We start from the raw sequence: 70,704 nt of genomic DNA, 5'->3' as shown, positions 1-70,704 counted from the left end.
CAAGCTTCAACACCTGACACCGCTAAGAGGCCGGTTAACCGATGCTCCGGATGTAGGAAACGGGTCGGACTCACCGGCTTCAGGTGCCGTTGCGGGGATCTGTTTTGCTCCGACCATAGGTACTCGGATCGCCATGACTGCTCCTACGATTACAAGTCCGCCGGTCGGGAAGCCATAGCTCGTGAGAACCCCGTCGTCCGAGCCGCTAAGATCTTAAAGGTTTAATAATAAATTAATGTAAAAAAAAGGAGACCGGGTTTGGTGTTGGGTTTGTTAGGTAGGAGGTGGATGTTGTCGAATTATTATTGGTTAGGAAGGGATGAGGTGGGGTCAAAGGGGAGGGGGGTATTATTGTCTTTCTAATTGCAATATTGTATTCTGCGACTTTTCAGATTATTATTTTCACTCCTCTTAATTTGTTGTTTCTGTGTTTTAGCTACACACAAAAAAAAATAACATTTTGTATGATTTGATTATTAGAATACTAGTTTTTGTTTTTTAGTTTAATTATTATTTATATTGAAAATGATTATGTTGTAATTTGTAGATTTTATTGAATTAGTCATTTAATTAACCTTGGTGATTTAAAAAGTTAGCAATATATGTTGGAAAATGGGTTTTATTTATTTAATGTATAGTCAAGTTGAAGCATAGAGGAGTAGAATTGAGGCAACACAAATTCAATGAATGGTGAGGGTAGGCATGAATGAGAGTATGTATATGCCTTCATCTCTATCTATCCCCTCTTTTGTTTTGTTTAGTTTATTAGAATTCAAAAAAAGAAATAAAAAGAAAGTAGAATTCAAAGTTGATGGCTTAATAAGAAGGAAGCGGAGTGAAAAGTTGAAAATGACTTGATGATGTTTGTTTAAGGGGCATTGGTCACCTTTGGAATCGTCCAAGAGGTAATGACGCAGCACACTCGACATTACGCGGACCAAATTGTCCACTACAAATCACGCCTATCCATTTACTCTTTTAACTCTATTTGTGTTCTTTGTAATCCTGCCTTAATTCTCCCCTTAATTAACACACACACGCGCTGCGTATCTGATGCTTCTAAACAAATTGGACTCATGTACCGGATAATTGAAATATACTCTATTACTGTATACCCCTTTTAGTTATTTTATTTATTGACGTGGCAGCCATCCTCTTATATCCATCCATCTACGGTGCCAACTTGCTGAATCCAATCCAAGCTTACATGCGACTTGTGAGTTGTGACACACGCCTTCACCCCTTACATGTCTTCATTTTCAACGCTAGTTTCGTATCATAATCTTAAAAACATTCATTTTCAACGCTAGTTTCGTATCATAATCTAGATTGTAGAAGGCAGAATATTTGCCTTCTACAATCTAGTTTACTGGTTAAGTATAATGCAAATTATAGAAAGCTGAGACAATAATATTGTAATAGTTAGTAATGAGTTTTGCTATATATGTGTATAGTATAATACTTGATTAATGGACAACCTTTATTACTTAATTTTGGTGATTATTGATTCATTGTTATAGAGTGTATGTAACATTGAGGAGGATCACAGCTTAGCCAACAGCTCATATTTTAAGTTCAGGTTAGCTGTCTCAACATGAACATGGAATGGGTTATTGATTAGTGCCGTTTATATATACAAGACTATCTTAATGAATGAATGTTTGTTTCATACGTCAATTTTGCAGATTTCAGACATAAACAAACCATACGCAACACTTGATGATTTACAACACTGAAAAATTCCTTCATCACAGTTTTAGAGGTACACACCAATACTGAATACTGTCATTCATTATACACTAAAACACACTCTTACTCAAGCTGTGCATACCAGATTCCCTCAATCTTTACATCTTTCGGAGTCTTTGCTCCCAAATCGGTGTCAGATGGCTGTAGGCTCTGGAATACTCCAATAATTTCCCCTGTTTCCTGGTTGCTCTTGGTCACACTCAATGTAATCTTACCTGTCGATGAAGCCGTATTCTTGACGTTCTCTTTTTGAAGCTCCTCTTCATCTCCTCTTCCTCCAGCCGGCAATGCTACGGCATTGTCATAACCCGTCGACCCACCTCTTCCCTTTGGGTCTAGGAAGGAGGAACCACGATATGACGGCACCAGGAATTCTCCACTGAAGCTTTCTGGTTTGCCTGATGCAACTAATTGCTTCACAGTGAACAAAAAGGGAACGCGCTCTCCCCCTGGCAGCTGCACGGTGACAGCAGCATAATCGATCCCGTCTTTCTCCTCGAACTTGACAGTACCGTCAGACGAGACTTCGAAGGGTCCCTCCATTTCATCAAGGGTGTATGTGAGACGGGTCATGAGCTTGGTGTCTTGGAAATCGGGTGGCGAGTTCTTGCTCACACCCTCAGCTTTGACAGTGAACTTGGTTGGCTCAAGGCAGAATTTTTTGGCTTGGTATTTGCCGGGTTTGAAGGCGAAGGAATCGGATCCACCTGCAAGGGTGGGGCACTGGTTTGCAGTTCCAGTTCCTTTGACTTCCATGTAAGTTTTGCTCTGAATCTCGTCGAAGGTTAGTCTCTTAGGAACTCCCTCTGCATTGGCTCCCTGTCATCAAATACAATTTCAGTAACAGAAAAAGATGCGAATCAATCCGAATAGTGATGCGATTCTATTATCATAGAGTTTAGTAGAGAAGCATTCACTTAGAAGTTAGAACCTTGATGGATAATATACTTGCAACGGAGCCATAAAGTAAGGTTCTATGCAGGCGGGTTTTGAATCCTGGTCTAGACTCTAGAGTAGCATGTTTCAGAGTTTGAGCGACCCTTGCCAGTTATGTTAGCTGACATACATACATAGATTGTCCCCACAAATTTAGTAGGCTGGAAAACAAACATTGGTGCACTGTTCATTCTCCTACAAACATTGGGTCATCGATCATTAACTTTATTCGTAATATTTCAGTAGTACCATGGCGTCATCCCCTGCTATTATTTACTCTGTAACTTTAGGATTACGGAGTGTATATGATACATGCACATTGCACAGGCACAGCAAGTTGTAGACAGTTGAGTGAGTTTATGATGATAAATATCCCATAGGGCAAATAATGTAGACTAGAAATAGAAAAGCAAACGTAAGGTATGTAACGGAATGTTCAAGTAGGAAACATACAGAAGCAATGAGGGCGGAAGTGGCAAGAGCGAAGGCAGCGAGCTTGGTGGCATCAAGGCAGAGGTGAGCCAAGTCCTTGAGATGAGACTGAAGTGAGAGAGACACCCTCCCAGTCCCAGCAGCTTGTTCAGTGCCAAAAGCCTTGGAAATGTTAGGGGTAGACCTGAGTAGAAGGGTGTTTCTAGAGCTAAGTTTAGAAGATTGTAAGAATGTAGTAGATGCCTGAAGGGAGGCTGCCATCTCTCACCTGCTTGTGAGTGAGTGAGTGAGTGAACTAAGAGAGCATGAGATGAAATTAGACAGTTGGTTTTGAGTATGTGTTGGATAAAGAGATAGGATATGAGATATAGTATGAGATATGAGAAGTGTTCTCTTATTGGTTTGTTTACACACACTATTTGTCCCTACTACTTACTACTAACTAGTAACTACTCTCTCTTGTTTCTTACACACAGTATGAGAGGATAAATAGATAAAACGTCAACCATCAAAATATCTTGCTTCTTACACCATCTTTTTCACTACTGCTGTTTTGCAACTCTCTATTCGGAGAAATTTTAATACTAATACCGCAATTGATTATGCTTTTGTTTGAATAATTAGTCCAACAACTGATCTTCAAGATCTATTTCTTTACAGGAAGAATTTTCAACTTCACACATTTGATTTAGTAACCAATGAATGACCTCGTATATCTCTTCCTGACAGCAATGAGACTTGTCTTTCGCTACAAATTCATGTCTCCTATCCTTCACTTCGATCCAACTAAAACCCGCTTCTTTCCTCAACCCCTTTTCATCCATAACCCTTCTCACTTCCCGAGAATCATCCCATTGATTACCCGCCGAGTATATGTTTGACAACATCACATATCGAGCACTATTACTTGGCTCCAACATGAACAGCATGTCCGCAGCCTTCTTAGCCAGTTCCGCATTACCATGAACCCGACAAGCACCTAACAAAGCACCCCACATTCCTACATGATTGGACCCACCGGGACCGGGGGCTTTTTCAATCAATTCCAAAGCCTCTTCAAGCCGGTTCTTCCTTCCAAGCAAATCGATTATAATTGCATAGTGTTGTAATTCCGGCTTTAGACCTTGCTTGCCCATTAAGTCCAGTATTTGCATGCTTTCATCGAGCAGGCCTGTGTGACAACAAGCAGAAAGCACCCCGAGAACTGTAACATTGTTTGGCCTTAGTCTTACTGCTATCATCCTTTGAAATAATGCAAGCGACTCTTTATAATGACCATTCTGAGCAAAGCCATTTATCAGCGAATTCCAAGAAATTGTGTCTTTTTCAAGCATCGAGTCAAATAACACACTTGCTGATCTCAAATCTCCACACTTGCAGTACATGTTGATCAAAGCATTACAGGTATATAAATTCAACAAAGAATCCTTATTGTTTGATCTAATAAGGCGACCATGAAATTGTTTACCTTTCTCAATGAGTGCTAAACCGGAGCAAGCGCCTAGAGCAGCTACATAAGTAAACGCATTAGGTGGCACACCGTCTTTTTGCATCTCACCAAAGAGACTGAGAGCTTCCATTCCTTGTCCTTCTTTGGTGAAGCCGGTTATCAATGTGGTCCAAGATACTGTATTCTTTAGTGGCATTTGATGAAAAACTCGACTAGCATCCTCCATCCTCGATGCCTTAATGAAGGCAGACACCATGGAGCTCCAAGACACGACATCTCGATCAACCATTCGAGTAAACAGTCGATAAGACAAATCAGGGTAACCAAGTTTCCCGTAAGAATCAATCAGAGCATTACAAATGACGGTATGAAACTCTAATCCAAGCACGACAACAACGCCATGAAGCTGGCGCAACAATTGTACAGCACGTAAAACAGTAGAGCTACTCAAAACGGTGACAATAGTATACTCATCCAAGAACAACCCATTGTATTTGTATTTGTACATCCTCTGCATCCTCTTAAAGAAACACAAGGATGCTTCGTGATTACAACGCTGGGATAAACCAGAAAGGACAGCAGTGTAACTAACAATATTTGGTTGAGGACATTGAGCGAGCAGTTGGTATGCACGGTCAAAAAGAGCGTTTCTACAATACCCAGAAACGAGAATGTTCCAAGATCGATCATTCTTAAGTGGGAGCTCATCAAAAACATTGTGGGCACATTTAATGGAACCACATTTGGCGTATAACTCAATAAGACGATTTGAAAGGATGGTGTCGAAAATGAAGGAGGTTTTAATGAAACGGGAGTGAAGTAATCTGCCTAATTTCAGGTCTCTGCTTCTGATGCACTCACCAATTATTGATAAATACTGCATATAATTGATCGACATGTATAACCAATGTTATTGATTGTTGATGATGTTGGGTTCTCAATCCTCATTCATAAATTATTTGATTGATGACCATGGATAATATCCTATAAAATGCTAGATTTAGACGACCTTCTGAAATCGGAAAAGCTTTTTACCTAAATCTTTTCAATATAGCCATTCTGTTTTAAAATGAATAATGGATGTTCGGATCCATCTAAAAACAACATAAAATGTAGCATACACTTTATTTTGTCAATTATTACCAACACTATCCGAAAAATAGTTTTAAGGTCTCTAAAAGATCTCTATTTCAAACATATACAAGTTCAATTACCTCCATTAATTGTTATCTAGCATAAAAGGATTGTTGTGCTAATTCTCGTCATTTTATTCTGGAACACTATCGACCCAAAAACCGTGGATAATAAATAATTTTAAAACACCGGTTTTTGACGACCTTGGAAAAATTGCCAAGGTTTTTGGCTAAATCATTTTTCTATAGGCCCATAGTTCGAACTTTGAGACATTTTATTTCGGGGTCTTCTCAATCCAAAAATCGTGGATAATAACCTTCAAAACGGCAGTTTTCGACGACCATCTAAAACCGAAAAGCTTTTTGGCTAAATCTTTACCTGTAGGATCATTATGTCTTAAAAAGACTAATGGAAGTTCGAATCCATCTAAGAACAAAATAAATAAATTAAAATATTAGTTTATAAGATAAAACTACATAATAATTGTTATTATAAGCTAACAAAAAGATAATATTCTAGTTTGAATTTGAATTTTTAAATCAAAAATTACATTATAATTAAAATAATTTTTGAAAAAATTGTACGCAAACAAAGCTTGGGCTCGGGTTCGGACTCGTAAAATATTATATAAGCTGATCTCGAGCCTTGATTTCAAGAGCTCGGGTTCAGGTTCGAACTCGATTTTTACAATATAAGCCGAGCTCAATCATAGGTAAACTCGAGCTCGGCTCGGTTACACCCCTAATCTAAATATACTAAATGTGATATGAAGATTTGAAGAAATGGGCAAATATCTAAAAGATCTAGTATGTAATTGTTTGGTTAAACAAACAACACAGTGGTCAGACAAGATAAGGTTAAATTGTGAATACTATCAGTAGCTTAAATTGTTAGGTAAAATGGCACAGTTCGAACGTATACACGTTCTACACAAAATAGCGAACTTTTTTCTAAAATAGGGCTCAAACACAAACTAATTAACGAAATGGGTTGAGTTTCAAAGTATTTACCCAAAATGGGTCCACGTCATCACCGAAGCTAGGCTCGGATTGAAGTCGCTGTCCCGCTCAACGACCTTACCCAAAGTGTCACTTGATGTCCACCCAAACCGTAGTATACTACTTCAAGGCAAGTCGCTCGGGGGGTGAGCGATTTGAGTTCAAGTCGTCCTCCCCCACAGCGACTTGGGGCTTTGCCAAAAAAAAAAAAAAAAAAAATGGAAAAACGCTGTTGAACAAATTCGAACTCAAGACCATCCTCAAAATGACACTTATTCTATACTACATAACCACCAAAGCAATGAAAGTTATATGTTAAATCTAAGTGTTTAAATAAAATATTGAGTAATTGTTGTTAAAGTTCCAAAATGCATTTATTGCTATTAATATTAAATATGTAATTTAAATCTCCCTAATAAATCAGAACATTATTCTTGGTGTTATGGTTAGGGTTGTTAAGTGATTGTTATAATTTGTGGGTTCGATTCCCATCAGTTACTGTTTTGGTTTTTTTTTTTTTTTTTTTTTTTTTTTTTTTTTTAAATTGCTAAGTCGCTCAGCGGCCGAGCGCTTTTGCCCTCAAGTCGCTTCCTCATTGAAATGACCTTAATCCGACCCTAGCCTCGTCAAAACCGAGCCTACGTGGACCCATTTTGGGTAATTAGTTTCAAAGTCACCCCATTTCATTAAATTGTTTGTTATAAAACCCCATTTTGGAAAAAAATTCCAAAATAGCCTCTCATTTCTTCACGTCCAAAGTACAAGTACAGTATACTTCAGCCATTTTATGGAAATATATGGTATACAAAATAGACGGAGGAAAGACATTAACACTCGTACTTATCTATAGGATTAAGAATTAGGTCGACGGTGGATGGTACATTATAAAGTTTATCTTAATATTTGCAATAAACATGCTTTAATAATAAATAAAACGCGCTTAAAAGCTTCAACATCTACTGCCAAGGGGCTTCCCACATAGACAATTATTGAACGCAAATGAGGTGGCTTCAAGGTGATCAAATGGAGCCCCATTTGGAATCGGTCCACATAGGTGGTTATGACTCAAGTCCAAATGCCCGATATACGCAGCCGAAGATATGGACTTGGGTATCGGCCCACTTAACCGGTTGTAAGACAAGTCCAGAGCTGTGAAATACGACCTCGGCCCAAACATATCCGGCAGCTCACCTTCTAAAGCATTTCTGCTCAAATTCAATATGCTCACACTCGACCTTAACAGACTCTTTGGTAATTGACCCGAAATCATGTTACCATCTAAATTCAGAGTTGACAAAACCGGCATTTTGTCGAACACATCGGGTATTTCACCCGATAATCTATTCAAAGAAAGATCCAAATCAGACAACCGATAAATATTGGCTATGGAAGTGGGAAAAGGCCCACCAAGCTGGTTACCACTTAGCAAAGCCCGACTCAACATCTGGAGCTGGCCCATTTCACTTGGCAACTCACCCGAAAGTTTATTATTCCTTAGGTCCAGGTGCATCAACCGGCCCAAATTAACAAGGGATGGAGGGATTGAACCGGTAAGAGCGTTATCAGCTAGATTAATAACAGTCAGCTCTTTCAACTGACCAATAAGGCTTGGAATCTTACCAGTAATTTTATTCCCGACAAGGTCGAGGTGGTGGAGGAGGATGAGTGAGGTGATGCACTCCGGGATCACACCGGAAATACCCTTCCAATCTGCAATTGTGAGGGTGCTAAGCCGATCTAGCTTGCATATATCCGAGGATAAAGAACCGGTCATGAACCCGGTTCGGTGAGCCCGCTCAAAAATCGGGTCTTCGGATTCTCCACGAAGATTAATCTCAGCAACCCGGCTTGCATCGTCACACGTCACCCCGTACCAATCATGACAACAATCTGGACCGGACCATGACTTGAATATTCCCAAATACGGTTCATTTAGAGAGGCCTTGATGGACAGTAATGCTGCCCGATCTGATGGCCTGCAAGCATTAACCACAGTTAAAACAACCACTAGGATAACTACAAGGCAAAACCCACTTCTCATATTTCAATTCCCTTTCCCTCCACTATTATTTATGTTAACACACACTTACTTCTTCCTAAAATCCTAATAAAAATCAAGTGTGATTTCTTAAATGGAAAGAGCACCTATAACAAGGGGGGCTAATGGAGAAGAACAAGCAATGAAAAGGCTAGTATATATATATGGGATGGGATGAGGAGCGATAGTGAAAGACAGTTTTACCCTCAAGGAACTATTGATAATATAATGGCAACATAGGTAAAAGATAAGACAGTAAATGGTATTCAATGAAGGAAAGCATTATTGAATATGGGAGATGTGGTTAAGAAGGTGGTGAGGGCAGAACACCCATGTGGAGATTTAATGTTAGGTCCAGAGTTTGGGTCCTTGTGTTGTGCACTATGTTAGGGATGCTTGCTTCCCTTCATTTATGTGGGTCTTCACATTAAATTACTTCCTAGCAGGTAAATTTTGAGACATTTTACATTTATTTATGGGTCTTCTCATCAGAAAGTAATGTTGTTAATGCATACAATGACTCCCGAGATAAGTTCATTGAAGTCAACAGGCGAAGATCAAACTAGACTAGAGTATGAAACATAGAGGAGCTCTTTATCTTTTGTTTGACAGACACATCGATGAAATCACCCCTGTATTATTACGGCAGGCTTCAATCTCCAAATAATTTGGAATCGGATAACATGAAATGACATATAAAACCATTCAACTAAGTGAAGGATAAAAAGATACTCGTAGAAGACAATGAAATAATTAGTGTGGCAAGTCATTTAAATATTAATCACATAAATTTAATGTCAAGACTCAAGAGAGAATTCAAGTTGAGGCAATAAGTGAAATATGAATACAACAATTCATGATATTATTTCACAATGACACAAAGCATGAGATAGACAGTAAATGCAGCCACTTGAAATGTGCAAGCAATGCATGTTTATCTCACATGACTACCCCACATTATATTAGGGAAATTAAGACGAATTCCATCAAATCTTAAGAAATTGAATGATTGGAGATTTTCATGTGAACTAATCCAAAGCAAAAATACATGTAAATGGGACCATCATAACATGTTGCTGTATGGTGAATTGTATGATTTCTGTGGCCATTTGGAGGTCATCAAACTGTACTCTGTTAGGCTGTAGTCCCTATTAAATCCCTTTTTACAAGATAAATTAATAAAGCAAAACAAAATTGGCAGCAATGTATTGGACGAAACAAATCAAAGGCCGTCCGTCAGTCAACCGTTTTTATTTTTTTGGTGTGTCTTCAACAGAAGCAAGCAAACCCACTACAGTCTCATGTAAGATTAACCCAAATTCTCATTAATATTCGTTATTTCTCATACTAAAACATAGGTTTCTATTTAAGTGACTTTATAAAGTTAATGCATTGATTACGAACATAAGTAGATTATGGCCGACCCACATGGAAAACTTGGGTGTTTCGATGATGGAATTCACACATGATTAGCAGAAATCATTCCCCCATTAGCCTAGGATAGAAGCATGCCATTTAGTACTGTTTAATCATGTATAATTTACTTATTCTCTTAAAAGCTTACAATAATATCAGAATTAAAGGATGTAGTCATGCAGGCAATGACTGGAAAACATAAATTGGTTTTGATGGACAGTTGTGTCAGTTGTCCAAGGAATTAGTAAAAAATCTAACATTATGGAGATTGTGTTAAGATGTGTGTAAGATAAGCAACGACCTGAACGAGGAGGCAGAGTTAAATTAAAGCCCTTTGTCTTCCATGTATAAATTGGCAAGTTTAGAAGATTGTTGAGTCGTACCTACATCATGGGCTTGAACTGGATCAAGACTGGACTGGTGAATGTAAATGAGCTCAGATGCATACAACTTTAGGTCTTTAGCCTTTGTGTGGTTTCATTTTGCGAGCAAACTTTCTCAATCATTTGGACTTGGATTACTTGGGACTTATTCACTCTGGGCCAACCAGCAACAGTACTAGGAAGTTAATTTCAGGCCCAATACAGTGATTGTATTACTCCATATCTATTATTGGGCCTAATATAGAGTTGGACCACTGATTGTGTTTTTTCAGCCCAGCTATAAAAAATTTACCACCATTCACCATCCAGTACCTCCTGATTCTGTTTTCAGTTTATGATATTCCATTTTTTCTGTGTTGATTCTATTTTTCTGAAAACAACCCTCAAAGAATGAATTATTGAAGGAGAATCTGGTTGAGTTGGAAAGAGACCGTAAATCCAAGGTCTAAAGAGCAAAATCCTACGAAACGGAACATAGGCTTACCTACCACTCTACTAGGAAAAAGGTTTGCAAAGTGGAAATTATTCACACTTTTGCTTTGAAGCATGATCTAATTTTAAAAAGAAAAACGCAGAATCAAAAGACATAAAAACCAACCGCTTTAAATAAAAGAGGCTGGTAGATAGAAAGTGAAATCTATTAATCTATAGCTGGTTAAACACCAATCTCCAATGTATACAAATTAAAATATTTCGGTATAGCTGGTGTTTAATATTATCGCACCCTAGTCGGTGAGAGGCCTTTTTTATAATTCTCCTTTTGATTCTGCTTAGTTATTTACGGAAATGCTTTTGATTGGCTTGGTGTACGTTAATGTGATACATCGGGTGTATACAAGAACTTTTCTCACACAAATATCACTAACCTAAAGAAAATAACCTCTAACTTTCATGGTTTTATTTAGGTACAGAGATGTTTAATCAAGATTCCATGTTCCATTCTGCAAAGACTTTAACTGAGCTAGCTAATGACTAATGTCCTCATCAAAGATAATGCTATAGAGCTCGATTTCTATCTATATATAGTGCAACTCCAGATGACCTTTAAATTAGTTGATTTATACGGAGTAGCACATTGTCCTTAAGCTCACCAGTGAAATGAGCACAAATTGCGTATCTACATTTACACGTGTTGATGACTTTGTTGTGGACTAAAGATAAAGGTTCTACTATGATCTCTCCCTCGTGTCGACATGTATTTGATGGGAAAAAGAATTAAGGGATTCTGTTAAATGATACTGATGCATATATCCCTGCAAGCACAACAAAATCTACTGCTTGCTTTCGTGTGCTTAATATTCTGAAGTATATGTGCAGAATCTTGAATAAACATCCATAAGAATATGATCCTCCTAAGGGCGGATAAAATGGACGATTGAATCATGGCATATGTGCAAAGGCAGCATCAATTGAAGACAGAGACAGGAGGCGATTCTTTACTATGTCATAGTGTAATATCAATACCCGGCCATCGTGCTCTAAACATCTTTGTACACGAAAGTGCTTACATTTGTAGAGAATCCCATTCTATTAGTTGCAGTTTAGCAACAAGATTAAACATGTACTTCTTCCATCCCAAAATTAAATTATCTTCTTGGTTGTAAATAGCACTGAAACCAATTTATATAATTGAATAATAAAAAGTAGAAGGAGGTGGAGTAAAATTTACGCAAAACCAATAGTTTTTACTTCTTAGTATTGAGAAAGGAAACTAGGAAGATTACTTTGGGATGACTAAGAAAGGAAAGTAAGAAGATTATTTTGAGATGGAGGATTGGAGAAAGTACAAAGTTTTTGATTGTTTGTGGGCGGAAATTAATTATTAAGAACCAATTAACATAAGAAAATATGTGTCATTGTTTGTGTTTTGTTTCATTTAGCTTTTTTATTAATTTAGGAGTTGCTTAAAATAGTTGTGTTATAGCAGGTAAAAGGTTGCCTAAGCCCAAGTACTCAGTAGCATTGAGACAATGATGATAACAAAAGAGATATTGAACACACCTGGATACTTGAGATGACATAGTAAGTCTACCGTTCAAATCTTTTGTTTAATTAACCTTCACACCAGTCTTGATAGATTAGTCTGAAATTTATTACACATGTATCAGACGGATGATGCCATAGTTGTTGATATAACAAGCACAAATAAATTTTAGACTTGAAAAAATGGCCTATAAGAATACCAGATTACAGTATTAACAACAACTTGATACCACGCAATTATATGACCACAACTTCATTTGTAGAAAAAGGAAGCAATCATAAAATATTAGACATAGACCAACCTAAACATCCTAATTAATAATTTTCTCTAATCAATCAAAGGGATTTAAAACATTGGCCTTATGATCCCTGCTCTAAACTCACATGTTATCGGTCGCTAACATGCTTAATAAACTAATATTTCACTTGTTTTTGGACAACCATAAGAAATACGAAGTAACAACTAATGTGTTGAGAACAATATCTCACTTAGATTTTTTTCTCTTAAGAACAAAAGGTCAGTCCTAACTCCTAACTCATCCCAATTGAACTTGTTCAAAACTAGGAGTTTAAACGCCACCCTTCACAAAAACCTCTAACACAATTTGTGTGCAAAATACATGACAGAAACTAGACGTTAATCTCTAAAGGTGCAAAACTGCAACCTTTGCTTCAAGGGTAGGCCCATTTAGTTAATACATCACCTGAATCGTTAACATGACAAGTGTGATACATACTATTCAATGATACCAGTCTCTTTCACGTTCAAGCCCCCAACACTCTCCAAACAATTAGTGTAAATAAACGATTGTTTAATTAGGGTACAGAACGAGAAACACATGTTCAGTGACTCAAGTTCCATGGCTTGTTTGGACTTTGGCAACTACACCAAAAGAACAAGTCTATTGTCGAACCAAACGGGGAATAAAGAAAAACGTAACACCCTTTCCTAGAAATATGTTTAAACTTTAAAGTATCATAGATTTAAAAAGAAAAGGTTAGAGAGGGGGAAAATGGTCTTCAAACAAATAACTATTATGTAATCATACTATAAAGTATTATTTCTAGATGACATTATTGATGATGAGTCACCTCCTCATCCCTATTTCTATTTCCTCGACTTCACAAAGCACAATTCCGAATTTAGCAACAAATGAATTAAATTACTGTAAGAGCAATAATAAACCAGATATATAACCATCATGATGGATTGATGGTGGTCCAACAAAGGATACAGCAGTAATTTCATATCTATGGGTGGCCTTAGTCCCATAGCTTATCAATTTACCATTCAAACACTTGTCGTTAACGAAAGGAGGGGACTCCTAAGCAAATTCATCCCTAGGTAGCAAGGTTCCATTATTAAGCTCTTCTTCTTCTAATGTCCTCAAGGAATAGAAGTATAGAGCGAAAAGAAGAGTGCTTGTAACAGTATAAAATTTTCATTTAAAAGCATAGTATGTAGCATACTCCGTAACACGTTACTGTAAAGTGAAAAGCTAACATATAACTTTGTAGTTGCTCTATCTAGTTGTGACTTGTAATCAATAGGTGATATTCCCTCCATCTCATTTTAGTTGTCTCATTTTCTCTCATAAATCGGGATAACATAAATGGAACAGCGAAGAAGTTTATTCAACCAACTATCTTTAACAGGCGTGGACTGTAGGGTTTTGTGGATAATCTCGTTGTACTATGGTCTAATTCACATAACCAATATTTAGAATTTTACAATTTTATTACCTGTGAAAAATATCAATGAATGGATGAGATGGCTCACGAATGTAATCCGTAACTAAATATGAGGCTATATATTGATGCTCTTAAATTTTCATATGCTTACATCACATTGATGCAACCAAGAAGTCAATATTTCCCATATAATGACGAGGAAACGGGCAATTATGCAAGCACAAATTCTTGTTTGTGACGGCACATATCCGTCACTCTTGAGTGACGGATACCATTTTACCTCACAAAGTACCCACTTTTTCTCTCTCTGCAACACTATTCATGTGGTCCCCTTTCTCCACTAACCCATTTTGTTACCATTTTATCTCACAAAATATCCGCCACAAATGGTAACCCGTCACAAGGGAGACCAATTGTTATGCAAGATGGTAGAGGGTATTTTGGTCAGTCGACTGAATGGAAAGGTGCAATAAAATCAATAAGAGTAGTAGTTTTTTATTTATTTCTGTGTTAGACTTGATTGAATAAAATAGGGGCAAAAATATGTGCCAACAAATGATGAATAATACCTCTTTTTATTCTCTCGCCTGATCATTTACAGCATCTGCGTCCCTACCATATCATCTGCAGCAGAGCTGAACATATTTGCTGCTGAGAGAAAGATAAAAAGAAAAGGTAGTTAGTGTTTTGTCAATATTAACATCAGTATTCAGTTACCTTTGTTAGGAGTTCAATTCACCTTAAGCCTAAATCTTGTACTAGATTTTACTTAGAAACTTATATGTTGGGTTGAGTCTCCATTTGTAAAATATAGGGACTCGCCTAAGAATTTCCTCTCAAGGTTCTCTTTGGGTTCACGTGTAAATTTCAATTCTCCAAGATTTACATAACTTTTCCAGCCACAAGTTTATAGGTCAGAAATGCATTAAAACTATGCGTCAAGTAAAACTTGCCTTCTTTTGTACTCTGCTTCCATGATTTTCTTTATGTAGATACTGAGCAAGGTTCAGAATTCCAAAACAAGAAAGACAGAGATGGATTCAGGATTTCAACAGCAGCATAACTTTGAGGATGAAAAGCAACAAGTGAACAGCCTGACAAGGTTCCGGTCTGCCCCAAGTTCATACTTTGCAAGTTTCCTTGATGCCGCTGATACTACCTTCATTAATCCTAGAGATGATCTCTCCAATGCTAGAGGAGATTTCTCCAATGCTAGACCCTTAAGTCCCGAAACTGAAAGTATCTTTGCAAGGTTCATGTCTAGAATGGGAGATGGAAACAACTCCTTGTCCCATAAATCAAGTGAAATACCCAGAACCTCACAGATGCAACCCGAAATGATGGTTACGGTGAAGGAAGAGAGTGATACACTGCATCAGCAACAGCAGCGAAATTATAATACTACCCCTCAGATGATCTATAGGAGTGCATCAAAACCACCTTTGGCAATTCATCACAGCTCAGCTCCAGCTGTAAGTTCTTCGATAGGGATGAATTCTACGCCCCATATGAAAATTGGTATTGGTGGATGTAGTGGTTCCAGTCTCACTAGGCATAGCAGCTCCCCAGCTGGGTTTTTTGACACCCTAAATATAGATGGTATTCTTTTTTTTCTTTTATTCTTTCACAAGAAAAGACAGATAAAATTCCAATGTTTGTTCTTTTTGGTTTGGTTTTCCATTACGAAATTACAAGAGAGCTACCACATGTGATGGCAGGTTATGGTGTCATGGGGGAAATGGGTAACTATGGAGGCGGAAGCACTAGTATTGGACAACCACCTTCTACTTCCGGGCTCGTGAAGCAAAACTCAGAGGCGAAAACAATAAGAATGCATAGCATTGAAGAAACAAAACACAGCCACCTTCGAATAAATGATGATAGCAACTACAACAATGGACTCCCCAAGAGTTTATGGGAAGACTCAATCTTGTCTGAAACTTTCTCAAACTTTGATGGAGGAGATGATGGTAGGAAGATATTTTCTGAACAAAATAGAACAAATAATCAGGTTTATTAATATTTCTTGTGATTTGTAGATTTTTATCCAACGAGATCGTTAAGTGTTTGATCAAGGTTATGACTATTTATTAGACTGGAGAGAGCAAAATCCGCCCTCCGCTATTGGCTCATCAGCTCAGCCTACCCAACACATCAGCGGAACTCTCTGCCATGGAGAAACTACTGCATCTCCAAGATGGCGTGCCTCTTAGAATTAGGGCTAAGAGAGGATTTGCTACTCACCCTCGAAGCATTGCAGAGAGGGTAAGCAATGAGCATTGACTTTAAACAATCCCTACTCGGTTATTCTCTCCATGTTTCCTATTTGAATTTTCTAGTGAGGAAAAAAAATGTCAAATGCAGTAGTAGTTTTTATAAATTCAAACCGAGCATTGGTTTACAATAGTAAATTGTTACGTTATTACTCATTTTAGGTAAGAAGAACCAAAATTAGTGAAAGGATGAGGAAGCTCCAAGACCTAGTTCCCAACATGGACAAGGTTAGTCCTATGTTTTTAATGGTAGTTTAGCTACCTCCGCTTTGGAAAAGGTTATTGGGTCCTAAAATATTTGATACAAAATATTACACCCTTGTTTCACTGCAGCAAACAAATACATCAGATATGCTTGATTTAGCTGTTGATTATATCAAAGATCTTCAGAAGCAGGTCAAGGTATGCTTTATGTTTTCAAGTAATTATCACTTTATCTGTACCGTTTAACATTGCTTTTTTTAGCAAAAATCATGTGTAAGACAACTAAAAATAGCAAACTTTGTTGTTGCCAAATAAGACCACTGCAAATGGCTACCTATCACCAATGTAATGGTCCCTTGCCCCTCAGTGTACGTAAACCATTCTATCTACATTCTCATCTCTACACAACTATAGCCTCACAAGATTTTCCTTTACTCTAAAAGGCATTCGCTAAAATACTTTTCGATATTAAACTACCTTTATAATATTATTTAAAATGCATATTCACTTAATTTCATAAAACTCATTTTATGTTAATGATGCCATTCCAGAACCTGCATGGTAATCGGACAAAGTGTACCTGTTTAAGATAATTGAAGTCGGCCAGAATATTTTGGAAAAAAGCGTCTCACTATTATGAAAGATGTTCAGAGAAGACAACTGGTGGTTGGTTGCCTCTATCTCTCTAGTCTCTAAAATAAAAGATATTATAAGGAATTAGTGAGTATTTTGCCATGCATATATCATGATCAAATGACAAGGAGTAAAACAAATATGATTGTGGTCTCCAAGGGTAAAGATCTAGATCCATTTGAATTCAGTAAAAAAAAAATAAAGAATAGGCAGTCAGCAATCAACGTGTATGTATATCATCGAGTGTAGATTTTAGGTAGAACCAAGTCAATATGATTATACTGTTCCAAAAGTGTGGGGAGAGATTCCAAACATATGGTTGGTGGGCTTTCGTCATGTAGTGCTATGAAACAGGGTCAGGTATCCAATGTTGCATTGGATATTACTCTTCGTAATTTTTTATTTCTGGTGAGCAATTGGTATAATGCATTTCTAATTCAAAGTGTTATGGTTGGAGAGGCAATTCATTAAAACAGGACCTCAATATAACGACAAAAAACATAGAAAAGAACGTAGACAGTTATTGTTGACTTATTTCGGGCAAGAAGTATGTTCATGACCAACCGAAATATTCAGTTCAAAACTTATCGCATCAGAAAATGAACAAAGAAACCTCATATGCTTCACACGACAATCATTAAAAAGTAAATAAATACCCCATTACCTAAGGGCGGGGTACGAAGGAACGCGATGTGTAATGTTTACGGTTTACCCCTATGCTAGAAATACTAAGATGTTCTTTCTAAGCTACAATTTCCATCAAACATGAGATAGCTTAAACAATAAAAGCATCGGCCTTATAATAGAATAGGAGGTTGGGAGTTTAACACCCAAAATTAAGAGCATTGGCCTTACAAGTTACAACAGGACATGGCAATTATTGATTACCAAAAAAAGAGGGTCTCCCAGAAATCAAAAAAATTGGTACATCAAGGCAATAGTAACAATAGAGCTAGATTAAAACAAAAACTTAATTGGCATTTCAACTCAAAAAAAAAGTGAAAATCTTAGTGGATAACATGTCAAATGATGCTATCTTTGAGCTCTAATAGTGCGACCTTTCCAAGCTCACAAAATGAAAATGCTTCCCCATTATGTAAGAAAAGCATAATACTATATTACTCTCCATATACTACATTGTTTGTTTGGTGTTCCATGGGGGGTTATGTGACAACACCAGCTGTATTCTACAGCGACCTGACAGTACTAATAAATTTAACCAGAAAAAGTTTCAGCTGTGGGGACCAAAGAATTTAAGTACCTGAAAGCAGTATCTCCCAAATAAAGGAGAGGACGATAATAATGTAAGCAGCATTCCCACAATGCGAAATAAACAACTACAGAAGAACATGCCCGCAAATTCAGTAAACCTGCATTTTGTACCAGAAAAAGCAGCATCACAGATCCATGGCCACAACAATCAATTACCTGCACCTCATGATACGCAACCCAAATCTGGATACTACTTGTGATATTTATTACTCCCTTTGTCTCAATCATTTGTTCACCTTTTTTATTCTTTGCGAGAGATATTTTAATCAAAGGTAAACAAATGGACGGAGGGAGTATGAGTCTATGAGATAATAAGGGATTGCATTTTAAAGTTTAAATGCATGTAGGAACCCAGCAAACTACGGTAGGGTATATCTTACCCTACGCTAATTGTCATATCTCAGTCTTGCATAGTCCTGAATCTATCAACGAAAAAAATACATATGGTGCCCCGTATTGTTTTACAGTAGGCGTTATGTACACCATTTCATACGTATAGATATCATAGATTCATAATTATTGTATAGAATGGTTTAGAAAAACGTACAAAGTTAGACTGAAATGTAGTCTGGTAAACCTTTTGCTGAGTTCCATTCATAGAGAGAGATAACATGCTCATGGACTCCCACGGCTAGGATAAGTCAAAATCCAAAGGTAGAATTTTCGCTTGATGCTAATAAAAAGAGTTTTCACATCAATTACTCTGCAAAACGCAAAGCATACAAGTCAGAAATATGTCCTACAGCACCTATGCAGTTGACAAGTCAAAATATACTCGACAGCATTCAAAACAGCAATTAGAGCAATGAAATTTAGATTTCAATTCCTGCATACTAATTTAATGGACATTTCCCACTACTCAATGTCAAAGTGAACAAGTAAAATACCCCTTAATGACCAGACTTGTAAGAAAACTTTGTGGCACTTTAAAGGTAATGTTCAAGCTCAGAATCTTCCTTCACACAGAACAAAAAGGTACAACAACAGAGGACCAGTATCAATCGCCTTGGAAAAATGTTTGAGTAACATGAGCTCAGCAACGAAAATGGTGTTGGCATGGAGTTGAAGTTGTCATAAAAGACATAGAGGGTAGAAAAGATGAACACTTGGATCAAGGACTCCATTTTAAAGTATCACGACATAAACAATTGTCATACTAAGAAAAGCGGAAAATGGAAGGACTAGTTCGAGGCTTCAAACCAGTTGGTTACCGTGTTCTCCAACATTCCATTTGTATTTTAATACAAATGGTTACAGGCTTACAGTAGCTACTTACGTACCTTGACAGTCATTGTAAGTGCAGTAAAACTATGAAAAAGTAAGCAGACTGTGAAACCATGGTGGATCTAAAGGGAATGTTAATACACATCAGAGTTTGCAAATAGCTCATAAAGCAATTGGTCCGAACCTTTTTGTCGTAACTAGTACGCATTCAAGTTTGCAATGGGTCATTAATTTTGTGTGATCAATGAAGTGGAAAAACAGAGAATTATTAGCTGGTCCAACAGTTGCATTCATCATCAAGAAACTGGCAAATTTCAATCATGGCAGCAATACCCAGTTTGCTGCAAGACTGCAGAATTTTTACTGGCAAACCCATGAATATATGATGTAGATATCCTGAATATAAGCGTGAGTGTTTCACAGTGCTATGTAGACATACAAAATGTTTGATTCCTCAGAATGGAGGAGTGTAAGAGATAATAAGAATATGATAGGAGTAGTTGTTGGGTGTACAAGCCGCCCGAAACTAATCTAATTCTGATCTACTAAGAGCAATGCATGACGGTGGGACCTGCCTTAAACTAGCACTATCTAGTAGCATAGATTCATAATCAAGATGCAGGCGCCATCATAAATTCATAATCAAAGTATACAGTTAACATTGGTGAAACAAATGAAGGATGCAAGTGCACTTGTGGGTCAATGTGTACTGAGGTCACGTTAATCCAAGATAACTTATGGCTTTGAATTAAGAACTGGATACTGGATTTGGGGAGACAGTGAAACGCATAAAAGAAAAGAAGCAGCAAAAGTCATGAATCAATGGTTATGAATTATGATAGTGGAAGAAGTATGAGCCTAGCAAACAGTAACACACCCACCGTATGGCCTATCTTCATTAGCGTACCAGTACATCCAAAATATTGAGAACAAAATCTACAGCACCTTCATCTTCATGGTAAACAGTTGTGACTCGTAAGTCAAGCCAATAGTTTCGTTATACTGATTAATATAATGAGTTGGATAATTGCAAAAACACATTCCCATCTGACATCAAACAATTACTCCTGACCAGAAGACATGAAGGTGCATTGACAATGTGTATGATAGGCAAAATTAAAGTTGAATTAGGAATGAATGGAGGAATAATAATCATAAATTGAATTAGGAATTAGGAAACCCTAAATGATGAATCAACTTGATTTAGGGGAAATGGATGTTCAACTTACATACGTAATACGTTGTTGATTGGCCTTTGGTATTTGGGACTTGGGAGCACACCAAGGCGGGAAATGAGAAGGCTGCTGAAAATTGAGCCCCTCTCTCCTCTCCAATTTCCGACTTTTGTTATGGACTTGGACTAGACTGCTCTGCTTCAGAGTTCAGAGTTCAGAGTTCAGAGTTCAGAATTGAGACAGCTTTTATAACTTCTGGGTATCAACTATGACGAACCCAACCCATTGCCAACCCCAACACTGCTTCTATTTTTAGATGGCCCAATTCACCGTACCATCCACCCACATAGCCCACCTAATACACAAATTCTTATTTAACATCAGAATATCCGTCTTAAACTTAAAATAGTCAATTGGTTGATATCACAAAAGGAGAATGCTTTGAGACTAACAAAAAATGTGTTCGATTATGCAAATAGGAGTATATTTAACTTTTTTTCACCTTAAGACGATGTTGCAGTCCTAACTCGGTAACTCCTAAGAGAGACTACTATAAAATTACGAGTGCACAAAATTCTCTTATTAAACGACTTGAAATTTTTGTATTACAATCATATGCCTCACATTTTTTTATGTATAGATAAATTGCGGTGCCAACTGCAAAATCATCTTTTATTCTAAGACCTAGTCGGCTTAAAAACAGTAGATAATAACCATCAAAATCAACATTTCCAGGCGATCTTCCTAAACAGATGAATTTTTTTGGCATAAACCTTCTCAATAGAGTCAATATGCCTTCAAATGAGTAGCGTGTTATTATAACCCTCTGAAATAATTTAGAATTAAGTATACAACGTATTCGTCAATTTCTAACGTGACTTGAAAAAAACTATTGTCGCCTCTAAATGTCTATAGTTCAAAACAATATTCCCCTTTGTAACACTAAGATTTTTTTATACAGTATGAAGTGATTTGTGTGCAAATTTCGAAACCTTTTGTTCCGAAATCATGTTAGCCGGAAATTGTAGATAATAACTTTTTGACTCTTTAGTTTTCAACGATATTTCAAAACTTTTCAGATTTTTTGCCAAAACATTTTTAATAGAGTTAATACGCCTTAAAATATTAACTTATGTTCATAAGCCTATCAAATAACTTGAAAGGGGGTGTATGGCTGGTTTTGCTTATTTTTGACATGCCTTCTACTACGCTCAAACATTTATATTTTATATGGTATGAAGTGATTGGAGTTCGAAATTCCACACCTTTTATTTTAGAGTTTAATCGACGAGAGAACCGTAATCAATAATTTTTGCCTTTTCGGCCATCTTCCAACAACGATGAGACTTTGTGGCAAAACATTCTCAATATGGCCAGTGTGACTTAAAATTACTAGCAAAAGTTCATATCACTATAAAATGACTTCGAATTAAGCTACAACTAACAACTTGTTTAGTCTTGACATAGTGAGAAAAATACTTTAAGGTATCTAGATGTCTCTATTTTAAACCATATATCCCTTCTAAAACCGTGAGACGTGGGGCATTTTAATATGGTATAGAGTGACTGTATTATAAAATTTAAGGAATTTTATTCTCGGGCCAAAAAGGCTTAATATCCGTGCATCATCATCTTTAGAATCAATTGTCCACAATCTTTTGACTATAGTAAATTTTTTTGCCAAAACCTTGTCAGTAGGGCCAATAAGCCTTAGATTGTTATGAAGAAGGGAAGAATGTAATCCCCCGTGAAATGCGGGAAAATAATGATTAAGAAGATCTTGAGAAACTTATTAGAAATTTCACCCATCCGTGCTTTTGGGCTTAAGCGATGACAAATAATGGGCTGAAAGGTGCATATCTCATCTTATTGGGTTGTGTTGCGACGGTGGCACATCGAGATATTACATTGTATTTCAGACCATCCGCCCTTACGTTGCTCCAGGACATCACTGTATAGTATGAGGTGATTGTGGTGACTATTCCGGGTGTAATTCCAGAGCAAGTATAGTTACCACCCGTGGCTTGTTGAATGATGTCTTGAGTTGGATTCTCCCTTGGTCTTAATCGTTCCTCTCGGCCTCTCCTGCAACAATGAACGAACTGAGGGCTTGGCTTTGTGCCAAGCGTACTCACTCCGACGCTCAAGTCAGTAAACTTAAGGGATAAGTTGTTACTTGGCTGAATGTATATTGTAGAGAGATAAGGAAGATATTACCAGATGAATAGTGTATTTAGGTTTAGTTGTGGATAAGTTGGATCCTTTCCTCAATGAAGGTTGAGGAGTATTTATAGGCTTTCACCTTTTGTCACGTAGTGGCCAAGTGGCTAGCAGGTGGAAAGACCGATCTACCCCTCGGCCGAGGGACCTATGGCAGGCCGGCGGGCCCTGTTGACTCGTCGCCGAGGGGTCTTGGATATGAGTACGCGGGTATGTGTCCCGGCTGGCAGGTTGCCATGCCGAGACCAGTGACAGTAGATGGATCGACGGCATCGGCTAGGTTCTAAGTCGTTGACTTGCTGTGGATATCTTTGACCTTGCTCAATATGTTGACTTGGTCAGCGGTGCAGAATATGCCCCATCAGTGACAATTTTGAGATATTGTATGTCGGAGCTCATCCGGCTGGAAAATCCTGAATGATAACCTTCAAAATTAACAGTTTAAGGTGATCTATAAACACCAATAATAATTTGTGCCAAAATCTTTTCAGTAGGGCCAATATGTCTGAAAATTAGTGACGAGTGCTCAAAATCCTCCTAAACGGCTTAAAATGGAGTATATAACTAGTTTTGTCTATTTTCAACATAATTCAAAAAGTACTTTGAAGCCTTCTTTATAATTCAAAACATTAGTTATACTACCCTTAGATTTTTATTTATATATAGTATAAAGTGATTGTGTTGCAAAGTACAAGACCTTCTATTGTGAAAATAGTCAACTTGAAAAAATGTGGATGATAGGCTTTAAAATCAACATTTTTAAGCAATCTTCAAACACCAGTGATATCTTTTACCGAAAACTTATCAACAAAGTTAATATGCCTTTGAATGACTAGCGTGTTTTCATAATCATCAAAGATAATTTAAGATAAAGTATACAACTTGATTCGTCTATTTTCAACACGACTCAAAGATCACTCTTATTACTGCTATATGTTTGTAATTCGAATAATAATATTTGTACGTGTTACGCTGAGATGTTTTTATATAGTTGAAAATCACTACTATTTGAAATAGCTATCCACCTATTGTAGACGAGTCAAATGTTTTTATATGACGTGAAGTGATTTCGGTGGAGATTTCAAGACCTTTTATCCTGAAACCAAATTGGATCGGAAACTCCGAATAATAGCCTTTACAGTCATGATTTTCAATGATATTTCGAGACCTTTGAGATTAATTATTTATTTTTTTGCCAAAACATTCCAAGTAGAGCACTAGAGCCATCATGATTTTGAATGAATATTGTGTTTTCTTAACCCAATAACTTATAGAGTATACAACTTGTTTCGCCTATTTTTGACACGACTCGAAAAGCACTCTTACGACCTCCAAATGTCTATAGTCTAAACAATATACCCTTGCGGTACCCCATGCTAAAATATGATTTATGTGGTATAAAGTGATTTCTGTGTAAATTTCGAGACCTTTTATCCGAAATACAAGTAAGATCGGAAGTTGTGGTTAATAAGCTTAAGAATCGATAGTCTTGGGGATATTACAAATCCTGGAGATTTATTGTGAAAACCTTTTTAGATGAGCTAGTACGCCTTAAACGTACTAGCGTATGTGCGTATGCATGTTCATAAGCCTATCAAATAACTTAGAATGGAGTATAGAGTTTCTTTGGCATAGTTTTACCATACGATATACTCAAATGATTATCATATAAATCTCTGGCTTTGTCATCAACATGTAACAATTAATCAGTATTTTGTATAGCAACACGATAATATAAATTGAATAAAAAATGTATAGTTTTACCAATATCATATACTCCGTATTAAGCTAAATAAGTATGAAAATTCAGAATAAACGAACATTTATAATATAAAATAAAGAAAATAAATACTTGTAGAAAGACGTTAATCTGGATCATATTTTAACCCTAACTTGTTTAAAACCCCGTATAATTCGACCGATATAAACTGAATTGTTCAAATAAAAAATACATATGACCTATATATTAGTTTTATCCGAACCTGAAATAACTAAAGCAAACAAGTGCATATAGTGTATGAGAATGGATATCATGATCGGTGAACATATTGGTGTAGTCCTCTTGGAGGTACAATTAGGTAGCATGGACACTCCTCCTAGTCAGCCGTCCTATGTCGAACACGCCTAAATGTGTTGGATATCTATAAATGAGAAATGAGATGTCAATAGACTGAAAGATATTAATTAGAAGACAGATTTAGGTAGGAAATGAGGATAAATAGTTAGAGTCAAATTTTATATTCAATTATTTAAATTTAATATCAAATATATATTTTTAAAAAATGTTACGTTAATTATAACTAATAAATATATATTTTTATTAAATTTAAATAACATATGTTGTGTCCTAAATTTCATAAAACACCGTATCAATTATACATGTTGTGCCCGTATCCGTGTCTGTGCTACCTAGCAGGTACAAGTGTACAACAAAGGAAAAAGCAGAGAAGCAAAAACACAGAGAAAAGGCGAGGTGGCCACAAAAACACATGACTGGTTTTGTATTGGTTGATAAAGAGCAATCCGGATAGCGATCCGTGTGAGGTTTCCATGAAACGAAAGGAAAACCGTTGATAACATCCAAATCCGACGGATGCGATCCTCTCTCCCAAAACACAACACCCAAATTCAAAACTTGGCGCTCTCCATTTTCCCGATGATTCCGGCTTTGGCCCTATAAATACACACACCTCCAGGCTCCAATACACAACAAAATCATCTCACACCTTGAATTCACAACAAAATCATCACAAGATAGAAATGGCTCGTACTAAGCAAACAGCGAGGAAGTCAACCGGAGGAAAGGCTCCAAGGAAGCAACTAGCAACCAAGGCAGCAAGGAAGTCTGCTCCAGCCACGGGTGGAGTGAAGAAGCCACACAGATTCAGGCCTGGTACTGTTGCTCTTAGGGAGATCAGGAAGTACCAGAAGAGTACTGAACTTCTCATCAGGAAACTCCCCTTCCAGAGGCTTGTCAGGGAGATTGCTCAAGACTTCAAGACTGATCTCCGTTTCCAGAGTTCCGCTGTTGCTGCTCTCCAGGAGGCTGCTGAGGCATACCTCGTTGGACTCTTTGAGGACACCAACTTGTGTGCTATTCATGCTAAGAGGGTCACCATTATGCCCAAGGATATTCAACTTGCTAGGAGAATTCGTGGAGAGAGGGCTTAGATCTATTACTACTACTACTACTACTACTAATGTATCTAGCTTCTTGCTGGAGTTTCTTCTAGGGTTTATGTATTCGCCTATGTGTATGTAGCTTTTTAGCAATTCAATCAAACGCACCGTATCTTATGTTATCCACATCTATTTGTAGCTTCATTTTCTAATTCATGTCCAGATCTATGCATTCATACACTCTTTATCTTCTGCTTCATCTCCCAATTTTTCTTCATATTCTCTAATTGTCTATAACATCTCACTAAATTAAAAAATAAATTGTTGGCGGGAAAAAGTCTGATTATTTGGGGAAAATGGCGGGAAACACATTAAAATCCGTGTATTACTATCTCAAACTATCTAAATCCACAACTTTCACCTATTTTGTAATAGAACCCTAGATTTTAGACGTTGCTCGACAGAGAACAAGGTGCGTCATGGATAAATACGTTGTTCAAACTGAAGCATCTCAACCAAACCCTAACTCTATTCCCAGGTAATTCCTACACCTTTTTTTTCCCCCTGATTCATGTTTGAGAGTTGAATAATTGAGTGAAGCAAGATGAAAACACAGAAGGCCTCGGTGGAAGAGGGCGGCTATTCAAGTAAACGGCCGCATTGAATCCAAGTATCGTCGCGATTTGTGCGGCTTATTGCTTCAATCCTATGCCGAGGTTTGCTATCTCTACTCTACATTTGTCACACTCTCATTTCTCTTCTTTCCATCGTATAACCCTTGATTGTTTGTTAATGTTGCTTGAAAGATCGGCGTGTTTCCTCACCTGTATCATGCTGATGGCGTTCCATGCCCAACCCATGTATGTCCACATTTAACTCATTTCTCCATTGTTTCTGTTTCTGTCTCCTTTGTTTACCCTTCAAAATTTGAAGAGTAGATAATCGATTCTGATGCACTTAGGAATACAATGAGCTACCGAGAAACAATACTTGTAATGTAACCTAGGGCTCAGGAGTCATAGTTGTTTTGCCTGAATTGTTTTACTTGTAAATAGGTTATAAGTTGATCCCTGCTTCTGTATTAATATTTCGGTTAGCTACTGTAACCATTCATCTATTCCCTAATACATATGATCTCGGTTGTGATGAACTGAAAGGGTTGCTAATCAAACCTACGATTTTATCATATGCAGAGAGACCGAGTTATGTCATTTGCTGGCTTGGATGTTGAGGGTTCCTTTAGAAGGTTTGTCCGCAACTATCTCTTTGATAAAGATGTTGGCTATTGCACATACATATGGTATCTGAAAAGCATTTCATTGAATTCCTATTTCTTGTTGGTAGACATAGGCTTACCAACAATCTCAGTTGGCTTGTGAGTGCTGGATATCTTCACCAAGAAATACATGCACTGTAATTTCAGTATATGGATTTTGGAGATGATATTGTTTTATTCCTACTTATGAACTTAAGCAGGTCAACTAATCGACAGTAGTAATAAATGAGTGTGTGTAATATGGTTACTTTAATGGTCTAAGAGCATCTCCAATGGTTACCTAAAAGGACTTGCTTGCAATTAAAAAAGATTTCAAGCTACTTGCTTAACCATTGGAGCACTCCACATCAACTAGCTTAAATTGAGCTAGTAGCTCCATGGAGCTAGTAGCTCAAATGGTCCCACAAGAAAATATAACCAATAGAAAAATAGTTGTCTCATTTATTTTTTATTTAGAAATTAAGAATTAAATAAATTAATAAAAAAGTGTGTTAGTTAGGTCTCATCAAGCTAATACTAAATAGGATTCACCATTGGAGTAACTTGTAGCTTGAAATTGTTGTTGCTCAAAAAAATGATGTGGCAAAGGTAAGCTAGTACCAACTAGCTTACCATTGTGGATGCTCTAATCTGCCTCCTCTTTTGTAATGAGCTACCAATTCTTGGAATTGTTTTTGCTTTTCTCCCCTGATTGCTTTATATTCTCTCTCTTCCAGGCATGGAGTTTCAGCACTGGACTTTGACAAACAGGTTATTTTTTGTTCTTTTTTGCATTGTCTCTCTGTTTTTTACGAGGAGTCTTTTTTTTTTTTTTTTCTGAAAGCAATACTTGCGGTTCCCTTCCGTAGCTTTATGTTTAACCTTCCATAACGGTCCAGCTCTCTTGCAAATAATCTCCGACTTAAATTATGCTTATGTAAGCTATTACCATTGCTTCTCTAACGAGATAAATATAGAACCATGCTATGGAGCCTTTTAGAAAGTTGAAATTTTTTTAAGATTTTGACTTTTACATGTGCTCTTGAGAGCAGCTTTGATGAATTTGGATGCATTTGGGTTTGTAGCATTTTGTGTTTAACCTTGTTGATCAGTTGCTTTTAGTTATTGGATGGATTTAAAATGGTAGATTGGCTTGCACAGCTGCAATAATCTCGTGTGTCTTGAAGTGTTTAGTTTAACCTATGATTGAAGTTTGTATTCATTTGGACATCTTTGTCTGATCTCTCCAAAGTACATGGCAGCGAAATCTTTATTGTTAATTTTTTTCCGGCCGTTTACTAGCTGATACTTATCTCTTGTTTTCAAGTTTCCTATAGCCCTTCGAAGCACTTGCCCTTTACCTTGTCATGGTTTATTTCAGGGAATATACTTAGCATCAGTGACAAGATCCGGGTGTTTAATGGTACATGATTTTGAATCTCTATATTGCCAAAGTAATGTAATATCACCCTGTAAGATTCTTGCCTCCCACTCAGTTTGATTGAATACAAAATGACACTGTCTAGCTCTGTTTAGAGTCCTGTTTCTATGCAAGACGTTCAATTACCTTTACTACAGGGTTCAATGAGGACGAGGCAAAACATCTTTTGCACATTTCTACTCGCAGGCAACTTGATTCTGTTCGATGGAATCCTTCAAATCAAGATGAGGTTTATAACTTTAGGCCCCTACTTTATAAATGCGTTAGATAAATATTTAGCTGACATATGGTATGTTTCACGGAAGTTTTTTTGGAGTCCGGATTGTTATACATCTTGAACGTAGTCGTAAACTTGGAGTCCGGATTGGTATACATCTGGAACGTCCGGACAAAATTGCTTATGTGCACTTGTTCAGTCGTAAACTTGGAGACTTGACTTTATGGCTGTCGTGCACTTGTGTTGTACTAATAATTCTTTAATAGTTTGAATTTCCGATCACGAAAGTTGCTTAATAGCTCACCAAGTCACCTACATAGTGTTAGACAAGAAGCTAGGATTTTGAAAGGATTCTTACTATATACTGTAGTATTTAGTTATTCTGCTGTTTGGTGTCAATGTGTCATACATTTATGTTTTTGTGAAATTGGAGCTCTTCATTCCATGCTTTTGACTTGACCAACATGATGCTCCTTCAGGTTGCTTGCACATCAATGAAGAGCAGTGAAATTTTTATTTATGACATTGGTTATGTCTCTTCAAAACCTGTTGAAGTGAGTTGAATTCTCATCCCTTTATTTTAAGCATTCCTGTAAATACTACTCCCTCCCTTCAAATTCAAACACCTGGGTCCACCATTTTTTTGTGGGAGGGATTTTGAATTTGCTGCGTGTATGAATTTGAAAAGAGGGAGTATACAGGATGTTTAGTTGATCACTGCTCATACTGTAGGCAAAGGCAATGAATACGGTCATGTCCTTTGTTTTGTTTGACTAGTGTAATCTTACAAACATTGCTATTTATCGTTTGTTTTAGTTATCTGATAAAGATCCATAGAATTAATTGATGCTTAGTTTAGTGTAACAGCAGGTCTGGATAGAGTAATCATACCCAAGAGATACGATTAGATCCGAGAGGCACAGAAAATAATTATCAGTGTACAAGTCTTTCGAGTCGGACCAGAAAACTTGTTACGGTGGTCCTTGTCACGGTTTTACTGTATTGCTGACTGACCTATGGCTATGTCTTATAATGCTACTGTCTCGCTTTCTGCAGGTGTTGAGAAAGAAGCCTGCTTTGACAATTCATGGGGTTGATGTTCACAAGGGTCTGTCAGATGTAGCTTTTACATCATCTGATGACTCCAGGTGGGTTTATGCATGGCTGATCTAACATATATACTCTCCCCTCTCTTTTGTGTTGGCCTCATCTCCTTTCTCGCTCCCCCATGTATGCCTTTATACTTTATTTTCCATTCCAATTTAGTTTTTTTTTTTCCTCGAAAAGGAGGGGGAGGAGAGGGGGGGGGGAGGTACTAAGCATCTTTCTATAAGGGTTAAGACTTTAACATTGTCACACGACCCTACTGTCTTTACCTTTTGTTCCAAATGGTGAGATAGTGAGACTTTATTCTGGCGCCGGAGCTACCACATTGTTTCTGCAAGGTTTTCTGTAGGTTTGAGTGTTACACGGTTGCACTCCCTACCTCCCCTTATATGAATTTCTCAATGATAAATGAAAGACATTTTGCTCAACTGATTGCTTCAACTTGCCTTTGCATGATGTCAACAGAATTTTTGCTTCTGACACCTACGGCTCAATCAATTTATGGGATAGAAGAAGAGGCCCCTTTCCATCAGTTGAGCTGACAACCAATTCCCACAATGCTCTGAACAGTATAGAACTGAATACTGAAAATCAGGTTCTTTCCAACCCTTTTAGTGAATTGCATCAAGAAAATGGACGACAGCTCTTTTTCTTACTCCTTTTAAGAAGAATCTCTTTTCAATATTTTGTCTGCATGCTTGTTGTGCCCAAGCTCCACCAAATATCACTCTTACCTCCTTCATGTGTCACTGTAAACACTTGCAATTATGCTTATGATAAGAATTACTTGGGAAGTAGGGATTAGAAAGTCATTGGGACACTTGTCAACGCACTCAGCATGGGAAGATTCCTCAATACCTTTTAAGATGTCTTCTTTATCCTTCCAAATTGCATTTCAGATTTGTAATTGTTGATTTAGTCTTTGAACAATTGTAGATACTCTGTAATACTCCCTCCACATCTAAATGATGTTCCATACTGATAATGCACATAAACCAACAATTAAAATAACATCTGGAGGGAAATGAAAGTAGAGAAAGATTGTGAGGTCCCAACTCTTAAGTCCTAAGAACCACAAGTTTTATACAAAAAAGGAAAGTGAAAGATCATTCCGAATTTTCCATTTAAGAAAATGTGGGACATCATATAGAATTGGAGGACGTATATAGTACCACATTGATACTATAAGTAAAACGCCAAAACATACGCCCTCCCATTCATCGTGTTCTTCCTTTTCAATATGATACAACTCTTAAGAAATGCAGTATAATAATATAGCACAAAGCAAGTGGAAAAGGACAATAAATTAAGTGAGAAACGGGTACTGTATAACTAGTACAATGTAAGTAGTGGCTAAATAGGTAAATATGGGTGAAAACGGTTGGGATAAGTATTAGACCAAAATAGAAAGTTCTCAAATGGGAAGAAAACTGTAAAAAAAATTTAAATGGAATATGGGGAAAAAACTGTAAAGAGGATGGATTATATTATCAGCTGAAGTAATACTCAATTCTAAGGAGCGCCTGCTTCTATATCTAGTCGTAGATTATTCTGATCCCGGGGTACACTTTTACTGATTTCAGATTGTTTATGGAGCTGGTAATCAGGGAATTATACACATGTGGGATCTTCGCGGTGGAAGAGCATCTGCTGCATTTCAGAGCCATAAAGAGGTTGAACAAAATATATTTATTGACATTCCTCTTACGCCAGTCACATTGGGACCTGACTTCTGGTCTAGTACAAACTAGACCAGATTTGATGCATGAACCTAGTTATATTACAAGATATTTGCAAAAGGGATGCTTCTGCGAAAGCAGCTCTTTTTCGTTATCAAACCCGTGTAGCTCTGCTTATAGCCTTATATTATGCAGGACGATGATTACCTTTATCAGTCTCGGCCTTTCCGGACACCTTTTGGGTAGATTGAGAAATACAGGGTCAGTTTTGCCTACTCATTTTTGCTATACCTGGTGTTTCTATTTAGGCATATCATCCACCTTTGGCATCGCTGAAGTTATCGATGATGCTGGAGAAAATTGAGTCACTAAAGGTACGTAACTTTGTGACACCTTTTCATCTTTGCGTGATAGGCTGGTTTTAGTATGTTAATCATAATTTATTCGTTGGAAAAGTTTGCATTAGTCTTAGAGGCAGGTCTGCTCATATTGTGGTTTTGTGCAATTATAATGCTCTGTCGAAGCTGAAGTAGGAGGACTGCAAAATAACTTGGCCTCTTTAGAAAATTTTGAGTCATCCAATTCTTGTGCATTAAAGCTTAAAATAATTTGCAGGCTCAGTCAGATATTGTTCCAAAGGATATACATTCTATCAGTTTGGATCCTTCTTGTGCATACTCCTTGGCCTTCCATCTCGAAGATGGCTGGTAAGTTTTTAACTTGTCACGTAAAAGCTCTGTTGATGTGCAGTTGTTTCTCCCCATGGATCCTTATTGTGCATATTACTTGATTTTCCACCTTGCCTTGGTAGGCACAACTATAATAATCCCAATGTTATATGATGTACCAGCGTAATATTTCACCCAGTTTCTCCTTTATTACTCGTTGTTCATGAATAAATTTGACACGTCATCAGCTACAACCCTCCATTTTCCTTTTCATTGATATAATGTTTTGTGTATTGCAGGTCTGGCATGCTTGACATCCGTAGCTTAGAAGTGACACATATCCATTGCCCCCCACCAGCTTGGTTGTAAGTATTCTCCTTATTTTTGGTACAATGTAAGGTACACGAGCTCGGCGTATTACTCATTCACTGATTTGTATTCATTATGAGATTACAGGGATAGCTCGCTCACATCTAATTTTTCGTATCTAAGAAAACCTGCCTGGCTTTCTACAAGCTCAGTGAGTTCTTCTTCTTATTTTTTAGGATAATTGTGGATGTGTTAGTGGATACAGTTCCAAGTTGTGATTTATCTTACTGTTCCATTTTTTTTTACTGTTTAACCAGTGATGCTTTCTAATATTTGTATCAACTATAATACTATTGTTGTTTGTGCAGATATATGTGGTTGGGTCATCGACAGACAAAGGGATACATCTTTTGGATTTCTATCCTGATGCACGTTCTCCCTGTCATGTGGACTTTAGGTGAAATTGCTTGTTGTATTTGATCATTTGTTATGCACTCGGGAAATTATGATGTACCTAGAGTCCCTGATAGTTTATTCTGGTTCAGTGAGGATAGGCTGAAGAGCTCAAGGCAAAATGGATTTGTTCCTCTATCGGAAGATGTTGCTGCATGTGCTGCACATCCTTGTAATGGCTTTGTTGTAGCTGGTACAAAGGTCGGTTTTCGCAAGACTATTCCTTTCAATTACTCCTTATTTACGTAATGTTGAATGGATTGTTTGTGATCAGCATGCGCATGCAAACATTATGTGGTATGGCTTCATGGCTTGTACATTTTGATGGGCCATATATTCACCTCATATTATTAGTTTGAAAGTAGAGTATTGTTTGTTTCTTCATAAACGTCTTGCTCGGCCACTCCATGACTCAAGTGATGCAAAAGGTTTTGTTCAACTTTTGTGGATTCCTTGGTTGTTTTTCTGAATATGTTCCGATGGTGGTTTCAGCAAGCCTCCTTGTTGGTTATCAGTCAACGGAAGAAAGTTTGGCAAGGTGAGGAAGATCTAAAGGACAGTGATTAGATTTATAAAGAAATGGAGTGTTTTGAATGATGCAAACCTGATGTCAAATATTTGAATGAGGCGTAAGCCACGGAAAAGGACTTGTAAGCTGGTCAGTATCATAGCTGCACTGAGGACGTGAAAGCAAAGAGCTACTGGAATGAGTGTATGAATGAGACGACATATAACAACAATGCCTTGGGAAGATCACTGATTGCTCTAGAAAAAATATTCTCGACACAGATTACTGGTTGTCCTAGGAAGAGGTCTTGGACTCTCGAATCTGAGATTATTGTTTTAGTGAGATATTTTCTGCATTTTCATTTTTAGGTTTTACTTCCATGAGTGTACAAAAATTTGGAATGTAAATTGTGTCCATTGTTTCGACTTGTGATTTTGAGTAAGCAAAAGAGAATGTTTCATATGCCCAGGAAATCGTTTGCTCATGGTCATTGGTTAATGTGATGCTGCTGATTTTCAGAATGGTGATGTCAACGTAATATTTGTATAGCTTTATTTCCATAGTAGCAACTAGCAAGTAGTTGGACTAGGTACCTGAGTCCGGAGTTGATCATGTGCTGAACTTTCGACGGGCTTTTCATGTCGTTCAAATATATCAGAATAAATTAAAGGTAAGATCCATGATATTTTTGTATGTTGCAAGTATATACTATTATAGCTGCAAGCCTGCAACATTAGCAAAATGATTAAAATTGTTAGGATGGATGCTAACAGAATCAATAGTGTAGCCATGCAGTTACTCTGTTCTAAACTGGGAACTCATGAAGTGGAGGGACACCTGCGATTTTTGACACTGGGAGGGAGCTTTTGAAATACTCTGTAGGAAACATCGATGGTGACGTTATTCCATTTTCCTTTTAGAGGTATGTTTTATTAGTGTTCCCCCATTTTGTCCGAACTTGGCATTTCATCTAAATGTGGTCATCGACTGAGCTTTTTAAATTTAAACTGGAGGCGTAAGAATGTTAATAGAGTGGGTAAACTGGATACACTCTAATAAGATACTTCATTGATAAGAAAAATTAAGGAAGTTAGATGAATAATGAATTAATAGTTGTCATGGAGAAATTTGGAATCTTGTTTTTGAAGAGGCAACAATAAGAAGAGGACAACTCGAAAGAGACTGTTCAAGGAAAACAAACTAAATTACTAAAGTAGAATATTATACTTGTGGAGTTGTGGTCTTGAGCTTTTCCCTTGTCATGGATAAATAAAGTGTAGGCATTTGCCTTTAACTTAATTGTTTGGGAGTATTGATTATGATAAGGGTGTTTAGTTAGCACGACTTGAATCATTGTCCCACTGATATAATATGTAAAGTACGATATAAAAGGGGAGGACGAGTCTCTTATGAAAATGATGATACGTTATCGAGTGGTATTATTAGGGTGTTTACTACACATGAATGAAAGAAATGGTTTTCCTATCATCAGTCTTTTTTATGTAAAAGGGGAGGAGGAATCTATATCGAAATGGTGATACACGCTAAGAAGATACTTGCCTCTTTACCCAATTCATTTGAGATTTTATAGTGCAGTTTGATATGTATGCGTGTCAAATACATTTAGAGGCCCCCTCCCCTAATTAACGTAGTCATAAAATGATGTTTGAGGATTAGTTAAAAAGGAGGGCAGACCTTTCACCTTTGCATGTGGAGGTTGAAATTAGACAAAGCTTTTCCATGGAGTGGTTGATTCAAAAAAAGTGTCATTTTTACATATAATAGTATAATAATGACGACCTCCTTACACTAAAAGTTCTGGAAACCAACAAAAACTTCTATAAACAAACCTCTTAATCCTATCTGGAATTCCATTTTGGATACAACATACCCCTATTAATCAACAACTCTTTTACAAATATGAAATACCATATCCCACATGACGTTTATCTTTTGGACATTGTTGACTGTTGTTGATGCCCACCCCCCCACAAGATTGATTATTGCAAGTAGTTGGTTCTACGAGTACCTAGTCTTCAAAAAATAGTTTTATACATATTGATTCCAAGTAAGTCACGGTTTCAGACAATCGGTTTTAAATTACGATTTTAACTAATTTGATTAAGTGCGTCTTATATAAGCTTTTGTATTCACTTACGGTTAGTCGTAGTGAATATTTCAATTAGTAGAAGAGTATCAATATTTTCAGCAGTTTTCACAAACACCCTCTCTCTCTCTTACGATCTCATCTCGATCACATCTTATCTCCAATCACAATAGTCATTCCTAACCCACTGATTTTTTTTTTCTTTTCAAAATCATAATTTAATTCTGCCAAAAACATCCTCCTTGAAATATTAGGTTCACTTATTGCCATTGATTATAAAACATACGAAGTATATGATTATGCAACTTAGATTTCTCATTAGCCTTAACAGCCTAGCAAACTTGAAAATTTGAGGTTTTTAACAGTTCAATATGGATGAGAATTGAGATACCAAAAATAAAACGTGATCATAATTGGTTTGCTAAATAATCCATGTTTAATTGTATTATAAATGTACGAAGGAGCATGAGTTAAGTAGTGTTTTCTTAACAATCAGATTTGTGAGTTAGGATTCTCTCCGTTTGTTTTAGGAAAGGTCCATTTCCTCCGTCAAACTTATTTAAATAACAATATTTTGATGCGACTTATATTAACAAAATGAGTTTTTTTTCCTTCTTATGATGTGACTTAGACCCGTTTTTCATGGTATCTCAGGACATAGCGTAACTATTGTCAACCTATTGAAACATTGGGGTAATCTTTGTAAATATTACTACTAGATAATTGAATACTCTAAATTAGGTTTAGGCTGGCTTTTCTCATTGTATTGACATTTTGAGATTTAAAGGCATTATCAACGAGTTAGCTACAGTTAGACTAATGTTGCAATAAACATAAGAGTAGATTCCCCTCATTCCCATCCTTACTTCACATGCATAGCTTTTAAGTGCAACAATTACAAATACTACAAAGACAACTCACAAGCCACCCTTCCTTAGTGTCTTTCTCTCTCTTTCTCATCTTCTTCTTCTCCTTCTCATTTGTTTTGTCCCAACCTCATTTGTTTTTAATTCTCACTCCAAAACCACTTTCTCTTATCCCTAAAAATGCACTGCTTTTAAACAGGAAACCATGTTTGTTTCTTGTTTTTCTTCAATGGATTATACATGCTAGGCTATTCTCTGTTTTTCTTTTTTGTTTCTTGGTGTCTCATCCATGGCTGCTGCATTAAACAATAACGTAGAGGGTGGCGTGATTATTGATAGGCAAGAAATAAAGGAAGCCATTGCTAAAGCAGTGGAGCTAAGAGCATTACATGCAGCATTGAAGCAAGGAAACAGTCCCGCACATCTCAAATTGCTGTCTTCTGTTTCTTCGTCGCCGCCTCCTCCTTCCCAGTTCTCGTCACATGATTATCCTATTTTTACACCTGTAAGTTCCTTTTTTTTTTTTTTTTTTTAACATTCTACATACTGATTTGATTGCCCTACAAGCATTCTCATGCAACGCCGAAGTAAAATATCAGCGGGGTAACGCTTGATAAATTTCTTCTATTTTTGATATCTATTACTCCCTCCATCACATTTTTATTGTCTCTCTTTCTAGTTTGGGAGGATTTAAAGAAAAAAGGTGAATTGCCAATTTTGTCCCTTGAATGAAAGAAGAGTTGAGGTTTAGGGTGGTTTTGGTGGTAGCTAGCGATCTAGATTCTAGGGGTAATTATGAAATGAAATAAAACGGGACAATAAAAGTGGGATAAAGGGAGTATTAAAATTTGACAATTTTTGAATTTGTTGTCACGGCCTTCTTCTCTTTCCATATCTGCCACTGCTCTTGTTATCACTTCTTCATTCTGTGTCTTGAGCCGGTAATAGACCAATTAATTTGTTTCTTTCCGTTTTTTAAGGAAAAAAAATTAATTTAATATAGGACATGGAGGAATAAATATGTGGTTCTTGTTAAGAGACACTTCAATGAGGTGTTGCTGGCATTCTACCCAATAATTGCTACTGTGTTTGTTTTGTTGAGCATAAAATTATTATTATTATATCCAATTGGTTTTGTCTACCCTATTACACCTTACACGATGGTTTTTGTTTTGATTAGTACTCTTCCTCACTCTTTTTCATATGATTTTATCATTTTAAGCATCCTTTAATCTACACTTCAAATAATTGACGCGAATATATGGATAAATACGGATCGATACGGATATATCTAAGATAAGTTAATACTCCGTATTCTTATAGTCCTAGGATATAATTAATTCTCACAAAATTACAATACTATCCATACTGTGAATCCTAATCTAATCTTATTAGTTATCTACTTTCCTTGATAGATGTCCAGTTTGTCAAATCCAGTTTTGATCATTCATCAAACTCATATCATTATCGGTCATTTGAAACGGTCTCTATCCTATGAGCAAGGCCGTAAATATCAGACGACAATATAGAAAATTCCAACGGAGTTTTTTTTTTTGACTCTCAGTCCAACCGTATCGGGTCTAATTTGGAACCTGAATCAATTTTTTCTTGACCTGAATCAACTCAGAAACAAAATTTGCATGATACACCCATATTAATTTATTATCATGTAGTACTTGAGTTTTGAGATCAATTAAATCAGCTCTTTAATAATTTGATTACTTAAAGGTGAACACTTTCTTCATCTAATGCAACTTACTGGAGTTCAGTTAAGGTTCGTTGAGTGAATTTGAAGTTACAAGTCACTTTGCCTTAATTATAATTAGTTTGAAAGGCTGCTACTGACTGTCCTACTCTTTCATACCTTTACACTTTTCTTCTTTTTAATTTGTTGATGGACTGAGTGAAGATGAAGCTAAATCTTTGCTGTATTATCAGAGTTATGAAGATGAACCCTTACCAGGCTACGTCCATTTACAAACTCTGAGCCAAACATTAGGCGAAAGTTGGGAAGACAACAGAGTAGAGGAGAATCGGAATGAGCTTCCCGCTGAAAGTCTCCAACTGTCAAACTATACTAGACCAAATGTTACATTAAAGAAGGGACTTCCACCTGGATTAGCAAACATGAACAACCATATATGCCCTGGAGATGATACTAAATCGGTCACTAGCTCGTGTACGAATCACATCTCATTTATACCAAATTCACCAGGAAGTGAATTTTATAAGTCAAGGAGGAGAAACAGCTTAGGTGACTTCAAATCTGTATCTTCCTGCAATAACTGTAAACCTGCAATTATTAGCACCGATCATGATAACACGAGTATTATAGTGCCACTAACAGATTCTCATGCTGCTATGAACCCATCTCAAACCAAATCTCGAGGGTTGAGGTTTTCATGGCTGTTTCCTCGGCTAAAAAGAAGGCCGAAGAATGATATCAGCTCACCTGTTAGAACAGAATCTGAAGTAGTATCCCAAGTACTTAAGGGTTTTAGTGCAGTACCAATAGAAGCCCTAAAGAAAGAGCTGATTGACGCAAATCAGAAGAGGGATGCAGCTCTGAGAGAGGTTTCAGACATGAGATCTTCCTTTGGGGAGCTGAGAAAAAAGCTTGAAACATTGGAATCCTATTGTGAGGAGCTACAGAAGGCTTTATTGGCTAATAGCATTTCAAAGAGAGGAAAATTGTCCGATGTCAAAAATGGGGACGGTTTGATGCCGGTTAGTGAGGAAGTGATGATTGAAGGGTTTTTACAGGTTGTATCAGAAGCAAGATTGTCTGTGAAGCAGTTCTGCAAGACACTCTTGGAGGAGATTGACGAAAGCGATGAGCAATTATCTGATAATTTAAACCTGCTTTTGAAGCCCTATAAACTTTCCTTAAGTCCAAGGTATTCAAAGGCGGTTTCTTACCACCTGGAAGCCATTATAAATCAGACATTGTATCAGGATTTTGAGAACTGTATTTTTCAGAAAAATGGGACGCCAAAGTTCCTTGATCCTCAGCAAAATCGACTAGCAGAATTCCAGTCCTTTGCAGCATTGAGAAATTTGAGTTGGAATGAGGTGCTCAAAAAAGGTACAAAGTATTACAGCGAAGAGTTTAGTAAGTTTTGTGATCAGAAAATGAGTTGCATAATACTGACACTTAATTGGACGAGACCTTGGTCGGAAACACTGCTTCAGTCTTTCTTTGTTGCAGCAAAATGTATCTGGTTGTTGCACTTGCTCGCGTTTTCTTTCTATCCAACATTAACCATCTTAAGGGTGGAAGAGAGTAGAGCGTTTGATCGTGACTATATGGAAGATATATTCATTGAGAAGCAGAAAATGCAGAATCAAAGAAGGGTTAAAGTGATGGTTATGCCTGGGTTTTATGTCCAGGATAAGATTCTTAGGTGTAAGGTTTTATGTAGGTACAAATCTGTAGCATAAGATAGTGTTAATCTGATACAAGGTTCATGTACTCTACCCATTAATTATTATGCTTTTGCTAATTTGATCGGGGGAGATCAACGGGGTTTGAGGAGAGTATGGTGACAATAAACATGGTTGAGACTTGAGAGTGCACGATATGAGATTTCTGGGACTTGAGGAGAGTATGGTGACGGAGAGGGCACAATGGAGGGAAAAGATACATGTGGATTTTTAGTACTCCCTTCATTTTTTAATGTATGACATTTTACATTTACGAGGTAAACCTTTAACTTTAATATTTAGAAAAATATATTTGTTCAAAAATTATAAAAATGTTACCATTAAATTCCTTACGAAAAGCTCTTTCATATGAGTACATATATCATATTATTTAATCTTATATTTTAAGAGATATTGAAGAGAGAAGTGAGTGTCTCGAAATGTGAGAAAGTCATATATAAAAAAACAGAGGGAGTATTTGATGTTTTTTTTTGACATATTTAGTGTTTTTTTTATTTAATTTAAAGAAATTAAATTATTTATTCTTCTCTCCTTTATTACACTTTTTACCAACCACTTTCTTATAGATTTTACTTGATTCATTCCGGATCCTTAATTCTATTTCAGTTTTTATAAAAGAAATCCGGAATTCGATTTTAAAACCCCTAAGTTTACCTTCACTCTCCATTACATTTTCGTTCTTCCTTTTTGTTTTTCATTCTCCCTTTTTTTATTCGCATTTTGAGGCGTGCGTTCACCATAGACGGTTCGAAAGGATGATTCATGTCAGCCGACTCCAAATCATTTTGGGATTAAGACTCTGATGTTGTTGAGATCAACGGGGTTGATAAGTTGATGCACATATGTTAATCTGGTGCAAATGTCATATGTTTTCCTCTACGTCTCATAAGGGATATGAAAATGTAGTTACTCGTTTTTTACCTTGCCAAAAAAAAAAAAAAAAAAAAATTGTTGAACAAACAAGAGGTTTATCCCTAATATCCTCCCCGTCTCTTTCTCTCCGAATACTTCAATCGAAACAAAGCTTAAAGGTGGGCACACAGATCATGAAGCAATGACAAAACGCAGAAGCAATGTGAAAGGGACACTTCATACGCTCATGCCTCTTGCCTATTTGAATCAGCTAGTCTTGCTTGTGATGAGCTAATCCCGTTAATCCCGTCACAAGCTTGTGACCTCTCACAAAAAGGGAGAGGGGACAAGGTGAAACACCCCATGTGCTTCCCACTCACCTTTTAATGGGCATTTTATGAGAGGAAACGGTATCCGTCACAAGCTTGTGACGGATATCGCCTGTCTTCAATGAGATTTTGTGTATTTGAATGTATCCCGGGTTGGATTTTGGCATGGTGGCATCATTCATTCATTACACACTTAAACTCCATCAATATTAAAGCAATGCAATTTTAAGTTTTTAACTATTGTATACACCATGACTAAGGGTTTAAGCAAACATCACAATAATCACTAATCTTGATACTCAGTAAAATCTACTAGTACTATCAATTACGGAATTGTAAGAACGAAGAAACAAATTCAGGTTAGAAAAGAATTAGAATTACGAGTGATTTGATTGATTTCCCCGCTTTTCCCCGTAAATTAAGCATGTACCTAATTTTTTGCATATATCACGTTTAACTTTGATTTTTATTTTTATTTTATAGGAAACAATAAAGGGAAGATATTTAAAGATGAGGCCCAGAAATAACTAGGCCAAGTATATAAAATAGCGGGTAGTTAGATATACTTTTAACATGGTATCATATAAGAAAAAACTACAAACAATAGCCACATATTTGCGTATATTTTTATAAATTACCACCACGTATATGCGTTTTTACAAATAATACCCAACTTTCAGGGTATATATTAACAAACGGTATATTGACTTGGTTTATTTAATTACACCCATATAACACCAACTCATATAAAAGGTACTCCGTACTTGTAAATCAGGTGGGTGGGAGAAAAAACGAGGGAATTAGGGTTTCGAAAAAAAAAATGGAATCAAAGATGGTAGAATCGAAGAGATCACGGGATGTTGGTAATAATTCAGCGAATTGGGGTGGTAAGATATTGGTTGAAAAATCAAACACAAGGGATGTATCAGATTTCTACGTGGTTAATTTGAGGGGAAATACTGAGGATAGCAAAATTGGTGGATTTGTGTTGAATAGGGATGCGACTGGCACAGTATTGGGTAAGGTTGGAATGGGAATGAAGAAGAAGTTGTTTGCAATCGGTGGGTCAACCAGAAACAAGCAAGCGGAGGTGGTGGACGGAGACCTCTATCTGGATATCCCTTCTTGTTTGCCAATGCCCCCATCCTGGATGACGTCCTCTTCTTCTTTCAAAATAGATTCATGTTCACCGCGTACGATATCCTAACCAATCAAACCCTCCCGTTGTCCTGGTCATCCTACACACCCTTTGGTCCTAGAGACCTTTCCCGGCATACTTTTGATGCTTTGCTATCTTTAGGCCATGATGTCTTCTGCTTGCCTGGTGTTGGACTAACGGAATTTGACCTTGCCACGGGTCTCTGCACTAAAGCTGTACTTGTATTTTACCGCTTTTCTGTCCAGTGGCACCGTCAACCTTCTAAGGGGGTCGTCATTACACCCCTCCAAGTCCACCGTATACCAGTCCAAGGTTTCAACTTTATCTGTCATCTTCTGCCCCTCTAGGTCAGTTACCACTTATTCTACTCGTTATACATTTGTTATATGCTGCTTTTCGTATGGCAGTTGCTATTTTCTTTTGTTAATTGATATTTGTTGTTGTACCTATTTCACATTTGTTATACTGATGGATAAATATGGCGATATTCAAAACTTTGCAACTTTCTTCTAGCTTTGATTATCTGCAAGTTTTCTTTTTCACCCTTCATAACATGAAACTAGTTAGCTGAATTAACCAAAAGTGCATTTTACGTTTTACATTCTAGTATTTCCATATCCATTTTGGTATAACTTAAATTTCTCCCTGTACTTTAAAAATGGGATAGAGGTAGTAGAATCCAATGAAACACGACCTTTTTTATGTGCCATCCTCACCATACGAAAACTTATTTTACGTGTTGATGCAGGATTATACTTGGAGGATAAATCAAATTGTAAAGGGATTCGGGTTTGGTCCAACGGGCGTGATTATGCTAAACTGTGGTTTGAATCAAGACATCAAGAAGGTCAAAACCGGTCACATAGGTGCTGGACACGGTTCCTAGGCCAAGTAGGATACACGATTTCCTAAATCGATATTTCCTAATCCTAATTTAATTAGTCTTTTAACAACTTTCCTAGTTAGTTTAGGGAAGGAGTAGATAGCTTGATATGCAAGCTGAGGAATTAGGACCCGAGTCGAATTGTGACGTCGAGTAGAAATATAAGTAGGGCCGTGTAAATCTGATTTACACAGATTGATTTCCAGAAATAAGATTGTTTACGTTTGTGAGCATTCATCGATTAGGTTTGCGAGCTTAATCTTTAAATCATCCTTGCGAGGCTGATTGCGTGATTCTGCGTTTGATACCTTGCGAGGCTAAGACTAGGATTCACCATACTATCCGGTTACTTCTAAATTCATGAATTAAACATCCAAATAAACACAATTCCGCTGAAATTTTACCAATTACAATAAACATCCACATACACGAAGCTAGTTATCATCAACGAACAATCCTTCGTACTGTTCAATCACGTCTGTTCATATAATAAATACTATATATTAAATTCAAAAACCAAGAGATTTCAATGTAATTAAAGAAAGTTATACAAATTAATTATACTATATAGTTTTAAATCAATAGCACCGTGTGATGGACCCGATTAAGGGATCTCAATGCAAATATTATATAGTTTGGGTTAAAATTAAATTATATAGAAGCTTGTTAATTTTCCTAAACATGGTCAATTTCCTTAAAATAAAATAATTAATTAGTATAAACATGCACAGTTATGGTATCATAAAATTATATATTAAATTTAAAATCTATGCAATTTTATTAAACTTTATAGTTTATTAGATGTATAGAGATGTTAATTATTAAACATACAAAAATATAATAAGTAGGTTATAAATAATTCAAGTTAGATTCCATAGTATATAATATTGCATAATTCTTTCGATATGATTTAATGCATATATGTAATATATTTATATAAATATATAATCCTCTTAAAATTGCATGTCTAAGTAGTAAAAGTAATTTCGTCAGTAAAGAAAAGAATTGTATACGTAGTAACATTGGATAGTTATATGATAGTAATCACTCATTTGAATAGTAATAGTAAAAGTAATTTCGTCAGTAAAGTAATTTCACTTGTAAACATTTTTAAGAAGGTTTAAAATTATGTATTTATATAACGACCTCGCATCTAAGTTATATAAATGATTCCGAGATCCATCTTCACACAAATATGGGCACGAGGAAACCGATACATCCCATACTTATGCAAATTTGGTGAATTAACTGTAACACCCCGGTTTATGAAGGAGCCTTTAGCAAGACATTCCCTAATAAACCGGACTGTTACCATCTCGGTTTCCCGAGGTAGTGAATAACAAATTAAACTCCAAGGCAAAATTATATAATTACTTTAACTTAATTATTACAAAACCTCTTTTACGTCAATTACAAAGAACTAACATAAATAAAAGTGAAAGTCTTCTAGATGATGATCTAGCTACTAAGTCTTCTGATCCAGTGTCTCACGCCCACCAAGCTCCCGTTCTATCTCTTAAACCTGTCAAGTCTGCTCGCCAATATTTGGGTCATCACAGGTGTTCACGAATACACAGGGTCAACCACGAGGTTGAGTAGGGAAAACAATGAAACAACAACAAAAAAAAATATGATATGCATGCTCCTCCGTCACCTCCATCTCCATCTCAACTCATATCTCATAACCAGTCTCATAACTCATAACCCGAACGCCCCACCATACCGATCCCCTTGGTAGACTATATATATCGACCGTAGCCGATCTGCCACTTTCCTTGTTGAGGACACCAGGGCAAGTCCTGCAGAACCCGCCTGGGCCTTATCACAACATCATCATCACCACACCATATCACCACCACATCCTCCATCTCCAATGCATATGAATGCTCAAAAGAAATTAATGCACCACAATATATATAAATCACTGAACTAATAAATCATAAAATCATAACGTAAATCAATAACCATGAATTAAGTCAACACAATTCAACAACAATGATAATAGGTCAAGTGTATTTCCCTACCTCAGTACTGCAGTCAAATGGTCGGGTGTCCAGTAATATTTCACGACAATTCGCCCTCTGAAAGATAATTAAATGATAAACAATTACTTAACTATTCCCGTTCCCAAAATAGAAGTTACTAAAAATAGAATTTCCTAAAATGGACTTTCCCGATATAGTAGCTTTTCTATTAAACCCGTCTCTGATTAATTAATTATTATTAATTATTATTTTATCTTAAATAACTCGGAACTAAAACCAAAACGATAATTAAAGGATTAAACGAATTATGCGATTAAGAAAACCCGAATTAATTAATTTGAACAACTCAACAACCCGACTCAAAAACCCGACTTTAATTATTTAAATAACTCGGGAATTAATTTAATTAATTAAGAATACGACCAAATAACGAATTATAACGATTAAACTATGAAAAACCCGTTTCAAAACTAAAAACGACCCCGTCATCAACCACCGTCCCTTCACACGCACCCCCACACTCCCACGCGCCACCACTAGGCCGTGTCGACCACCACCCAAACCCCCACTCGACCCGACCACCAACGACCACCCCCACTAGGGTCGACTCTCGCCGTGAGTCAAACCAGGCCAGCCGCCATTTGGCCTGGTTCACCACCACGCCTCACCAAACACCTCCAATACTCAACCTACAACCACCGCAACCATTACCTAACCCCCGCCAAACCACCACGACCTTGCTCGCCGTCGAACGAGCGTACCCGGTGTCGTGGCACCGCGGCTTCGACCTCCCCGAGTCCACGGTGGCGCCACCCAAAACCTAGCATTCTAAACCCACCTGAAACCCGTAACCAAACCCGTTTTGCCACACCCTGTCGCTGCCGCCCTTTTACCGTCACTATCACCACCCAAAACCACCATAACCACCACCACTACACTCGTCACTAACCACCCTACCCATATACTCCGTCAACAACCACCAGAAACGCCTCTAGCAGACACGCAACCACCAACAAAACAGCTAGAAATTCGAAAACAGGGGAAAGGGGTTGACTCATACCTTTTTCTGCCGCCTCTACCGCCACCAGGGCCACCCACGGTCGTCGTCAATCGCCCCTAGCTCTTCCTTGCTGTGCCGTCAACCCCTCATGGCCACTCTCTCTCTCTCTCTATGCGTGAAAGCTGATGATTGGTGTTGATGAAGGAGGGAGACGGGTTGAGGGAGTAAGGAATGAGGGAGGCGGGTTAGGGTAGGTACTATTAGGGTTAGGGTACTATTAGGGTTAGGGTTATTAGGGTTAATTGGGCTGGACATGTTATTGGGCCAGCTCAATTGGGTCGAGGGTAAATTGTTTAGCTCACATTTCGAATTCCATATAAACCCGTCTCAATTAACTTAGATCGATACAACGCGAGTCAAGTAAAATAATTAACGTAATTATCGACTCAACAATTAACCCGACTTAATTAGTAATATATAAAATGTATAATAATTAATATATATTAATATCCGTTTAATTGATTATATATAAAATACGGGGTATTACATTAACTCTTTAGTTGATTCTACTATAGAACTCTCGGTCGATGAATTTCATGAATTCCATCTCTAGCCCCGGAACATAAGACTAGTCATTATATCCCGTTGAGTCCAACCAAATTTCGCGTGTAATAACGTTTTATTATCCCACTTTCCAATGAAAAATGAAAGTACCCCGGGAAACCGAATCTACCCCAAATGTCAAAGGGATTCGTGAGTCCTATTATTTGGTAAGACTAATCTCAATTTTAAATATGTGAGAGGTCTTGTCGATTTATTATCTATCATCTTTAAGTGAACAAAGTCAATGAATACTTGATAATTATAATTGACAATAGTCGATAAGACGATAAAATATGCATGTGAAGTTATGGCGATTTGACAATGCATGCAAACATATAAAGCTAGCAAATAAAGAAAAGTAAATTTCCTAGTATGGCCTTTCCTAAAATAGAAAATCTTATATTCTATTACAAATTCGGAAACCAACTCCTTTGGTCCCTTGAATCTTCATGTGACACGTCTCCCAAGGATAAACATCGTCTTGATCGGAACTTCTTTCTGAATGGCACCGTCTTTTGGAAACTCCGGAATTACAAATAATAATAATAAAATGTACATTGCATTTCCTATTATACATTTGTAAAATAAAATCTAGTAAAAAAAATGACACGAGATCACATTAAATTACAACCGAATCAACATTCCCTTATATACGGGAAATATCGATTAAAACTATGGCATACTAAAATTACATAATTAAAAATTCTATAAATGATATATGACATTCATCAAAGAAAAATGCAGCATTATAATATGTAACTAATATGACAAAATATGTGCTAAATCGCCCTATTTAAACTTATATCGTATATTCAACCCGGTTTTACGGAAATGTGTGATAATAACTAATTAAAATCACAAAACGATACTTAAATCAAATTTAAGTCCAAGGTAATTACCCTAACTGTTTTAGGACTCAAAATTTAGTCTTCACTAATTTTTGACAATAGTTCAACTTGGTTTTATTATATTGCTCATATTTAACCCTAAAATCATAGCATTTTATGATATAAATCCAAACTTAATTACAATAATATCAAAGTTTGAAAAATTTCTAATAATTCGACACTTTTTAAAAGTGGAAAATCCATTTTAACTTTTTGCATAAACCAACGCTTTTTCGACAACACAACAAAAGGGGTTGGGAAAAGATTTTCCGAGCCTCTAGTGAGTTACAGACAGAGTTCGAAGAGGGCTATTCCTTTAATACTTCTGGCTTTCGGGAGTCTCTTTGTAGGATACTTGGCCAAAATGTGACCTGTTTGCCATTTAAATTTTTGAACATTCTGAAATATTACCATGATACTCATAATGTCAAAAATTAGGGTTAAAATTTTCTAAACAACTAGAGAAAAATACGGTTGCAATTTATCGGTTTTATCAAATAAAATTCCTAAATTATACGAAAATTAATCGTATCAATTTTCCAACTTTAGATCTGTCATGTGGGACATAAATTCAACTTATAATAATTTTCTCATGCCATGAAATTAATTTTAGCTACTTTTGCTAAAATAGTCACTATTTATGTCATTTCACCATAAAAATTAATAAGTCATGCAAAATAAATCACATTTATCTCAAATTTTACACACAATGATTAAAACATGCATGTGACAACATATTAGAAATTCGTGGCCTGATTTGAAATTTAACCACATTTAGTCATATAACCTTCACTTATACCTTTTTTATCATATAAAAATTATAAATCATGCAAAACTAATCATATTAATCCGAAATTTTTCATACAATAAGTAAAATATGCATGTGAGGTCTTACTAAAATTTTGTGGTCATATTCAAAGTTTAACTATTTTTAGTTTAAAAATGCCATTTTACTCATTAAAATGTTATTTTTATACTAAAAATCATAAAAATGAGCAACTATATTCCATAAATTATCAAAATGACCTAAATATATATTAGGACCAGAATATATAACATGCAAATAATTTTCATGACTTTATTATATAAATCACAAAATATCTAGTTTTATATGTTTTACATTTAACTCGAAAAAACTATAAACCGATTATGCATGCAACGACCTAAGCTCTGATAGCACTTGAAATAATTCTTAACCCTCTAATTAAAGTCATTTAATTATAGATCTAAATTACTCATTGATTTATATAAGGATCTAGTGCATGCACAACATAAAATAAAGAGAAGAGCAAGAACAATGTTTCTTAATTACATTGTAGAGATCGTAATTAGTGGACAAGTGAGGACTTCTTACTCCACTTGTTCTTGAGCTACAAGATTATGGATGATCTTCCAAAAATCCCAAAGTAGAGATTCTCTTCTTGATTGCACCAAAACTATCCTTTAAATCTAATAATATATTGACTAGATATGATTATTAGAAACCTTAAAATTAATCTAATATTATTTTTTATTACTACTTTAGTAATCTAAATAAATATTAGATTTTTGAACAAATGTATGTCTAAAATTTATTTTAGAGAGAAGAGAGAATGTGAGAGGAGGTGTGTCAAAACAAAAGGTAAGAATGAGTAATAAGAATAAGAACAATTCTTATTCTTATTTGGGGGTGGAGAAACCGGTGGGAGGGAGTAGGCAAAGGAGCCAATGCATGCCCTTTTACTTTTGCAATTGTTCTTATCGAAACGAGTTAGGGTGTGGTCTAGGCTTAGATGGTAATCATTGTGTTTCTAAACAATTAAAAAACAATTAACCATTAAACCCTAAACATCCATAAAACCGGCGCCCCCTGAAAAATGGAATCCATTTTGGTTTTTGTCAATTGTCATTTTGTCATACAATGTGTAACATGTTCTTAATCATATTAGTGCACATTTTTCACGATTATCCGTGGTTCGATGAATACTGGTTTATTAAATACTAGCGCCCCCAAATGTCTTCCGTTGCTACTCAAATTTTGTGTGAACGCTTTATCTGACCCGAGGAACTTTCTGTGTCATTTCCGGAGAATTTTGTTCCGGGACCCTGGAATCCCAAAAAACCGTGTATTATACTATACACTTCAATTTGAGCCGTTCGGGAGGTCGTACTGGACCCAAATTCTTTTTCTCCCGGTTTTTATATCATGCGTCCGAGGTCATTTAAGGAGTTAACATATTCGATTCCGCCTTAAATAACGAGTATTAATCGATTTTTCACGAATCAGAGATTCGACGAATGTTGGTTTATGGCATACCGGCACCCCCAAATGTCTTCTGTTGCTACTCAAATTTTGTGTGAACGCTTTATCTGAACCGAGGAAGTTTCTGTGTGATTTCCAGAGAATTTTGTTCCGGGACCCTAGAATCCCGAAAAATCGTGTATTATACACTTCAATTTGAACCGTTCAGGAGGTCATACCGGACCCTGTTTCTTTTTCTCCCTATTTTTATATCACCCGTCCGAGATCATTTCAGGAGTTAACCTATTCGATTTCAGTCTCAAATAACGAGTATTAATATATTTTTCACGATTATCCGAAGTTCGACGAATGCTGGTTTATGTCATAGCGGCACCCCAAAATGTCTTCCGTTGCTACTTCAATTTTGTGTGGCCGCTTTTTCTGACCCGAGGAACTTTCTGTTTGATTTCCGGAGAATTTTGTTCCGGTACCCTGAAACCCCGAAAAACCGTGTATTACACTTCAATGCGAGCCGTTCAGGAGGTCGTACCGAACCCTGTTTCTTTTTCTCCATGTTTACTATCATACGTCCAAGGTCATTTGAGGAGTTAAACCTATTTAATTTCAGCCCTAAATAACATGTATTAATTCATTTTTCACGATTATCCGTAGTTCGATGAATGCTGGTTTATGGCATACTAGCGCCCCCAAATGTCTTCCGCTGCTACTAAAATTTTGTGTGACCGCTTTGTCTGACCCGAGGAACTTTCTGTCTAATTTCCGGAGAATTTTGTTCCGGGACCCTGAAATCCCGAAAAACCGTGTATTATACACTTCAATTTGAGCCGTTCGGGAGGTCGTACCGGATCCAGTTTCTTTTTCTCCCGGTTTTTCTATCACGCGTCCGAGGTTATTTCAGGAGTTAACCTATTCAATTTCAGCCTCAAATAACGAGTATTAATGCATTATTCACGATTATCCGAGATTCGACGAATGCTGGTTTATGGCATACCGACACTCCTAAATCTCTTCCGTTGCTACTTAAATTTTGTGTGGCCGCTTTGTCTGACCCGATAAACTTTCTGTCTGATTTCTGGAGAATTTTTTACCGGGTCCCTTGAATCCCGAAAAACCGTGTATATACACTTCAATGCGAGCCGTTCAGGAGGTCGTACCGGAACCTGTTTTCTTTTTTTCCATGCTTTACTATTACATATCCAAGGTCATTTCAGGAGATTAGCCTATTCGATTTCAGCCCCAAATAACGAGTATTAATACATTTTTCACGATTATCCGAGATCCGACGAATGCTGGTTTATGACATACCGGCACTCCCAAATGTCTTCCGTTGCTACTCAAATTTTGTGTGAACGCTTTATTTGACCCGAGGAACTTTATGTATGATTTCCGGAGAATTTTGTTCCGGGACCCTGGAATCCCGAAAAACCGTGTATTAGACTTCAATTTGTGCCGTTCGGGAGGTCATACCGTAGTCTGTTTCTTTTTCTCCCTGTTTTTCTATCACGCTCCGAGGTCATTTCAGGAGTTAACCTATTCGATTTCAGTCTCAAATAATGAGTATTAATACATTTTTCACGATTATCCGAAGTTCGAGGAATGCTAATTTATATCATATCGGCACCTCCAAATGTTTTACGTTGCTAATTAAATTTTGTGTGGCCGCTTTGTCTGACCTAAGGAACTTTATGTCTGATTTTAAGAGAATTTTGTTCCGGTAACCTGGAATCTCGAAAAACCGTGTATTATACAGTTCTAATTTACCTGTTCGGGAGGTCGTACCGGACCCTGTTTCTTTTTCTCCCGGTTTTCTTTCACGCGTTCAAGGTCTTTTCAGAAGTTAAGCTACTCGATTTCAACCTCAAATAACGAGTATTGATACATTTTTCACGTTTATTTGAGGTTCGACGAATGCTGGTTTATGGCATACCGGCACCCCCAAATGTCTTCCGTTGCTACTAAAATTTTGTGTGAACGCTTTATCTGACCCGAAGAAATTTCTGTGTCATTTCTGGAGAATTTTGTTCCGGGACTCTGGAATCCCGAAAAACCGTGTATTATACTATACACTTCAATTTCAGCCGTTCGGAAGGTCGTACCGGACCCTGTTTCTTTTTCTCCCTGTTTTTCAATCATCCATCCGAGCTCATTTCAGTAATCAACTTGTTCGATTTCGGCCTCAAATAACGAGCTTTAACACATTTTTCACGATAATCCGAGTTTCGGCGAATGCTGGTTTGTGGCACACCGGCACCGCCAAATGTTTTCCGTTGGTGCTCAAATTTTGCGTGGCCGCTTTATCTGACCCGAGTAACTTTCTATGTGATTTCCGGAGAATTTTGTTCCGGGACCCCGAAAAACCGTGTATTATACACTTCAATTTCAGCCGTTCGGAAGGTCGTACCGGACCCTGTTTCTTTTTCTCCCTGTTTTTCAATCACGCGTCCGAGTTTATTTCAGGAATCAACCTGTTCGATTTCAGCCTCAAATAACGAGCTTTAACACATTTTTCACGATAATACGAGTTTCGGCGAATGCTGGTTTGTGGCACACCGGCACCCGCAAATGTCTTCCGTTGGTGCTCAAACTTTGCGTGGCCGCTTTATCTGACCCTAGGAACTCTCTATGTGATTTCCGATGAATTTTGTTCCGGGACCCCGGAATCCCGAAAACCCGTGTATTATACACTTCAATTTGAGTCGTTCGGAAGGTCGTACCGGACCCTGTTTCTTTCTCTCCCTTTTTTTAAATCACGCGTCCGAGCTCATTTCCGGAATCAACCTGTTCGATTTCAGCCTCAAATAACGAGCTTTAACACAGTTTCACGATAAAACGAGTTTCGGCTAATGCAAGTTTGTAGCACACCGGCACCCCCAAATGTCTTCCGTTGGTGCTCAAACTTTACGTGGCCGCTTTATCTGACCCGAGGAACTTTCTATGTGATTTCCAAAGAATTTTGTTCCGGGAACTCGGAATCCCTTAAAACCGTGTATTATATACACTTCAATTTCAGCCGTTCGGAGGGTCGTACCGGACCCTATTTCTTTTTTCTCCCTGTTTTTCAATCACGCGACCGAGCTCATTTCAGTAATCAACCTGTTCGAATTCAGGAATCAACCTGTTCGATTTCAGCCTCAAATAACGAGCTTTAACACATTTTTCACGATAATCCGAGTTTCGGCGAATGCTTGTTTGTGGCACACCGGCACCCCCAAATGACTTCCATTGGTGCTCAAACTTTGCGTGGCGGCTTTATCTGAGCCGAGGAACTTTCTTTGTGATTTCCTGAAAATTTTTTTCCGGGACCCCGGAATCCCGAAAAACCGTGTATTATACACTTCAATTTCAGCCGTTCGGAAGGTCGTACCGGACCCTGTTTCTTTTTCTCCCTGTTTTTCAATCACGCGTCCGAGCTCATTTCAGGAATCAACCTGTTCGATTTTAGGAATCAACCTGTTCGATTTCAGCCTCAAATAACGAGTTTTAACACATTTTTCACGATAATCCGAGTTTCGGCGAATGCTGGTTTGTGGCACACCGGCACCCCAAAATGTCTTCCGTTGGTGCTCAAACTTTGTGTGGCCGCTTTATCTGACATGAGGAACTTTCTACGTGATTTTCGGAGAATTTTGTTCCGGGACCCCGGAATCCCGAAAAACCGTGTATTATACACTTCAATTTCAGCCGTTCGGAGGGTCGTACCGGACCCTATTTCTTTTTCTCCCTGTTTTTCAATCACGCGACCAAGCTCATTTCAGTAATCAACCTGTTCGATTTCTGGAATCAACCAGTTCGATTTCAGGAATCAACCTGTTCGATTTCAGCCTCAAATAACGAGCTTTAGCACATTTTTCACGATAATCCGAGTTTCGGCGAATGCTGGTTTGTGGCACACCGGCACCCGCAAATGTCTTCCGTTGGTGCTCAAACTTTGCGTGGCCTCTTTATCCGACCCTTGGAACTCTCTATGTGATTTCCAGAGAATTTTGTTCCGGGACCCCGGAATCCCGAAAAACCGTGTATTATACACTTCAATTTGAGCCGTTCGGAAGGTCGTACCGGACCCTGTTTATTTTTCTCCCTGTTTTTCAATCACGCGTCCGAGCTCATTTCAGGAATCAACCTGTTCGATTTCAGCCTCAAATAACGAGCTTTAACACAATTTCACGATAATACGAGTTTCGACGAATGCTGGTTTGTGGCACACCGGCACCCCCAAATGTCTTCCGTTGGTGCTCAAACTTTGCTTGGCCGCTTTATCTGACCCGAGGAACTTTCTATGTGATTTCCAAAGAATTTTGTTCCGGGACCCCGGAATCCCTTAAAACCGTGTATATATACACTTCAATTTCAGTCGTTCGGAAGGTCGTACCAGACCTTGTTTCTTTTTCTCCCTGTTTTTCAATCACGCGTCCGAGCTCATTTCAGAAATAAACCTGTACAATTTCAGGAATCAACCTGTTCGATTTAAGCTTCAAATAACGAGCTTCAACACATTTTTCACGATAATCCGAGTTTCGGCGAATGCTGGGTTGTGGCACACCGGCACCCCCAAATTTCTTCCGTTGCTGCTCAAACTTTGCGTGACCGCTTTATCTGACCCGAGGAACTTTCTACGTGATTTCCAGAGAATTTTGTTCCGGGACCCCGAAATCCCTTAAAACCGTGTATTATACACTTCAATTTCAGCCGTTCGGAGGGTCGTACCGGACCCTATTTCTTTTTCTCCCTGTTTTTCAATCACGCGACCGAGCTTGTTTCAGTAATCAACCTGTTCCAATTCAGGAATCAACCTGTTCGATTTCAGCCTCAAATAACGAGCTTTAACATATTTTTTACGATAATCCGAGTTTCGGCGAATGCTTGTTTGTGGCACACCGACACTCCCAAATGACTTCTGTTGGTGCTCAAACTTTGCGTGGCCGCTTTATCTGATCCGAGGAACTTTCTATAAGATTTCCTGAGAATTTTGTTCCGGGACCCCGGAATCCCGAAAAACCGTGTATTATACACTTCAATTTCAGCCGTTCGGAAGGTCGTACCGGACCCTGTTTCTTTTTCTCCCTTTTTTTTCAATCACGCGTCCGAGCTCATTTCAGAAATAAACCTGTACGATTTCAGGAATCAACCTGTTCGATTTAAGCCTCTAATAACGAGCTTCAACACATTTTTCACGATAATCCGAGTTTCGGCGAATGCTGGGTTGTGGCACACCGGCACCCCCAAATTTCTTCCGTTGCTGCTCAAACTTTGCGTGACCGCTTTATCTGACCCGAGGAACTTTCTACGTGATTTCCAGAGAATTTTGTTCCGGGACCCCGAAATCCCATAAAACCGTGTATTATACACTTCAATTTCAGCCGTTCGGAGGGTCGTACCGGACCCTATTTCTTTTTCTCCCTGTTTTTCAATCACGCGACCGAGCTTGTTTCAATAATCAACTGTTCCAATTCAGAATCAACCTGTTCGATTTCAGCCTCAAATAACGAGCTTTAACATATTTTTCACGATAATCCGAGTTTCGGCGAATGCTTGTTTGTGGCACACCGACACTCCCAAATGACTTCCGTTAGTGCTCAAATTTTGCGTGGCCGCTTTATCTGATCCGAGGAACTATCTATAAGATTTCCTGAGAATTTTGTTCCGGGACCCCGGAATCCCGAAAAACCGTGTATTATACACTTCAATTTCAGCCGTTCGGAAGGTCGTACCGGACCCTGTTTCTTTTTCTCCCTTTTTTTCAATCACGCGTCCGAGCTCATTTCAGAAATAAACCTGTACGATTTCAGGAATCAACCTGTTCGATTTAAGCCTCAAAAAACGAGCTTCAACACATTTTTCACGATAATCCGAGTTTCGGCGAATGCTGGGTTGTGGCACACCGGCACCCCCAAATTTCTTCCGTTGCTGCTCAAACTTTGCGTGACCGCTTTATCCGACCCGAGGAACTTTCTACGTGATTTCCAGAGAATTTTGTTCCGGGACCCCGAAATCCCTTAAAACCGTGTATTATACACTTCAATTTCAGCCGTTCGGAGGGTCGTACCGGACCCTATTTCTTTTTCTCCCTGTTTTTCAATCACGCGACCGAGCTTGTTTCAGTAATCAACCTGTTCCAATTCAGGAATCAACCTGTTCGATTTCAGCCTCAAATAACGAGTTTTAACACATTTTTCACGATAATCCGAATTTCGGCGAATGCTGGTTTGTGGCACACCGGCACTCCAAAATGTTTTCCGTTGGTGCTCAAAATTTGCGTGGCCGCTTTATTTGACCCGAGGAACTTTCTACGTGATTTCCGGATAATTTTGTTCCGGGACTCCGGGATCCCGAAAAACCGTGTATTATACACTTCAATTTCAGCCGTTCGGAGGGTCGAACCGGACCCTATTTCTTTTTCTCCCTGTTTTTCAATCACGCGACCGAGCTCATTTCAGTAATCAACCTGTTCGATTTCAGGAATCAACCTGTTCGATTTCAGGAATCAACCTGTTCGATTTCAGTCTCAAATAACGAGCTTTAACACAATTTTCACGATAATCCGAGTTTCGGTGAATGCTGGTTTGTTGCACACCGACACCCCCAAATGTCTTCCGTTGGTGCTCAAAATTTGCGTGGCCGCTTTATCTGACTCGAGGAACTTTCTATGTGTTTTCCGGAGAATTTTGTTCTGGGACCCCGGAATCCCGAAAAACCGTGTATTATACACTCCAATTTCAGCCGTTCGGAAGGTCGTACCGGACCTTGTTTTTTTTTCTCCCTATTTTTAAAACACGTGTCCGAGCTCATTTCAGGAATCAACCTGTTCGATTTCAGAATCAACTTTGATTCGATTTCAAAATAACGAGCTTTAACACATTTTTCACGATAATCCGAGTTTCGGCGAATGCTGGTTTGTGGCACACCGGCACCCCCAAATTTCTTTCCTTGCTGCTCAAACTTTGCTTGGCCGCTTTATCTGACTCGAGGAACTTTCTACGTGATTTCTGGAGAATTTTTTTCCGGGACACCGGAATCCCGAGAAACCGTGTATTATACATTTCAATTTCAAATAGTTCGGAAGATCATACCGGACCACTGTTTCTTTTCTCCTGTTTTCAATCACACGTCCGAGCTCATTTCAGTAATCAACCTGTTCGATTTGAGGAATCAACCTGTTCGATTTCAGCCTAAAATAACGAGTTTTAACACATTTTTCACGATAATCCGAGTTTCGGCGAATGCTGGTTTGTGGCACACCGTCACCCCCAAATGTCTTCCGTTGGTGCTCAAAATTTGCGTGGCCGCTTTATCTGACCCGAGGAACTTTCTATGTGATTTCCGGAAAATTATGTTCCGGGACCCCGGAATCCCGAAAAACCGTGTATTATACACTTCAATTTCAGCCGTTCGGAAGGTCGTACCGGACCCGGTTTCTTTTTCTCCCTGTTTTTCAATCACGCGTCCGAGCTCATTTCAGGAATCAACAAGTTCGATTTCAGGAATCAACAAGTTCGATTTCAGGAATCAACCTGTTCGATTTCAGCCTCAAATAACGAGCTTTAACACATTTTTCACGATAATCCGTGTTTCGGCGAATGCTGGTTTGTGGCACACCGGCACCCGCAAATGTCTTCATTGGTGCTCAAATTTTGCGTGGCGCTTTATCTGACCCGAGGAACTTTCTATGTGATTTACGGAGAATTATGTTACGGGACCCCTGAGTCCCGAAAAAACCGTGTAATATACACTTCAATTTGAGCCGTTCGGAAGGTCGTACCGGACCACTGTTTCTTTTTCTCCTGTTTTTCAATCACGCGTCGAGCTCATTTTAGGAATCAACCTGTTCGATTTCGAGGAGTCAACTGCTCGATTTCACCTCAAATAACGAGTTTTAACACATTTTCACGATAATCCGAATTTCGTGAATCTTTGGTTTGTGGCACACCGGCACCCCCAAATGACTTCCGTTGGTGCTCAAATTTTGCGTGGCGCTTTATCGATCCGAGGAACTTTCTATGTGATTACACGAGAATTTTGTTCCGGGACCCGGTATCCGAAAAACCGTGTATTATACACTTCAATTTCATAGTTCGGAAGGTCGTCAGGACCTGTTTCTTTTTCTCCCTGTTTTTCAATCACGCATCCGAGCTCATTTCAGGAATCAACCTGTTCGATTTCAGGAATCAACCTGTTCGATTTCAGCCTCAAATAACGAGTTTTAACACATTTTTCACGATAATCCGTGTTTCGGCGAATGCTGGTTTGTGGCACACCGGCACCCGCAAATGTCTTCAGTTGGTGCTCAAAATTTGCGTGGCCGCTTTATCTGACCCGAGGAACTTTCTATGTGATTTCTGGAGAATTATGTTACGGGACCCCGGAGTCCCGAAAAACCGTGTAATATACACTTCAATTTGAGCCGTTCGGAAGGTCGTACCAGACCCTGTTTCTTTTTCTCCCTGTTTTTCAATCACGCGTCAGAGCTCATTTTAGGAATCAACCTGTTCGATTTCAGGAGTCAACCTGCTCGATTTCAGCCTCAAATAACGAGTTTTAACACATTTTTCACGATAATCCGAATTTCGGCGAATGCTGGTTTGTGGCACACCGGCACCCCCAAAATGTCTTCCGTTGGTGCTCAAACTTTGCGTGGCCGCTTTATCTGACCCGAGGAACTTTCTACGTGATTTCCGGAGAATTTTGTTCCGGGACCCCGGAATCCCGAAAAACCGTGTATTATACACTTCAATTTCAGCCGTTCGAAGGGTCGTACCGGACCCTATTTCTTTTTCTCCCTGGTTTTCAATCATGCGACCGAGCTCATTTCAGTAATCAACCTGTTCGATTTCAGTCTCAAATAACGAGTTTTAACACATTTTTCACGATAATCCGAGTTTCGAAATCTTTGGTTTGTGGCACACCGGCACCCCCAAATTTCTTCCGATGCTGCTCAAACTTTGCGTGGCCGCTTTATCTGACCCGAGGAACTTTCTACGTGATTTCTGGAGAATTTTTTTCCGGGACACCGGAATCCCGAGAAACCGTGTATTATACACTTCAATTTCAGCCGTTCGGAAGATCATACCGGACCCTGTTTCTTTTTCTCCCTGTTTTTCAATCACACGTCCGAGCTCATTTCAGTAATCAACCTGTTCGATTTGAGGAATCAACCTGTTCGATTTCAGCCTAAAATAACGAGTTTTAACACATTTTTCACGATAATCCGAGTTTCGGCGAATGCTGGTTTGTGGCACACCGGCACCCTCAAAATGTCTTCCGTTGGTGCTCAAACTTTGCGTGGCCGCTTTATCTGACCCGAGGAACTTTCTACGTGATTTCCGGAGAATTTTGTTCCGGGACCCCGAAATCCCGAAAAACCGTGTATTATACACTTCAATTTCAGCTGTTCGAAGGGTCGTTCCGGACCCTATTTCTTTTTCTCCCTGGTTTTCAATCACGCGACCGAGCTCATTTCAGTAATCAACCTGTTCGATTTCAGTCTCAAATAACGAGCTTTAACACATTTTTCACGATAATCCGAGTTTCGGCGAATGCTGGTTTGTGGCACACCGGCACCCCCAAATTTCCTCCGTTGCTGCTCAAACTTTGCGTGGCCGCTTTATCTGACCCGAGGAACTTTCTGTGTGATTTCTGGAGAATTATGTTCCGGGACCCCGGAGTCCCGAAAAACCGTGTATTATACACTTCAATTTGAGCCGTTCGGAAGGTCGTACCGGGCCCTGTTTCTTTTTCTCCCTGTTTTTCAATCACGCGTCAGAGCTCATTTTAGGAATCAACCTGTTCGATTTCGTGGAGTCAACTGTTCGATTTCACCTCAAATAACGAGTTTTAACACATTTTTCACGATAATCCGAGTTTCGGCGAATCTTGGTTTGTGGCACACCGGCACCCGCAAATGTCTTCCGTTGGTGCTCAAAATTTGCGTGGCGCTTTATCGACCCGAGGAACTTTCTCGTGTGATTTACGGAGAATTATGTTCCGGGACCCCGAGTCCCAAAAAACCTTGTATTATACACTTCAATTTGAGCCGTTCGGAAGGTCGTGCAGGGCCTGTTTCTTTTTCTCCTGTTTTTCAATCACGCGTCGAGCTCATTTTAGGAATCAACCTGTTCGATTTCGAGTCAACTTTGTTCGATTTCACCTCAAATAACGAGCTTTAACACATTTTTCACGATAATCCGAGTTTCGGCGAATGCTTGTTTGTGGCACACCGGCACCCCCAAATGACTTCCGTTGGTGCTCAAATTTTGCGTGGCCGCTTTATCTGATCCGAGGAACTTTCTATGTGATTTCCTGAGAATTTTGTTCCGGGACCCCGGTATCCTGAAAAACCGTGTATTATACACTTCAATTTCAAATAGTTCGAAAGGTCGTAGCGGACCACTGTTTCTTTTTTTTCTCCTGTTTTTCAATCACGCGTCCGAGCTCATTTCAGGAATCAACCTGTTCGATTTCAGAATCAACCTGTTCGATTTCCACCTCAAATAACGAGTTTTAACACATTTTTCACGATAATCCGAATTTGGCGAATCTTTGGTTTGTGGCACACCGGCACCCCAAAATGTCTTCCGTTGGTGCTCAAACTTTGCGTGGCCGCTTTATCTGACCCGAGGAACTTTCTACGTGATTTCCGGAGAATTTTGTTCCGGGACCCCGGAATCCCGAAAAACCGTGTATTAAACACTTCAATTTGAGTCGTTCGAAGGGTCGTACCGGACCCTATTTCTTTTTCTCCCTGGTTTTCAATCACGCGACCGAGCTCATTTCAGTAATCAACCTGTTTGATTTCAGGAATCAACCTGTTCGATTTCAGTCTCAAATAACGAGCTTTAACACATTTTTCACGATAATCCGAGTTTCGGCGAATGCTGGTTTGTGGCACACCGGCACCCCCAAATTTCTTCCGTTGCTGCTCAAACTTTGCGTGACCGCTTTATCTGACCCGAGGAACTTTCTACGTGATTTCCAGAGAATTTTGTTCCGGGACCCCGAAATCCCTTAAAACCGTGTATTATACACTTCAATTTCAGCCGTTCGGAGGGTCGTACCGGACCCTATTTCTTTTTCTCCCAGTTTTTCAATCACGCGACCGAGCATTTTTTAGTAATCAACCTGTTCCAATTCAGGAATCAACCTGTTCGATTTCAGCCTCAAATAACGAGCTTTAACACAATTTCACGATAATACGAGTTTCGACGAATGCTGGTTTGTGGCACACCGGCACCCCCCAAATGTCTTCCGTTGGTGCTCAAACTTTGCTTGGCCGCTTTATCTGACCCGAGGAAATTTCTATGTGATTTCCAAAGAATTTTGTTCCGGGACCCCGGAATCCCTTAAAACCGTGTATATATACACTTCAATTTCAGTCGTTCGGAAGGTCATACCAGACCTTGTTTCTTTTTCTCCCTGTTTTTCAATCACGCGTCCGAGCTCATTTCATAAATAAACCTGTACGATTTCAGGAATCAACCTGTTCGATTTAAGCCTCAAATAACGAGCTTCAACACATTTTTCACGATAATCCGAGTTTCGGCGAATCTTTGGGTTGTGGCACACCGCACCCCAAATTTCTTCCGTTCTTTTTCAAACTTTGCGTGACCGCTTTATCTGACCCGAGGAACTTTCTACGTGATTTCCAGAGAATTTTGTTCCGGGACCCCGAAATCCCTTAAAACCGTGTATTATACACTTCAATTTCAGCCGTTCGGAGGGTCGTACCGGACCCTATTTCTTTTTCTCCCAGTTTTTCAATCACGCGACCGAGCATTTTTTAGTAATCAACCTGTTCCAATTCAGGAATCAACCTGTTCGATTTCAGCCTCAAATAACGAGCTTTAACATATTTTTCACGATAATCCGAGTTTCGGCGAATGCTTGTTTGTGGCACACCGACACTCCCAAATGACTTCCGTTGGTGCTCAAACTTTGCGTGGCCGCTTTATCTGATCCGAGGAACTATCTATAAGATTTCCTGAGAATTTTGTTCCGGGACCCCGGACTCCCGAAAAACCGTGTATTATACACTTCAATTTCAGCCGTTCGGAAGGTCGTACCGGACCCTGTTTCTTTTTCTCCCTTTTTTTCAATCACGCGTCCGAGCTCATTTCAGAAATAAACCTGTACGATTTCAGGAATCAACCTGTTCGATTTAAGCCTCAAATAACGAGCTTCAACACATTTTTCACGATAATCCGAGTTTCGGCGAATGCTGGGTTGTGGCACACCGGCACCCCCAAATTTCTTCCGTTGCTGCTCAAACTTTGCGTGACCGCTTTATCTGACCCGAGGAACTTTCTACGTGATTTCCAGAGAATTTTGTTCCGGGACCCCGAAATCCCTTAAAACCGTGTGTATTATACACTTCAATTTCACTAGTTCGGAGGGTCGTCTTAGACCCTATTTCTTTTTCTCCTGTTTTTCAATCACGCGACCGAGCTTGTTTCATAATCAACTTTGTTCCAATTCAGAATCAACCTTTGTTCGATTTCACCTCAAATAACGAGTTTTAATACATTTTTCACGATAATCCGAATTTAGCGAATCTTTGGTTTGTGGCACACCGGCACACCAAAATGTTTTCCGTTGGTGCTCAAACTTTGCGTGGCCGCTTTATTTGACCCGAGGAACTTTCTACGTGATTTCCGGAGAATTTTGTTCCGGGATCCCGAAAAACCGTGTATTATACACTTCAATTTCTGCTGTTCGGAGGGTCGAACCGGACCCTATTTCTTTTTCTCCCTGTTTTTCAATCACGCGACCGAGCTCATTTCAGTAATCAACCTGTTCGATTTCAGGAATCAACCTGTTCGATTTCAGGAATCAACCTGTTCGATTTCAGTCTCAAATAACGAGCTTTAACACATTTTTCACGATAATCCGAGTTTCGGGGAATGCTGGTTTGTTGCATACCGGCACCCCCAAATGTCTTCCGTTGGTGCTCAAAATTTGCGTGGCCGCTTTATCTGACTCGAGGAACTTTCTATGTGTTTTCCGGAGAATTTTGTTCTGGGACCCCGGAATCCCGAAAAACCGTGTATTATACACTCCAATTTCAGCCGTTCGGAAGGTCGTACCGGACCCTGTTTTTTTTCTCCCTATTTTTAAAACACGTGTCCGAGCTCATTTCAGGAATCAACCTGTTCGATTTCAGGAATCAACCTGTTCGATTTCAGCCTCAAATAACGAGCTTTAACACATTTTTCACGATAATCGGAGTTTCGGCGAATGCTGGTTTGTGGCACACCGGCACCCCCAAATTTCTTTCCTTGCTGCTCAAACTTTGCTTGGCCGCTTTATCTGACTCGAGGAACTTTCTACGTGATTTCTGGAGAATTTTTTTCCGGGACACCGGAAGCCCGAGAAACCGTGTATTATACACTTCAATTTCAGCCGTTCGGAAGATCATACCGGACCCTGTTTCTTTTTCTCCCTGTTTTTCAATCACATGTCCGAGCTCATTTCAGTAATCAACCTGTTCGATTTGAGGAATCAACCTGTTTGATTTCAGTCTAAAATAACGAGTTTTAACACATTTTTCACGATAATCCGAGTTTCGGCGAATGCTGGTTTGTGGCACACCGTGACCCCAAAATGTCTTCCGTTGGTGCTCAAAATTTGCGTGGCCGCTTTATCTGACCCGAGGAACTTTCTATGTGATTTCCGGAAAATTATGTTCCGGGACCCCGGAATCCCGAAAAACCGTGTATTATACACTTCAATTTCGGTACTAGTTCGGAAGGTCGTTTCGGACCCGGTTTCTTTTTCTCCCTGTTTTTCAATCACGCGTCCGAGCTCATTTCGAGAATCAACAAGTTCGATTTCGGAATCAACTTGTTCGATTTCAGCCTCAAATAACGAGCTTTAACACATTTTCACGATAATCGGAGTTTCGGCGAATGCTGGTTTGTGGCACACCGGCACCCGCAAATGTCTTCCGTTGGTGCTCAAAATTTGCGTGGCCGCTTTATCTGACCCAAGGAACTTTCTGTGTGATTTCTGGAGAATTATGTTACGGGACCCCGGAGTCCCGAAAAACCGTGTAATATACACTTCAATTTGAGCCGTTCGGAAGGTCGTACCGGACCCTGTTTCTTTTTCTTCCTGTTTTTCAATCACGCGTCCGAGCTCATTTCAGGAATCAACCTGTTCGATTTCAGGAGTCAACCTGTTCGATTTCAGCCTCAAATAACGAGCTTTAACACATTTTTCACGATAATCCGAGTTTCGGCGAATGCTTGTTTGTGGCACACCGGCACCCCCAAATGTCTTCCGTTGGTGCTCAAAATTTGCGTGGCCGCTTTATCTGACCCGAGGAACTTTCTATGTGATTTCCGGAAAATTATGTTCCGGGACCCCGGAATTTCGAAAAACCGTGTATTATACACTTAAATTTCAGCCGTTCGGAAGGTCGTACCGGACCATGTTTCTTTTTCTCCCTGTTTTTCAATCACGCGTCCGAGCTCATTTCAGGAATCAACAAGTTCGATTTCAGGAATCAACTGCTCGATTTGATTTCGACCTCAAATAATGAGCTTTAACACATTTTTCACGATAATCAGAGTTTCGGCGAATCTTTGGTTTGTGGCACACCGGCACCCGCAAATGTCTTCCGTTGGTGCTCAAAATTTGCGTGGCGCTTTATCGACCCGAGGAACTTTCGTGTGATTTACGGAGAATTATGTTACGGGACCCCGGAGTCCCGAAAAACCGTGTAATATACACTTCAATTTGAGCCGTTCGGAAGGTCGTACCGGACCTGTTTCATTTTCTCCTGTTTTTTTCAATCACGCGTTCGAGCTCATTTTAGGAATCAACCTGTTCGATTTCAGGAGTCAACTGTTTCGATTTCACCTCAAATAACAAGCTTTAAAACATTTTTCACGATAATCGAGTTTCGGCGAATCTTTGGTTTGTAGCACACCGGCACCTCAAATGTCTTCCGTTGGTGCTCAAACTTTGCGTGGCCGCTTTATCGACCGAGAAACTTTCTATGTGATTTCCGGAGAATTATGTTCAAGGACCGGAATCCAAAAACCGTGTATTATACACTTCAATTTGAGCCGTTCGGAAGGTCGTATCGGACCACTGTTTCTTTTTCTCCTGTTTTTCAATCATGCGTAAATCGAGCTCATTTCGAATCAACCTGTTCGATTTCAGGAATCAACCTGTTCGATTTCAGCTTCAAATAACGGGTTTTAACACATTTTTCACGATAATCCGAGTATGTGGCACACCGAAACCCCCAAATGACTTCCGTTGGTGCTTAAACTTTGCGTGGCGCTTTTTCGACCCGAAAACTTTCTATGTGATTTCCGGAGAATTTTTTCCGGGACCGGAATCCAAAACGTGTATTTATACACTTCAATTTCAGCCGTTCGGAAGGTCGTACCGGACCCTGTTTCTTTTTCTCCCTGTCTTTCAATCACGCGTCCGAGCTCATTTCAGTAATCAACCTGTTCGATTTCAGGAATCAACCTGTTCGATTTAAGCCTCAAATAACGAGCTTTAACACATTTTTCACGATAATCCGAGTTTCGGCGAATCTTTGGTTTGTACACACGGCACCCCCAAATGTCTTCCGTTGGTGCTCAAACTTTGCGTGGCCGCTTTATCTGACCCGTGAAACTTTCTACGTGATTTCCGGAGAATTTTATTCCGGGACCCCGGAATCCCGAAAAACCGTGTATTATACACTTCAATTTCAGCCGTTCGGAAGGTCGTACCGGACCCTGTTTCTTTTTCTACCTGTTTTTCAATCACACGTCCGAGCTCATTTCAGTAATCAACCCGTTCGATTTCAGGAATCAACCTGTTCGATTTCAGGAATCAACCTGTTCGATTTCACCCTCAAATAACGAGCTTTAACACATTTTTCACGAGAATCCGAGTTTCGGCGAATGCTTGTTTGTGGCACACCGGCACCCCCAAATGTCTTCCGTTGGTGCTCAAAATTTGCGTGGCCGCTTTATCGACCGAGAACTTTCTATGTGATTTCCGGAAAATTATGTTCGGGACCGAATTCAAAAACCGTGTATTATACACTTCAATTTGAGCCGTTCGGGAGGTCGTACCAGACCCTGTTTCTTTTTCTCCCTGTTTTTCAATCACGCGTCAGAGCTCATTTTAGGAATCAACCTGTTCGATTTCGAGAGTCAACTTTGTTCGATTTGACCTCAAATAACGAGCTTTAACATATTTTTCACGATAATCAGGAGTTTAATGAATGCTTGTTTGTGGCACACCGGCACCCCCAAATGTCTTCCGTTGGTGCTCAAAATTTGCGTGGCCGCTTTATCTGACCCGAGTAACTTTCTATGTGATTTCCGGAAAATTATGTTCCGGGACCCCGGAGTCCCGAAAAACCGTGTATTATACACTTCAATTTGAGCCGTTCGGAAAGTCGTACCGGGCCCTGTTTCTTTTTCTCCCTGTTTTTCAATCACGCGTCAGAGCTCATTTTAGGAATCAACCTGTTCGATTTCAAGAATCAACCTGTTCGATTTAAGCCTCAAATAACGAGCTTTAACACATTTTTCACGATAATCAGGAGTTTCGGCGAATCTTTGGTTTGTAGCACACACCCACCCCAAATGTCTTCCGTTGGTGCTCAAACTTTGTGTGGCCGCTTTATCTGACCCGTGAAACTTTCTACGTGATTTCCGGAGAATTTTATCCGGGACCGGAATCCCAAAAAAAGCGTGTATTATACACTTCAATTTCAGCCGTTCGGAAGGTCGTACCGGACCCTGTTTCTTTTTCTACCTGTTTTTCAATCACACGTCCGAGCTCATTTCAGTAATCAACCCGTTCGATTTCAGGAATCAACCTGTTCGATTTCAGGAATCAACCTGTTCGATTTCACCCTCAAATAACGAGCTTTAAAACATTTTTCACGAGAATCAGAGTTTGGCAAATCTTGGTTTGTGGCACACCGGCACTCCCAAATGTCTTCCGTTGGTGCTCAAATTTTGCGTGGCGCTTTATCTGACCCGAGGAACTTTCTATGTGATTTCCGGAAAATTATGTTCCGGGATCCCGGAATCCCGAAAAACCGTGTATTATACACTTCAATTTCAACCGTTCGGAAGGTCGTACCGGACCCTGTTTCTTTTTCTCCCTGCTTTTCAATCACGCGTCCGAGCTCATTTCAGGAATCAACAAGTTCGATTTCAGGAATCAACCTGTTCGATTTCAGCCTCAAATAACGAGTTTTAACACATTTTTCACGATAATCAGAGTTTGGCGAATCTTTGGTTTGTGGCACACCGGCACCCGCAAATGTCTTCCGTTGGTGCTCAAAATTTGCGTGGCCGCTTTATCTGACCCGAGGAACTTTCTGTGTGATTTCTGGAGAATTATGTTCCGGGACCCCAGAGTCCCGAAAAACCGTGTATCATACACTTCAATTTGAGCCGTTCGGAAGGTCGTACCGGGCCCTGTTTCTTTTTCTCCCTGTTTTTCAATCACGCGTCAGAGCTCATTTTAGGAATCAACCTGTTCGATTTCAGAGTCAACTTTGTTCGATTTCAACCTCAAATAACGAGCTTTAACACATTTTTCACGATAATCCGAGTTTCGGCGAATGCTTGTTTGTGGCACACCGGCACCCCCAAATGACTTCCGTTGGTACTCAAATTTTGCGTGGCCGCTTTATCTGATCCGAGGAACTTTCTATGTGATTTCCTGAGAATTTTGTTCCGGGACCCCGGTATCCCAAAAAACCGTGTATTATACACTTCAATTTATTAGTTCGAAAGGTCGTAGCGGACCTGTTTCTTTTTCTCCCTGTTTTTCAATCACGCGTCCGAGCTCATTTCAGAATCAACCTGTTCGATTTCTGGAATCAACCTGTTCGATTTCAACCTCAAATAACGAGTTTTAACACATTTTCACGATAATCCAATTTCGGCGAATCTTTGGTTTGTGGCACACCGGCACCCCCAAAATGTCTTCCGTTGGTGCTCAAACTTTGCGTAGCCGCTTTATCTGACCCGAGGAACTTTCTACGTGATTTCCGGAGAATTTTGTTCCGGGACCTCGGAATCCCGAAAAACCGTGTATTATACACTTCAATTTCAGCCGTTCGAAGGGTCGTACCGGACCCTATTTCTTTTTCTCCCTGGTTTTCAATCACGCGACCGAGCTCATTTCAGTAATCAACCTGTTTGATTTCAGGAATCAACCTGTTCGATTTCAGTCTCAAATAACGAGCTTTAACAAATTTTTCACGATAATCCGAGTTTCGGCGAATCTTTGGTTTGTGGCACACCGCACCCCAAATTTCTTCCGTTCTTTGCTCAAACATTGCGTGGCGCTTTATCTGACCGAGTAACTTTCTCGTGATTTTCGAGAATTTTGTTCGGGACCCTAATCCCAAAAACCGTGTATTATACACTTCAATTTCGACCCGTTCGGAAGGTCGTCATCGGGCCCTGTTTCTTTTTCTCCTTATTTTTCAATCACACGTCCGAGATCATTTCAAGAATCAACCTGTTCGATTTCAGAATCAACTGTTCAATTTCACCTCAAATAACGAGCTTTAACACATTTTTCACGATAAACCGAGTTTCGGCGAATCTTTGGTTTGTGGGCACACCGCACCTCAAATGTTTTCCGTTGGTGCTCAAAATTTGCGTGGCCGCTTTTTCGACCCGAGGAACTTTCTGTGTGATTTACGGAGAATTATGTTCGGGACCCCGAGTCCCAAAAACCGTGTATTATACACTTCAATTTGAGCCGTTCGGAAGGTCGCATGCGGGCCTGTTTCTTTTTCTCCCTATTTTTCAATCACGCGTCAGAGCTCATTTTAGGAATCAACCTGTTCGATTTCAGGAATCAACCTGTTCGATTTAAGCCTCAAATAACGAGCTTTAACACATTTTTCACGATAATCCGAGTTTCGGCGAATCTTTGGTTTGTGCACACCGGCACCCCCAAATGTCTTCCGTTGGTGCTCAAACTTTGCGTGGCCGCTTTATCAGACCCGTGAAACTTTCTACGTGATTTCCGGAGAATTTTATCCCGGGACCTCGGAATCCCGAAAAACCGTGTATTATACACTTCAATTTCAGCCGTTCGGAAGGTCGTACCGGACCCTGTTTCTTTTTCTACCTGTTTTTCAATCACACGTCCGAGCTCATTTGAGTAATCAACCCGTTCGATTTCAGGAATCAACCTGTTCGATTTCAGGAATCAACCTGTTCGATTTCACCCTCAAATAACGAGCTTTAACACATTTTTCACGAGAATCCGAGTTTCGGCAAATGCTGGTTTGTGGCACACCGGCACTACAAAATGTCTTCCGTTGGTGCTCAAAATTTGCGTGGCCGCTTTATCTGACCCGAGGAACTTTCTATGTGATTTCCGGAAAATTATGTTCCGGGACCCCGGAATCCCGAAAAGCCGTGTATTATACACTTCAATTTCAGCCGTTCGGAAGGTCGTACCGGAACCTGTTTCTTTTTCTCCCTGCTTTTCAATCACGCGTCCGAGCTCATTTCAGGAATCAACAAGTTCGATTTCAGGAATCAACCTGTTCGATTTCAGCCTCAAATAACGAGTTTTAACACATTTTTCACGATAATCCGAGTTTCGGCGAATGCTGGTTTGTGGCACACCGGCACCCGCAAATGTCTTCCGTTGGTGCTCAAAATTTGCGTGGCCGCTTTATCTGACCCGAGGAACTTTACTGTGTGATTTACGGAGAATTATGTTCCGGGACCCCGAGTCCCGAAAACCGTGTATTATACACTTCAATTTGAGCCGTTCGGAAGGTCGTAAATGCAGCCCTGTTTCTTTTTCTCCCTGTTTTTCAATCACGCGTCAGAGCTCATTTTAGGAATCAACCTGTTCGATTTCAGGAGTCAACCTGTTCGATTTCAGCCTCAAATAACGAGCTTTAACACATTTTTCACGATAATCCGAGTTTCGGCGAATGCTTGTTTGTGGCACACCGGCACCCCCAAATGACTTCCGTTGGTGCTCAAATTTTGCGTGGCCGCTTTATCTGATCCGAGGAACTTTCTATGTGATTTCTGAGAATTTTGTTCGGGACCCGGTATCCCAAAAACCGTGTATTATACACTTCAATTTCAGCCGTTCGAAAGGTCGTAGCGGACCCTGTTTCTTTTTCTCCCTGTTTTTCAATCACGCGTCCGAGCTCATTTCAGGAATCAACCTGTTCGATTTCAGGAATCAACCTGTTCGATTTCAGCCTCAAATAACGAGTTTTAACACATTTTTCACGATAATCCGAATTTGGCGAATCTTTGGTTTGTAGCACACGCACCCCCAAAATGTCTTCCGTTGGTGCTCAAACTTTGCGTAGCCGCTTTATCTGACCCGAGGAACTTTCTACGTGATTTCCGGAGAATTTTGTT

At 38.8% G+C, this 70,704-nt stretch overlaps 8 protein-coding genes and 2 long non-coding RNA genes across 13 annotated transcripts in view; 6 read left to right on the top strand and 4 right to left on the bottom strand.

Moving 5' to 3' along the window:
* LOC141646566 (zinc finger A20 and AN1 domain-containing stress-associated protein 1-like) overlaps positions 1–591 on the top strand; it is a 919-nt gene extending 328 nt beyond the window's left edge. Inside the window, exon 1 of the mRNA XM_074454438.1 lies at positions 1–591. This exon is cut by the window's left edge and continues 328 nt beyond it. Within this exon, the coding sequence (XP_074310539.1) occupies positions 1–225 (225 nt within the window). The 3' untranslated portion in view covers positions 226–591.
* Positions 592–1,723: 1,132 nt separating this feature from the next.
* On the bottom strand, positions 1,724–3,606 carry LOC141646569 (oxygen-evolving enhancer protein 1, chloroplastic-like). Its single transcript, XM_074454441.1, has 2 exons — positions 3,139–3,606; positions 1,724–2,568 (listed from the first exon to the last, which is right to left on the bottom strand). The coding sequence occupies exons 1-2, from the start codon at positions 3,376–3,378 to the stop codon at positions 1,813–1,815; spliced, it is 996 nt and encodes a 331-aa protein (XP_074310542.1). The 5' UTR covers positions 3,379–3,606; the 3' UTR covers positions 1,724–1,812.
* A 131-nt stretch (positions 3,607–3,737) lies between these two features.
* LOC141646568 (pentatricopeptide repeat-containing protein At2g21090-like) lies at positions 3,738–5,465 on the bottom strand. The gene has a single exon (XM_074454440.1). It carries the CDS (start codon positions 5,463–5,465, stop codon positions 3,738–3,740), a length of 1,728 nt encoding a protein of 575 aa, XP_074310541.1.
* Positions 5,466–7,426: 1,961 nt separating this feature from the next.
* On the bottom strand, positions 7,427–9,087 carry LOC141646562 (uncharacterized). Its single transcript, XM_074454433.1, has one exon. The coding sequence runs from the start codon at positions 8,738–8,740 to the stop codon at positions 7,649–7,651; it is 1,092 nt and encodes a 363-aa protein (XP_074310534.1). The 5' UTR covers positions 8,741–9,087; the 3' UTR covers positions 7,427–7,648.
* A 1,449-nt stretch (positions 9,088–10,536) lies between these two features.
* On the bottom strand, positions 10,537–21,135 carry LOC141646563 (uncharacterized). Its single transcript, XR_012545577.1, has 7 exons — positions 21,047–21,135; positions 19,141–19,296; positions 18,583–18,691; positions 15,165–16,196; positions 14,781–14,862; positions 12,538–12,619; positions 10,537–10,690 (listed from the first exon to the last, which is right to left on the bottom strand). It is a non-coding gene; the product is annotated as an uncharacterized LOC141646563 (long non-coding RNA).
* On the top strand, positions 15,246–17,527 carry LOC141646561 (transcription factor bHLH130-like). Its single transcript, XM_074454432.1, has 6 exons — positions 15,246–15,810; positions 15,930–16,222; positions 16,306–16,476; positions 16,647–16,712; positions 16,818–16,886; positions 17,240–17,527. The coding sequence occupies exons 1-6, from the start codon at positions 15,246–15,248 to the stop codon at positions 17,279–17,281; spliced, it is 1,206 nt and encodes a 401-aa protein (XP_074310533.1). The 3' UTR covers positions 17,282–17,527.
* A 4,689-nt stretch (positions 21,136–25,824) lies between the features above and the next one.
* LOC141646560 (histone H3.2) lies at positions 25,825–26,518 on the top strand. The gene has a single exon (XM_074454431.1). The coding sequence runs from the start codon at positions 25,973–25,975 to the stop codon at positions 26,381–26,383; it is 411 nt and encodes a 136-aa protein (XP_074310532.1). The 5' UTR covers positions 25,825–25,972; the 3' UTR covers positions 26,384–26,518.
* Positions 26,519–26,621: 103 nt separating this feature from the next.
* Positions 26,622–37,368, top strand: LOC141646559 (uncharacterized). Of its 4 annotated transcripts, none has more exons than XR_012545575.1 (20): positions 26,622–26,870; positions 26,949–27,048; positions 27,139–27,192; positions 27,526–27,578; positions 28,325–28,358; positions 28,969–29,059; positions 29,166–29,257; positions 29,725–29,799; positions 30,302–30,393; positions 30,818–30,947; positions 31,936–32,025; positions 32,340–32,405; positions 32,647–32,738; positions 32,999–33,064; positions 33,156–33,219; positions 33,377–33,465; positions 33,554–33,662; positions 34,489–34,639; positions 34,757–34,891; positions 37,282–37,368. XR_012545575.1 is itself a non-coding variant. In XM_074454430.1 (18 exons), exons 1-18 carry the CDS (start codon positions 26,812–26,814, stop codon positions 34,026–34,028), a joined length of 1,428 nt encoding a protein of 475 aa, XP_074310531.1. In that variant the 5' UTR covers positions 26,622–26,811; the 3' UTR covers positions 34,029–34,431. The 4 variants fall into 4 exon arrangements, 2 of the variants coding, with proteins under 2 accessions (XP_074310531.1, XP_074310530.1); XR_012545576.1 differs by having other exon boundaries at positions 34,752–34,891; XM_074454430.1 differs by lacking the exons at positions 34,489–34,639; positions 34,757–34,891; positions 37,282–37,368 and adding an exon at positions 33,954–34,431 and having other exon boundaries at positions 26,952–27,048.
* LOC141646558 (IRK-interacting protein-like) lies at positions 36,864–40,715 on the top strand. Its single transcript, XM_074454428.1, has 2 exons — positions 36,864–37,447; positions 38,881–40,715. Exons 1-2 carry the CDS (start codon positions 37,232–37,234, stop codon positions 40,381–40,383), a joined length of 1,719 nt encoding a protein of 572 aa, XP_074310529.1. The 5' UTR covers positions 36,864–37,231; the 3' UTR covers positions 40,384–40,715.
* Positions 40,716–42,333: 1,618 nt separating this feature from the next.
* On the top strand, positions 42,334–43,842 carry LOC141645803 (uncharacterized). The gene is made up of 2 exons (XR_012545171.1): positions 42,334–43,073; positions 43,475–43,842. It is a non-coding gene; the product is annotated as an uncharacterized LOC141645803 (long non-coding RNA).
* Positions 43,843–70,704: the final 26,862 nt, after the last annotated feature.

Source organism: Silene latifolia, chromosome 3, assembly GCF_048544455.1.
Source record: "Silene latifolia isolate original U9 population chromosome 3, ASM4854445v1, whole genome shotgun sequence".
NCBI lineage: Eukaryota > Viridiplantae > Streptophyta > Magnoliopsida > Caryophyllales > Caryophyllaceae > Silene > Silene latifolia.
Note: the sequence above shows the minus strand (reverse complement) of the source record. Positions and strands in the feature narration are given on the sequence as shown.

What these genes read in the sequence shown, in the direction of transcription:
- LOC141646569 (XM_074454441.1), bottom strand. Translation starts at nt 3,378, where the DNA reads ATGGCAGCCTCCCTTCAGGCATCTACTACATTCTTACAATCTTCTAAA. An exon ending in CTTCCGCCCTCATTGCTTCT is followed by an intron (nt 2,569 to 3,138) that starts GTATGTTTCCTA and finishes ATTTGATGACAG; the next exon opens with GGAGCCAATGCAGAGGGAGT.
- LOC141646559 (XM_074454429.1), top strand. Translation starts at nt 26,812, where the DNA reads ATGGATAAATACGTTGTTCAAACTGAAGCATCTCAACCAAACCCTAAC. An exon ending in TCTCTTCAAAACCTGTTGAA is followed by an intron (nt 29,800 to 30,301) that starts GTGAGTTGAATT and finishes CGCTTTCTGCAG; the next exon opens with GTGTTGAGAAAGAAGCCTGC. An exon ending in ACATCATCTGATGACTCCAG is followed by an intron (nt 30,394 to 30,817) that starts GTGGGTTTATGC and finishes TGATGTCAACAG; the next exon opens with AATTTTTGCTTCTGACACCT.
- LOC141646561 (XM_074454432.1), top strand. Translation starts at nt 15,246, where the DNA reads ATGGATTCAGGATTTCAACAGCAGCATAACTTTGAGGATGAAAAGCAA. An exon ending in AAAATAGAACAAATAATCAG is followed by an intron (nt 16,223 to 16,305) that starts GTTTATTAATAT and finishes ACTATTTATTAG; the next exon opens with ACTGGAGAGAGCAAAATCCG. An exon ending in CTCGAAGCATTGCAGAGAGG is followed by an intron (nt 16,477 to 16,646) that starts GTAAGCAATGAG and finishes TACTCATTTTAG; the next exon opens with GTAAGAAGAACCAAAATTAG.
- LOC141646558 (XM_074454428.1), top strand. Translation starts at nt 37,232, where the DNA reads ATGGCTGCTGCATTAAACAATAACGTAGAGGGTGGCGTGATTATTGAT. An exon ending in ATTATCCTATTTTTACACCT is followed by an intron (nt 37,448 to 38,880) that starts GTAAGTTCCTTT and finishes CTGTATTATCAG; the next exon opens with AGTTATGAAGATGAACCCTT.
- LOC141646562 (XM_074454433.1), bottom strand. Translation starts at nt 8,740, where the DNA reads ATGAGAAGTGGGTTTTGCCTTGTAGTTATCCTAGTGGTTGTTTTAACT.
- LOC141646560 (XM_074454431.1), top strand. Translation starts at nt 25,973, where the DNA reads ATGGCTCGTACTAAGCAAACAGCGAGGAAGTCAACCGGAGGAAAGGCT.
- LOC141646568 (XM_074454440.1), bottom strand. Translation starts at nt 5,465, where the DNA reads ATGTCGATCAATTATATGCAGTATTTATCAATAATTGGTGAGTGCATC.